Source organism: Phoenix dactylifera, chromosome 1, assembly GCF_051530095.1.
Source record: "Phoenix dactylifera cultivar Ajwa chromosome 1, Ajwa_hap1_PhDact_Kaust_v1.1, whole genome shotgun sequence".
Lineage (NCBI taxonomy): Eukaryota > Viridiplantae > Streptophyta > Magnoliopsida > Arecales > Arecaceae > Phoenix > Phoenix dactylifera.
In genome coordinates, this window is record NC_143190.1 from 16087524 (window position 1) to 16159612 (window position 72089).

The 72089-nt window shown below is 37.7% G+C and overlaps 2 protein-coding genes and 1 long non-coding RNA gene across 6 annotated transcripts; 2 read left to right on the forward strand and 1 right to left on the reverse strand.

The window, feature by feature from the left end:
- The first annotated feature begins 4483 nt into the window (after positions 1–4483).
- LOC103722261 (sulfite reductase [ferredoxin], chloroplastic-like) lies at positions 4484–11691 on the forward strand. 3 transcript variants are annotated; one of them, XR_015982831.2, is made up of 9 exons: positions 4484–4922; positions 6575–7354; positions 7450–7746; positions 8219–8416; positions 8765–8899; positions 9001–9117; positions 9450–9608; positions 10333–10504; positions 11369–11691. XR_015982831.2 is itself a non-coding variant. In XM_008812741.6 (8 exons), the coding sequence occupies exons 1-8, from the start codon at positions 4749–4751 to the stop codon at positions 10384–10386; spliced, it is 1914 nt and encodes a 637-aa protein (XP_008810963.4). In that variant the 5' UTR covers positions 4484–4748; the 3' UTR covers positions 10387–10744. The 3 variants fall into 3 exon arrangements, 1 of the variants encoding a protein (XP_008810963.4); XR_015982825.2 differs by having other exon boundaries at positions 11372–11691; XM_008812741.6 differs by lacking the exon at positions 11369–11691 and having other exon boundaries at positions 10333–10744.
- Positions 11692–14679: 2988 nt separating this feature from the next.
- Positions 14680–46843, reverse strand: LOC103722262 (uncharacterized). 2 transcript variants are annotated; one of them, XM_088721032.2, is made up of 5 exons: positions 46515–46843; positions 45176–45226; positions 23243–23553; positions 17877–18235; positions 14680–17778 (listed from the first exon to the last, which is right to left on the reverse strand). In XM_088721032.2, the coding sequence occupies exons 4-5, from the start codon at positions 18087–18089 to the stop codon at positions 14848–14850; spliced, it is 3144 nt and encodes a 1047-aa protein (XP_088577158.2). In that variant the 5' UTR covers positions 18090–18235; positions 23243–23553; positions 45176–45226; positions 46515–46843; the 3' UTR covers positions 14680–14847. The 2 variants fall into 2 exon arrangements, with proteins under 2 accessions (XP_088577158.2, XP_088577157.2); XM_088721031.2 differs by having other exon boundaries at positions 23236–23553.
- Positions 45833–47535, forward strand: LOC120104866 (uncharacterized). The gene is made up of 2 exons (XR_005507219.3): positions 45833–46194; positions 47159–47535. It is a non-coding gene; the product is annotated as an uncharacterized LOC120104866 (long non-coding RNA).
- Positions 47536–72089: the final 24554 nt, after the last annotated feature.

The following is a 72089-nucleotide window of genomic DNA, read 5'->3' on the forward strand; positions in this document are numbered from 1 at the left end:
CCAAATTGAGCAATTTAGTCCTAAAATTTACCAAATGTACCCGAAAATTTTACCCCTTTCCATGTTCCACTTGATAAAGCTGATAGCATTAGGTTTAACCCACACAAAAGATTTTATGGGAACGTTAGGTTTTTCTCATTTATATGCATGTCTATATTTAACTAGCATCTCAAAACTAAATGTGGACAACCACGATGGCCCTTATTGGAATATATTCTGAACCTCCATTGGGTTCATTTCCTCACACTTGGCAAGATTGATTGATTTTCTCCATCCCTACTCGCCTTTCTGGCTCCATGTTTTAGTGATTTGAGACCAATCTTGGAATCTATGGCTGCCATCTTTCATAAAAGTTTTTTTGTTGCATTGTTATCCACTTCAGTAAAATTAAAAGTACCTATATATATGCTAGCTACAAAAGATTCAGAGTGGTCACACAACTTCATCCATGCTTGTGTCCTTTGATGTTCGATAGCCGTCGGTGGATCCACAGGAATGACAATCTGGCCAATGTTACCATTCATGTCATAAGATTTAAGTAATAAGGTTTAGTCCATCCTACGAAAAGTTTCCTGGGTATGAATGAAGGCAATGATGCTAATTTTTTATTTATTTTTTTAGCTTAGGAATTCTACTGTACTAAAATGTCATATGTCTTCATAAGTATTTAATTACTATGACGATCATATAATATTCATATTGGATGAATGCTAATGCTAATTTAGTGGCCATTGGTATGAGTATGAACTCCTCGATGTTCTTCGCTTTGTTTGTTTAAGAGAATCTTGAAGTTACAGCATGATGTGAATGATCTCAGCCTTGTGCTCACGCATTTCAGCTAATAATTCTCCCACATAAGATCTACAAGCTAGGTCAATTACATACTAATGTTTAGATAGAAACCTAATTATTCCTCTGATATTCTAAATAGTTATCTAACTCATAAACCAAATGATAAGCACGAACCTTTATGCATTATTTGGATCAACTCCAAGCAGGGTTGAATTAATTTCTAGCACATCAATTGCCTTCTTCAATCTAATGGACATTAATTCTCCACGATAAGTTCTTTTAAAGGACATTTTGGACCCCAAATGATTGGAAAGATGGGAATGAAATGTCTGAAAAAATGAAGGATATTGGAAGAAAATGTATCCAGTCTGACCATGCTCTCAACATGCCTTGAGCTCAGTTCCTATCTTGGATTGCTTGGTCAAAGTAACTTACCAAAATTAAAGTTTAACAACTTCACATCTTGCTGTAGAAAAAAAATATTGTGACTATAGCAAGCAATCATGTCCTCAAAGAAGACTGTTAGCATGCAATTAATTCCAGTTTGATTTTGTCAAGTCTGATATACATTGTTAATTTCCTAGTAGCTAAAGATTTTAGAGTTTCAATATGATATTATTGACCAATTCCTTAACTATGGAGTCAAGTGCATGACCAAAATTTTTGTTCAATATTATTTTGTATAGCTAGACTTGACAATTGTTAAGTAACATCCTACTAATTAAGAGAGCTAAACATCAAGTGTAAAGGAATGCTTAAGGCTACCGACCTGGGAAAGTCAGGTTGAGTACTAGTGATTTGGGTTCAAATCTTGCATTTACCACAATTTATGATCTCAATGAGTTTCAACAAATCTTTTTATGTCATCTTCATTAACAATTAAAAATAGAAGAATATTCTAATTAATTATAACCTCAAGACTTTTTTTTAAAAAAATGGAAGTTTTATGAAAGCAAGGAGAAAAGAAACAACTTTTTTCTTCCGTCGGGGTTTCAAGTTAAAGATTGGCAACTGAATTATTCTCAAAAGAAATGTTTTGGATATATTTCAACCATAAAGATGCAGGAATTCTCATAATTATTCAAGTCAAACCATAGTTTCCTTTAGACGAGCTCAACCAATAATTATCGAGGGTACATGAAAAGCAATAAGCTTTTATGAACCACTTAATAAGCAAAGTTTTAAACAAAAAATCTAATTACTCTATCTTGAGTTTTGCATAATAGATGATTTATTTCTTGAAAACATGGGAATATATATGTTAAAAAACTCTCGAGATCTAAATCATATTTATAATTTTAATACACTTTTAGGCAAAATAAGGGCTTATCTCACTACAACAAAAAGGGGTTTCGCCGGCTTTTACCCGCCAATGCAAGAAAGAAGTATCGAAAAATTAGGCACCGCGCGTAAAGTAGCCGACGCTTTGTAGTAGTGTTAGTAAAAATCTAGATTAGATGATGCTTTTGAGCATTGTTAAAATGCTACAATACTTAAAAGTGTCGTCAGAAGCTCTTCCAGCACTCTGGCTAATTTTCTTTCTTCAAGACGATGCTTTACAAAGTGTTATCGGAGGCCTAATCATTCTGGCCTCTTTTTTTTTCCCAAGATCATATAGGTGCAACTCTGGTGCAGTTATCCCATAATAAACCTGGCTAGATATACTCAAGCTTGGCTATAAAGGATCTTCTCAATTTCGTTTTGGTAAGGTTCAAGTCCACCTTTGACTTGAACCTCAATTATAAATGCTCCCAGTCAGAACAAACTCGAAAAAAGAATGCTAATTTATGGAAACTAGAAACATAATAGCTTACGTGGTGCTGGATTTTATTATCACCATATCATCATTAGTCGAATAAAATAATAGTGTCAGTTCCTGCCAAAGAAAAATGTTCTAATTTAATTTTAATATTATTTATCCCTAGTCCCATAGTTTGGATTACCCTAAGGGTTCGTTTGGTTCGCAAAAAAAAAAAAAGAAAAGTGTAGTCAATGAAAAAGTAAAGAAATGCCTCTTGTTTGGTTGGAGTTTTTAAAGAAGAAAGAGGGAAAAGTTGTATTTCCGTAGGAATATGATTCTCACGTTTAATGAGAAAATTTTTTCATGAAAAATATGGAAAAGTTACTTTCCCATGATTCGAAAATCAAAACATTTTTATTTTTTCTAAAAAGCCCTTCAAAATCTTTATTTGATCCAAAACATTAAAGACGTAATTTTTATTAAGGATATAATAGAAATTACACATAATTTTTTCAAAAAAGTGGATGGTCAATCAAACATAAACACTTTGAAAATCTGTCACTTTCTCATGATCAACCAAACATGCCAAAAGTACTTTTCCAGGCATCCTCTTCCCAGAAATCTGTTTTTCAGAAATCATATTTTAATAAGAAAATACTTTTCGCGAACCAAACGAGCTCTAACTGTTTTTTTTTTTTTTTTGGTAGTTACAAAAGAACCACACCATTAATCCAAGCTATCACAGGGAAGGGGTCCCCTTCTAACCAAACTTGGGTCGCTTTGAATTTAAAAACAGCCAACATTAAACCTTCTTAGATTGCATTAACTGGTTTAACTGACTTTGTTCTATATTGCTGTGATGCATCCTTATTGCAGCTTAACCAAAACTTGATCTCGGCATTAAGATAGACATATGATCAAATTTAGGAAGAATGATAAAACTTAAACTAATTTTCCTTAATCCAACTCAACCCAAATTATGCTCCTGTAAAAACTGTTGGCTAGCTTGAATTTGGATGATGGGGTTTTACCATCTACTTAGGTTGGATTAAGTGATTTATGGATTTACTTGGAGTCTATATCTCTAATATCATAATGCAAATCTAATAATTTTTGTTTATCTATCATACAAAAATTAAGCTACCCATTAAATTCTCTCTCTCTCTCTCTCTCTCTCTATATATATATATATATATAATTTTTTTTAAAATTAGAAGTAAATTATATTTATACCCAATAGTTTGTTAATTATATGCTTATCCTCTGATGTTTACTTTTATCTAACATTTTAACTCATATTTGACTTAACTCATAGCGTAATAGGATATTAGTTAAATTGTTAACCTTAAATGAGATTCAATTGCTATGTCAAATTTTTTCTTAGAAATGATCCAAAAAACTTTAAAAGACATAACAACCACCAAAGGCATTAAAAAAAATAATAAGAGCATCTTTTTTTATATTAGAAGGTAGTTGTTATTTTTTATGTGAGGTAAGCAGCTTCATTAATATTATTAATTTAAATAGCTCTAAGTGTAGATTTTACGGACTATTGGATACATGTAAATTTCAGAAAAAATTATAATATATTCTCTTTATATATATATATATATTATTTTTCAATAAAGCATCATAGTTAATTTAAATTTAAATACATATTTGATTACAAGAGGCGGGCTGGCTCAATTTTATCCCCGATTTTGAATGGATGCCTCAAGCGGGACCCGTTCCCCATTTTCTCAGAAAAGGAAGCCGTGCAATCCCACGGAAGATAGAGACGTCCAGGTTCGGTGAACCCACATACAAATAATGAAAATCCCACCAGAATCTATTTGAGTGCCGCAGCCCTTTATCTAGTGGTAAAAACTGATATTCCCACTCCTATTTTCAGTCCCGGCAAGACCCATCAAGCGACAAAAGATCGCATTAATCCAACGGTAGAACCAGACACTGAGAAGGCAAACTTACTGTGAGAATATCAAAATTTCGGGATTTCCCTTACGATAACTCCCCTTCCACCAGCTCCCGTCACCACCACGCGCCGAAAGCCCGAAATTTCCATCGCCTCCGTCCGTGTTGTCGCGGCGACGGCCGATATATCCATCATTTTTTCTCCTTACCTTTCAATCCCTCAAGATCTCCCGCTCTCTCTCTCGTTCTTGTTCTCCTCTTCTTAAAGCCCTAACTTTGTTCTTTGTTTGTCGTGTCCTCGGCGATGGCAGCGTCGGCGGCGACGGGGCTGGCCGGGGCCGTGAAAGATCCGGTTGTCCAGATGCATGGATTTCACGGATTGAGGCCTTCCAGATCGATTCCCCGTGGCGGATCACTGCGGGCACGGCCACTGATGCCTTCTTCGAGCTCTCCGGGCGTTACAAGGGCCATATCTACGGTGGGTGCTGCGTTCTGGCGAAATTTGCTTGGGTTTTATGTCCCTGGAGGTTTATTATTCTGAAAGTTGTCATTTTGGGTCGATTTATTTCGTTTATTTGATGGAAAAATCGTCACCCCCCTTCATAGACTCTTGTTTCTACATATAATTCGATGAATGATCGAAGATTTTGCTTAGGTAATTAGTGTAGTTCATGAAAAATTGAAGATTTGTTGGTTTTTCATATCAGAGTGGTGTTAGCTTTAGCCATAGTCTGAATCCAGTCCGAGTGTTGTTCCGTTTAATGTTCTTCTGAAATGGCGTGTCATGTTGGTTTATTTTCCATCACCTGCTAAGCTTTTGTTTGTGTGACATTTTCCTTTTTAACTAGGACTGATGAAATTAAATATATTCTCCTGGTCTTGGAATTTCGTTTATGATGCCATCTTCAATAAAATTATGTTGCGTTCAAAAGTTGAATTCATTTATTCCAGTTGACCTTTTTCCCCCTTTTTTTTTTCACTTACATCATCAAACTAGCATTGAGATGATTTCGTACTACTGGGCCTGTATATTCAGCATCACTTTTCTGTTAATTTCAGAGCATGATGTTTCTTTCTGAAAGAGTATGTTGTTGGGGTTTTCGCCCACAAATTTGTTGCCATAGCATTATGCATTTATGTAGTTTTTCTTTTCCATTACAAGTATACTTAGGAGTTGTAAGGCTTATAAATATCATGCTTATTTAAATTCATTCTGGTATGCCAGAATTTAGGTCCATACTTCAAGTTGGATGTAATATGTGCTCCTTTGTGATCAAGCATCCAGAACCAGCTCTTTTCTCACCAAAAAAAGCATCTAAAACTAGCTCACTTATTAATGAAAATAATGTAATATAAGGAGTGCGGTGTTGATTGAGATACTTTTTAAGGACAAATTATTGCCTATACTATAAAGTGCACAATTTGTGATAAAGTAGCTCCTTTTTGCAGTACTAAATATGATTATGGGGGAAATAAGCTGTACCATTAGAAGTGGTAAACAAATCCATATAGTTGGTGTTTGTTAGCCCCTGAAAAAGTAATGTCTAGAGTTAGATTTTTATTTTTTCCCGGTTCATTCTTAGTTGTTGTTTATGGCATTATGTTATTATTTTGTAGGACAAAAGATGGTGATGAAAACTTCTTTTTCATTGAATTTAACCAATTATCCTTTGGATTACTTTCAGCAGCTTTACTAACCATGCAAAATACATTGATTTATGTAGCTGCACATATTCCATGATGACATATATATAAACTGACAAGACCATATCAACAAAGCGTCAGTTGTAGCTATTTATAGAAGCTTCTGTTAGGTGAATTTTTGTTTTTGTTTTTAATACATAAAAATACAAACTGAAAAAATGGTACCATGTTCTCTCCCCCCTTTTTATTTTGCTTCACTGTTATTCTATGTTGAGTTGGTAAATTTGAGGTTCCTTGGTAATAAATTTTCTTAGCATTTCTTATATACATATTTATTTTTTATTTCCATTCCCCCTAGGCCATACACATCTATAGTCAATTTCTGGAAAAAGGTTATCGAAATTTTTATTAGTTTTTTATCAGATTATATCTCTAATATAGTGAGAAGTAATCATATATTGGTGGGTGCTTGCATTTTTTATCCAGCCTGTAAAGACGGATTCTTCTGAAGTTAAACGGAGCAAGGTTGAAATAATCAAGGAACAAAGTAACTTTCTTAGATATCCCCTGAATGAGGAGCTGCTAACAGAGGCTCCAAATATAAATGAGGCTGCTACACAGTTGATTAAGTTTCATGGAAGCTATCAACAGACTAACCGAGATGAACGTGGTCGAAGATCTTACCAATTTATGCTTCGAACTAAGAACCCTTGTGGCAAAGTATCAAACAAGCTCTATTTGGCTATGGACAAACTTGCAGATGAGTTTGGCATTGGCACTCTGCGTCTGACCACGAGACAAACATTTCAGTTGCATGGCATCCTCAAAAAGAACCTCAAAACTGTAATGAGTACCATCATCAGAAATATGGGCTCAACTCTTGGTGCTTGTGGTGATCTGAACAGAAATGTGCTTGCACCTGCAGCACCATATACCACAAAAGAGTACACTTTTGCTCAGGAGACTGCAGAGAACATTGCTTCACTTCTGACACCTCAGTCTGGTGCATATTATGATTTATGGGTAGATGGAGAGAAAATCATGTCAGCAGAACCTCCTGAAGTAGTTAAAGCCCGTAATGACAATTCCCATGGAACAAATTTTCCTGATTCTCCAGAGCCCATATATGGCACTCAGTTCTTGCCGCGGAAGTTCAAGGTTGCAGTCACTGTGCCTAGAGACAACTCAGTTGATATTCTAACCAATGACATTGGTGTGGTAGTAGTTTCCGATAGTGATGGAGAACCTCAAGGGTTCAACATATATGTAAGTTATGGTATTAAGATTGATGCTCTTCCTTTTAGGTTTCTAGCTCTTCTACTTGAGTTTTCATTACTGATAGATATTTTTTAATTTTGCAGGTAGGAGGTGGCATGGGAAGAACGCACAGGGTGGAGACCACCTTCCCTCGTCTGGGTCAACCACTGGGTTATGTCCCAAAGGAAGATATATTATATGCTGTAAAAGCAATTGTTGTCACACAGAGAGAACATGGAAGAAGAGATGACCGTAAGTATAGTAGAATGAAATATTTGGTTAATGAATGGGGAATTGACAAGTTCCGGAGTGTTGTGGAGCAGTATTATGGGAAGAAATTTGAGACCTTCCGAGAACTACCAGAATGGGAATTCAAGAGCTATCTTGGGTGGCATGAACAGGTTTGATTTTGTACATATTAAGTATATCCAATTACTATGTTGACCTAAACTCCATTTTAAAATGTTATGTCCATGAATTTCACAGATCAGCATGTCAGACATCTGAAATTTCAGTTTGACAAAGCTAGAAGGCATTAACTTACAATATTAAGCTGTGTAAAATGTTAAGTATGACAGCACAGCTATAATACATACTAAAAACTAGAAACAGTTACTACTAAATATAAAATAATGGGCCATGCCCTATTACTGGTCTACTTCTAAATGGGATAGTTCATATTTCATATCTTTCTTTTCACATAGGTGAATTCTCACCTTTTCTTTTTGCACTTGTATTATGCAGCGTTGCTCGATGATAGTCCACCAGTCCTAGTTGACCCAGTATCATATCATTGAGTATTTACACATATGGACTGCATTAAGTTCCTAATTGTCTTTTCACTATTCTGTATCTTTACACGTTTTCTTGCAGGGTGATGGTGCTATGTTTTGTGGACTGCATGTTGATAATGGTCGTATTGGAGGCACAATGAAGAAAACTTTAAGAGAGATAATCGAGAAGTATAACTTGAATGTGTGCCTTACACCAAACCAGAATATAATTTTGTGCGACATTGACCGCTCATGGAAAGAACCCATCACCACAGCTCTCGCCCAAGCTGGCCTGCTGGTAAAACTTTTTCCTTTTGCACTTTCTGGACACCAAAATATTTTATTTAATGTCACTGTTATTTAATGTCTCATAAAAATTGCATACTTGAGGGACTCTAAGGAAATTATCTGATGGGGAAGTCTTTTAGATTTTTGGAAATATTGACAATGCATCATAATTTATTGAACTATCATTAATTCATTATAGTACACAAAAGGTTCTAATGTATTGATTATAGAACTAAAATCAAGCAATAAAGCAGACAGTTACATAGAAATACAAAGAGGTCAATATCAAGGGCTTCTTCATTAAATTTCTGTATGATTGGAAAATACTTGATCTGGTTCTGCTTCACCATATCTACAGGATCCCGGGTATGTCGATCCTCTCAATGTAACTGCTATGGCATGTCCTGCTCTACCACTCTGCCCTCTAGCAATAACAGAAGCCGAAAGAGGAATCCCTGACATCCTCAAACGGGTTAGAGCTGTCCTTGATAAGGTATATTTTTAGTTAGCCTTTCTTTGTATAACGTTACAGTACATTGCAAAAATAGTTTTATATGCAGATTTTTCAGTTCTGAAGATTAAAAACTCTCTTAGGTGGGTATCAAGAATGATGAGTCAGTGGTGATAAGAGTAACTGGGTGCCCCAATGGGTGCGCCAGACCTTACATGGCTGAGCTGGGATTTGTTGGTGATGGCCCCAATAGTTACCAGGTATTTAAAATGCTTGCTTAGTTTAATAGTATATGCTTTGAAGGATTAAGTTTTTTTTTTATCCTTTTCATAAAATTTAAAAATTATCAGTAGAGACCTCAGTTCTGACAGTTGTTGAGGGATCAAATGGTGTTGGAGATAACTGGAACCTTCCATATCCAACATAGATATAGAGAAAATTGCTCCCCTGGAGGTGCTTTGCTGTACTTAACAGCCATCTTTCACTCTCGATATCACACAGAGTTAACATGAAGCTTGAAGCTGTATCTGCCAATTGAAAGTTGAAATAATAAATGAATAATAACTCCTGGTTTATTCTCTGTTACAAACAGATCTGGCTTGGGGGATCGCCTAACCAAACTACTCTAGCAAAGTGCTTTATGAATAAAGTGAAGATCCAAGATCTAGAAAAGGTTTTGGACCCGCTGTTCTACAACTGGAAAGTAAAACGCCTGGAAAGTGAACCATTTGGCGTCTTCACAACCAGAACAGTGAGTATCATATCTATATCTTCATCTACTAAAATCGTTAATCCTTGCCATCTACTTCTTGTTGAATCTGGTGCTTGAGATGGAATACTCTAATTGATAATGTCTTTTTTTAAGATTATAGAGGACACAGATAATTATAGGCCTAAAGATACAAATTGCAAGTGGCTGGTTCTTCAACTAGGACAACAATATACTGCTTCTTGATCTTGGCCATTTTTTGGTTAGGGTTTATTGACCAAATATGGCATCACCTTTGTTGCACATTACAAGCATTTTAGGATATCCCTTTGCATATTCTTTTATGAAGCCCTTTCTTTATCTCAAATGATGAACTTATTAGTGAACCTAATGGTTCATGCCTTCTTAAGTAGAGCAGTGGTAGTGTGATCTGTTGAGATAGAAAAACACCCTTTTATTGCAATGTGTGTAGCATGAGAGACAGAAGCAGTTGGTATTTTTGCACTGCTTTAAATTGCAATCTAATTTTTCAGTCTTCAAAATGTTGAGGTGGAGGTGCGAGCTCGTCCTGCTGGATGAGTCTCTTCGTGGTTGTACCAGAGACCTAGGTTCGAATCCAACCTTCATGAAGGTCAGGGTGTTTATAGGTACCAGGGAAGGGCTACCCCTCACCAAAGCGTCACATACACAAAAGAAAGAAAGAGTTAAAAAGAGAGTAAATTACTGTTGCAGTATATGTGATTCTTCTTTCTCCACTACTTTGCAGGGATTTGATAAATTGCAGGAAATAGTAGATAAATGGGAAGGTATTAAGGAGTGAACATCAGGGTTTCAAGTTCGAACTGTTTGCAGACAGAGAGATGGATTAAACAATGGATGAGATTGCTAATCTACAGAATAAAGACTTCTCACCAGTTAGCCATGGAAGTCATTCTTAGGTGTGTTGCTGCCTAGCAAAATGACAAAGTCGAGTAAATTCTCTGTTAACTCTTTTTGACAGTTAAAAATGAGAGTTTTGTGCTTATTTCTACATCCTTTTTGGTGGTCACAGATTGAGTTTTTTCTTTAAATATCTGGTCTGTTTTATGTAATACCACGAGCACAATCTAGTTCATGAAAGAAGACAACCTTCAGGTGGCCAATCCTGGAACAATGAAGTTCGATGTTATTGGGTGAAATGGATCATGCAGTGTGTTAATTCCGTTCTTATTTTATTTGTCTTTTTTTTTTCTTATGTTGAATGTGCTGTGCTTAGTTTTGCTAATAATTGTCATCCTATGTGAAGCTAGATTCGGTGGATTTTGTATCCTACCGAACAACTTGATAGATTACCTTATTCGATTATCTCTCTGAATCTTTGTTCAGGGCCTCTGGTTTCCTACCCTTGAGACACTTAGAATTGTCCAGAATCTGTTAAAAAAAATCAAATGCAGTAGTGAGTCTAGTGACATTTGGTTTTATCTTACTTTATGGGTAATTTTTGTAGTGAATTTTAAAATAGGCTCTGTCTGGCACTCGATTGGTTCTGATAAAAAATAGGTCCTGTTTCCACTAATGTTTTGCGCCTGCTCCCATGTCACGAGCTTTGTTCCTTTCTTTTTCTAGGAGTAGGTTATTATTTGTAACAATCTTCACCAGCCATTGATTAGCCTGGAGTCTTTCCGGATCCCCACTTGGAATTTGGTAGGATAAAACACACCCATGCAACTTCCTAACTCTGGACATTTCATTTTCCTGACAACATTATATGCTAGTTTTTTAAAAATTCTGCTCTGCTCTTGACTTCCTCCTATTCTTATCAGCAGATAAAAGCCATTCAATGAACTTATTCCCAGCATCTGCAGATTACTTCAAGCAGGTTAGTGCAAAAATCTCACTCCGATCCACATTTTGAAGGGCTGACGTTCGAGGAGGCCATCAAAATACAAATTATTTAATGTCCTTGCGAAGTCTGCCACTCTGCTCTAAAACATGCCTGATTTGTTAGTGTCATGGGAATCAAATTATTCCAATATTGTAACATCTCTCATCTGTGGCTTTCCTCTCGAATCAGATGCTCCTATACTGCGCTTCCATCATGAAAACTTTGAAACTATATTGATTTACAGATTTCTCTGTTTTGATATGCGAATTATTCATTTTCGAATGTTCCATGAAAAACTCTCCACCTTTTAGGAAAAATTTATTCGAAAAAACTTGGAAAACAATAGGACTAATTAGGACTGCATGTTTCACAACCCATGCCCATGATGATAAAGTTGGATTTGGGACATACATTTGCAGAGAAATGAACAATGTCGCGCAAATTCTGAGGTAGTAGTGCTCATATATTCAGATTCTTGCGTCCTGTTAAGAGATCCAGCTTCCTCTGCCTCTTCTGCCATGGCATCTTTCATGCAATGACCTTTTAGAGGACTGCCTCAATAATACCTGAAACGGATACTTGCCAACGCTTCAAGAGCAGTCTCTCATGATAACGCCAGTCAGCAATTTAGGAGCAGTATAAACCATGATATGTCCAAGCTGAACATTTAAATAGCAGTCATGTATCGGTTAGTGAAGAATGAAAGAAAACATCATAATAAGCAGATTGGCTGTCGCCAAAATGATCTTTTTTTTTTTTGTGAGGAAAAAAAAACAATCTAATTCACGTAATAATCTAAAACATGCTGAGATTCAATGGTTTGTTTCAGTCTGTCGACCGTTGATTGTGTGTTCCTCATCTGGACCAGGCCTAGAAAGATATTAGTTAAAATAAATTTTGGGAAACTACTTATAGTTCTTCCAAAGCAAGGGAAGCATTAGATCAGTAGGCATCCATAATGATTTTCTCATATTTATTTTGATTAAGTGTCGGAATGCAACAATAAGCTACACCTGCTAGAAAAAACAGGAGAAAACGAGACATGAGTACTTTCTAATATTTGGGACAACTTTTTAAGAAACCAACACTAGAAAGAAAAAGAAAATCTCAAGTAATAGACAGATTAAGCAAATGTCCTGCAAGGACAATGCTCCATTAAAACAAAAATCAAAAACACCTTGCCTGCCTGCATTCGGCCATTTGATACAGAAGTTGTTTAGGTGGGAAAACAGAAAGAAAAGCACAAAAAAATACCCCAAAAAACTAAACCACCCCAGTAAGAAAAAAAAATTCAATGATACGAAACTTTTCTTTCATTTATGCTCAAGCAGGCAGGATTCATATGCAACTCATAAGAACATTAAAGGTACAATCCAAGCAATCAAACCAACCAGATAGAAAACATCTGAGAAAGAAATGACTTTGCAAAAATAGGAAGAACAAACAGACAAGACCTAAATCTATCCGTCTATCTATCTATTTATCTATCAATCTATGTATAAAGTTAGAAACAAGTGATAGAAGTAATATGAGCAGATATTGCTATCAATATTCTTCTTTTAGCCTATGTGGAAGGACATGGAGAGAAGAGGACGGATGTGACATCAAGGGGAGCAACATTGCTATAACTTGAGAAAACTGTTTTAGCTGTCATGACATCACCACTATTTGACATTTAAATTTATACTTTTGGGCCTGAAATTCAAATCCATTGATGATGAATCCTATATATATTTTCCCACATCACATTAGGACCATAAGCCCATCATTAAACTTCAATTGTCACATGTTCCATCCCATCATCAAGCAACTTTTCAACCTATATAATAATCAAGATTGTATTATCTAGAATATTTTTCATAACAACCCTATTAACAATAACACTTCGTATGCATGATAATTTATAAATATGAAAGCTAACTCTTACATGAGAAGCATACCTTCTGTGGAAACTATTGTTATATATGTATTCATTTGATACATATATTGTTATATATGTTGTTAAATGAATGCAAATGAGAGCTTAAAGCCTTCAGTCTTATGTAATCTATTTTTGGAACGGGAGACGCCATGCAAAGCTTAAGATAACCATAGAAATAATCTAGAATGAATACATATAAAACAATACTTTCCACAGGAGGTTTGCTTCTCATGTAAGAGTTACCATTCATATATATAGATTATCATTATACGAAATTTAATTGTTAATAGGCTTGTTATGAAAATATTCTAGATAAGACATTCTTAATTATTATTTAGGTTGAAAAGTTGCTTGATGATGGGATAGAACATGTGACAAATGAAGTTCAATGACTAGCTTGTAGTCCTAATGATGTGGCAAAAATATATATAGGATTCATCGCCAATGGATTTAAATTTCATGCCAAAAATTGTGAGAAAAATTAATAAGTCAGGGTGCTGTCATGACTGCAAAAATTCAGTCATGGCACCTTTTATACAGTGACCTTTATAGAGGACTGCTTCAATACCAGAAATGTATACTTGCGAATGTGTCAAAAGCATTTCTCACAGTTATGCCAATCAGCAATCTAGTAAGCCGAACGAGCAAGCTATTTAGGTGGAGGTTGTTTTCAGCTGAAAATTCAGCTTTAAATTTCATCTTGTTCTACTAGTAAATTAAGCTGAACTAGATCTTATGTTGGCTTTTTTGAACTAAGCTTAATTACACCTGAAATACAGATAAATAAATAAATAATATATATATATATATATATATATTATTTTCTTTATTATTTGTGAAGTTTTATATTTATATTTATTAAAGGTGTACATAATTTAAATGAAAAAGATGTGATACAACTATTAGGTTGAGCTCCACCACCATAAACTAGCTCAGAGTGTATATAGAAATTCTTCGAGGAACCACGAGCTCTTACCAAATTTCTTAAACAAACCGCTCATAACAAATTGAGTTTGGATTGAAATTGAATGAGCCGGCTCAAGCTCAGCTTAATTACAAAACAAGCCAAGTTCAAGCTAGGTCCAGCTTGGGAGCTTGGCTTGTTTACACTTCGGTGGTTATAAAAAAGCCAGCTTTGAGAGTTGTCATCAATAACATCTCTAATGCACGATTTCTTCCGTAGATGCTTATGGTCTCGGCAAGAACCTCATTGGACCAACTTAAAATAAAATAGAACTGGACAACTGGTTGCCACAATATCTTTAAGGGCAGAATGTTATCAAACCTGAGCTCACTCATGCACTAAATTCAGATGATTTGCCAGTAGGTTAACCAACCACGAACTCCATTCCTTAGTTTACTTGTAGTCATTAACATCAATGTACAAAATAAAAGAACCATAAGAGAAGAAAACCAACCATTATACTCTTAAAATAATCATCTGGCCACGAATAGTTCCTTTTTATTTATGTGCTGTACAATCGTTCGTGTTTATCTTAAATAAGGCTGGAGAATGGCTGTTGGTTACGCCTTTCACCTTGCAGTTCAGCATCCCATAGGCATGTCTCACTTGGTACACTAAGATCTTCCATCTCCACTAGATTAGCTGCCATGCATTTGCCATCATCAGCATCCTTGACAGTAGAAACTTGCACCTCCACATTAGATGTTTCACCCAGCAAGGCTTCAAGTGGAAATCCAGTTCCCCAACCTGCTGGAGCAAACACTGTATGACCTTCATAATCCAGCGTCGAGTCAAAAGCCCATATCAGCTCTGCCAACGACTTCTCATATCTAAAATCTGAAGATTTTAGACCAATGCCTTCAGAGAAATCATCAACAAAGGCCTGTGAACTTCTGTAGTTGTCAGCAACTTGTCCACTATGGTGGTTAACAGTGAAAGATCCTCCGATGGAATCTGTGCTGCTCTCATCTGACCAGTCAATCTGAACTTTACTTTTGATGAAATTTTCATCAAAGCTTGAATCTGTGCTGCAGTCTTCTGTCCACCCTCTGCCAAGTTGGTTCAAGCTATGGCTAGCATGTCCAGCTTCCTCAGCATCACTATCATCTACCCAGCTTCCATCATGCCATTTGTTGTGGATGCCTCCATTTGATTGAAAGTGCATAAAATCAGATGCCTTCTGCACGAAATATCCTTCATCCGTTGCAGTTGACTCGGTGGAATTTGATCCATACCATTTTACCCCATGATCCTTCTGTTCTATGCCATCTTCAAGGGCCATGCAGTTAGTAGTTGATCCTTCAATAGTTGGTTCAGTGGAACCATTCTGGTGTCTTAGCTTGACACGCTCCCTCTGTTCCAACCCACCATCAGAAGGCAATAAGCTGAAGATTTGATCCAAATCAACCTTGCCTATCATGTCTTTTCCATGGTTTTCGATACCCACTCTCTCAATTCCTTCACAGGGAATGTCAAAAGAAGAGGAGGCCAACTTATGGTTATCACCATTAAAAAGGTCCAGGGTTTCTCCCAACAAAGTTGAATTGTGAGATGATTTTACTTTCCTTGAGGAAAGAAATTCTCCCAATGCCGAAGTGGATTTACCAGCAGTGGGCACAGACTCTTGATCCTCAAGGAAATTTTCCACATCTGAATCTGAAGCATTACCACAATCAATGAAATCATCTTCCTCAACTGGAAATTCAGGTGCTGTAACTATTAAACCTGAAATCTGGGGCACAGACACAGAAGAGCCCGTGTTGTCAGCTAACAATGATGAGTCATCAAAAGCTGCAACTCCTCTTGCAGCATCTGATGTATCACAACCCTTATCCTTCAAATCAGATTCATTTAAAGATGTATCAGGAGCTAGCACATCAGATGACGACAGAGAGCCACTACAATTAGTTTCCTTTACTACATCCGATGTGCCACCACCATTTTTCTCCAAGTCAATTTTGCTGAACAAGTTATCAGATCCTTCAGAAGATGTGCCAACAGGAGTGGAATCTGGGTCATTGTTATTACCAACAGAAAATCCATGAGGTTCTTCCATCACATCTGGGATATGTTTGGGAGATTTGACAGTAGTTGACATCAGGAATGCTGCCAGTGCTGAAGCTAATGCACCATCAATGCATAGAGATGTTTTATCCTGGGGGTGATCCTTCACAACTGAATCTAAGGTATCCTCAGCATTGGTACACTCTTCCTCATTAAGGAATTCTGGTACCTTAACTACCAGTCCTGGATGCATATTAGATTCAGGCACGGAAGTTGCCCCATCACTAGCTGATGATGACAAATCATCTTGATTATGGAATTCAGGTGCCTTAACGGCCAGACCTGGGCACATCTTTGATTCAGGTAGAGAAACTGCAACATCATTAGCTGGAAATGATGAGTCAGTAGATAAAATATCCACCCCTTTTGTGAATGAAGTGTTGCAACCTTTGTTATCTGAGTCAGATTCATCAAATGAAAATTCAGGGGCTGATATCCTTGAAGAAAGGTTTCTCTCAGAAGACTGAATTCCTACAGCAAATACATCAAACCGCTGCTCTATTTGCTGGAGCCTCATCTCAATGCAGCTAAGGGGTTTCATCATGTTTTCCTCAAACCTTGAACAAAAAGCTTCTATTCTTCCCATTCTTAAAACCAGCTCATCCAGCACTTTCTCAACACGACTGTAGGCCGGATTATTTTCTTCCACAACAGACTTTGGCACCTGATCCATGTCTGTTACTTTCTGGCTGGAACCAAACTGTATATTTTCTGGTTGTACCTCAGTTTGTTCCTGCACTGGCCCCAACTCTTGATCTGCTTGATCTGTTGTCTTCAGGTCAGATCTCAACTGTACATTTTCGGGTTCTACTTCGGTTTGATTCTGCATTGGGCCCAACTCTTGATCTGCTTGATCTGTAACCTTCTGGCTAGACGCCAACTGTGCATTTTCTGGTCTTATCTCAGTTTCCTCATGCACTGGCCCCAAATCTTGATCAGCTCGATCTGTCACTTTCTGGCCAAATCCCAATTGTATATTTTCAGATTTTACCTTGGTTTCTTCCTGCAATAGCTCCAAACTTGGCTCCTTCATACTACAAGTTGCTTCTTGGAGGCCTGTCCCATGCATGTCCAAGATGCTTTGTCCAGCTGCTTTATCCAAACAGTGCTGGTGTTTTCGCACTCCTGTGTCCACAGAAAAATACTTATCCTGTATTCTGCTAGTACCCGATTTGGATAATTGCAGAAACCTAGGAACAAGCATGTCTAGCAGAGGATTTTCACCCAAGTTTCCCTCCATACTCAAAGGAGGATCAAGATTGGGGGAATCGACAGGATAAGCATATACATAAATCTCCTCTACATGAATGCACGTCTTAGTTTGAAGTGAAAGCAACTGAAGTGTAAGGGACAGACAAGGAGTATCTGAAAAAATCACAGCTCTTGCCTCATAATGAATCTGCAATTTAAGTCCAGAATGAAACAGTAAAAACAAAGACCTATAGAGAGAGAGAAAGAGAGAGAAGCATCATGGTTGATGGGAAATTGCAAAATAACCTGAAAGTTTGCACTGGAATTTCCATCAATCTTCTTTGACAAAGCATTTGCTTGGTCATTTTGTTGAAGCGAATCAGGAACCTTCACTTCTACCCAGCCATCTTCAACGCTATTATTACAGTCACTTGTGGCCATCTTTCCATGTTTTTCCAAAGTCTCATTATTACCATTTTGGCATTCAGTGATAGCTCCCTCAGAACTAATTGGTGGCATCAATTCTCTAGCAGCAGCATCACAACGTACTCTACACAGATATTCCTTACTTTTATTCTGCTGATCAGCAGCATAGTATATCTCATACACCTGGGCTGTACTTCGTATATAGACCCTGCGAATTTCATGCTTTTCCCTGAACGAGACTGTAATACAGCATGTATGAGATAAACTATCCAACAATTAGAAAAGATAGATACAGTTTGATACAGATGCTTCGTTGTGGTTGTACATGACTGATAGATACAAACAGCAGTGCAGCATGTATGGCATAAACTATCCAACAATTAGAAAAGATTAACACTGTTTGAGACAGAAGCATCATTGCAGTTGTACATCACTGATCTTAGACAGCTAAGAATATCCTATAAGCAATTTGTGCAGCCAGCATGTATATAATCATCTGCATCAGTTTATATTTCAAAGAACTGTTACTACAGGTTCCTGATATATTAAACAATCAACTATGTTTTGCAAGTAATTCACGGCATAGTCATAATATATTTTTCAAACTAATGGAAAAGACAAAGATAATTCTTGCATTTTTTTAACCAGCCGAATGATTCCTAATTCCTGAATAATCAAATTGTCCATGAATTATTCAGTATCTGACAAACTTCACAAATAGTTCGTTCATTACATATGAATTATGTATTACTTGTGGATTACAGATGAATGATGTTAGCTTAAATTGCTGGCAGTTGTGTGGTTGCTGTTTTTTGTCATTTGCTGTCTCTCTTGAGCCTGTCTTCCATGTGTATCAACAATTCAATATCTTCCATTTTTCCAGTGTAAATTCTCTGAATCCCTACTAAACTTTTGTTCAATTATCTACATATTTTCTAAATTTTGATCCCTCCTCCTTGCCAAATAAGTCCAGAATACCTAAGTTGACACTATGTCATTGATAACATTTGTATGTGCATAAATTATCCAATAGTATAAACAACTGCTTCAAGTCTAAAATCAGACCTGCCCATCTTGATATGCCTTTCATTAAAACCACAACAGCAGCACCGCTACATGCATTGCAGCAAAATGCAACAAAAAAGGGGACATTCTTGCACCATGAGAAAGATGTTATGGAAGTTAGTAAAAATTCAATAGGGTAAAAACATTTATACAAGGCAGAACTTAAGTGGGAAATGAATGATTTTGAGTTAAAATTTAAAACATGAGACTACCTAATTAACTGGATAGGGCTCCTATATTTTATTATAAAAAATGATTAAGCATTATAGTGGAAAAAGTGGGGACATGCCCTTCAGGCTGTTATGCAAATGCTAAGTTAATTAATTCATAAATAATTTTTTTTAGAAAAAGGTGGATAGCAGCAGTAAGATTATCTTTGCTGTTTTGGAGGTCGAATGAGCATGAGCATAAGAAAATCACAAAAATCACAATGAATTTAGGTGGACGTACAGTGGAAATACAATTAGAATATCAAATTTCAAGTGAACTCTGAAACTGAAACCAAAACATTTCTATTATGCCAAAATACAACTATCTATGGAAACTAACCTACATTTTATATTGTGTTATCTTTCGGTCATTTGTTCATATACTTAAATTCTAGAAAGTAAACTTGGATATTACTAGCTCTGGGGAAATCAGAAGCATTTGGATTCTTGGTTGCTAGAAATTCATAAAGGTAAATTATAATAAGAATTGAAATATTTGAGGTTTCTGTCAGGGTTTTGAAAGCAAAGAGAAAATATTCAAGAGGATATTGGGCCACCTAAATACTGGATTTGCAGGATTTCAGCTGAAAATTTGAAGATTTGTGGTTGAATCTTGTTTATAAGGTGCCATCTTTAGAAACTCAACATGGTCTAAGAATATTTGTAGGTCGCCCTCCTATGAATTTTATATGTTAATCATATTTACGCAAATCTTGTCAATGTCCAAATCTCAGGCAAATGTTACGTAAACTTTCAAAAAAAATTTAACATTGTGTTTAATTTTTTTAACAGTTTCAATAATTGCAACAGAACAACCAGAACTATACAGCCAAATATTTAAAATATTTTGACGTTCCATCTTCTTCGAATAACTCACTCTCAGCCAAGACCTAGAAACTTGCAATGAAAATACTGAAATTTCTGTAATTGAAACTCAATAAGCTTGGCTGAATCCAGCACCAACTTTATGAACCTTGACATGATGCAAGTCTCTAATGAGTACACTGAAAATTTAGATTAGTTTTGGTAAAGGATAACGGAAAAGGAAAACCTTTTATGGTGTTTTGGCTATTTGTGCAAGATGTCTTAAATTGCCTTGAACAAGAGATCTCAGAGATCAGATCAAAAGGTCCAAAAGGAAAAAGGGGGGAGGAAGAGAAGTGGGATGGGGGGGGGGGGGGGGGGGGGGCGTTAAGGGAGGGAGAGACTGTGTGAGGGAGAGGGGGGGGGGGGGGGAGAGAGAGAAGCCACAAAAAATTAGACATAAATGTTAAAGTAGAAATTTGACAAAAGCTCATCTAAATCAATTTGACATTTGATAAGTATCAAACTGAAGTTGGCCAATATAGTTGCCCACATATATAGTTGAGAAGCTTGTTTCTTATGTACTATATATGATGTATGATTTATTCGACTCTTACAAAGTCTACAAAGGAGTTACTTTAGCCACTTTAGACTTTCTTTTTCTACAATATAATAGCTTAGCACAGTATTAAGTTGAATCCAAATTTAATATTCTGTGTACCCTATACTTCTAATCACCAATTCCCTCATACATTCTAGACAACAGTAAAAATACTGAAGGCAGTAAGACTTGTCCATCAAGATTTCATTGCAATCATCATCTACCATCAGTCAATACCTCCAACAGTTCAGCTCCATATGTAGCTCTTAAAACTCAAAATACCAAAAACTCACTATTAAATCAATCCTATGCCTGAGATGGTGCTTTTGCACCCCCTTTTTTTTTTAAAGACCAGTCATGAATGCCTTGTACTTCTGATTCAAAGGCTTACAACAAAAGTACCTCGCCCAAGTGGCACATGAAGGGCCATGAATGTCTCGAGCCAATTGTATATTATAATAGAACAAAAGTAGTTTTAATACCAACAATTCCTACAAGTTACAAACTCAAGTTACTCGATCGTGAGAAAAGGAAAAATTCCAGGAGAACCAAAAGTTCTCAAATGTCCCATTCAAATAGCATGGTTGACCACAACCTCAATATTCTCAATAATGAGATTATTTCCATCAATAGTATCTCCAAAGCACTGCTCTATTTTTGGAATAAAAGGAACTGCTACATCCTCAAGCCTCATTTTTTTTTGACCATTAAGAAGGAAATAGATACTACTAGGAAAGGAATGCATTTGATGTAACTATAGCCTCAGAATAATTATACAATTCATGATCACAACTCTAAGCATTTTCATTTCCATGCATATATTCATGCTAGAGTACGATTTGAGCTTGAAACCTACAAATGCAGATGTTTTTTAATGGGGACTCCAAAACAACTTGGTCATTCAATCAACCATCTCACGTGATCCTGTGCATGATATGGGAAAGCATTGAGAGAAATCTAGATATGGAGAGGCACTGAGAGCGCCTTTTTCTCTTCTTATCATGTCAATTAGAATCCCAATATTTCCATGTTTTGAAGTCTCCTGTGGGGGTAAAAGGATATCTCTTTCATCAGAAGTCTAGTAAATATGATTTGTCAAAATGCAAAGCGAGATTTATCAAATTAATTGAATAATCACATCTATATGTCAGTAATGGAAAGCCTTTTGAGCATTCCTTGATAAAAGTATAATTTGTTTCTACCCAAGTCTGAAGTAATTAGAAAAAGGAAAAAGAGAGAGGAGAAAAAAGCATATTATAACTACACAGCCATCTATAGAGTCCTCTTGTGCATAGCACATGCTACCACATTGGGCAATTGAAAGTCCAAACCGCCAATCCCAAGCTATAGCATTTGAAATGCAAGATGACTAAATCTCGATCACTTTAGATATCACTTACATATGCAACCAATGGTCACACCAAAAGAACAATTTAGTGGGATAGGTAAATTGATCTGAAATGGTGTAAATGTAGGTGAAACTTCAAATTAGATGCTTAGATGAGACATCCTACAACATGCATAAACCTCCTACTTTGCCTTCATAAACAGGGGTATGTGCATCACACGTGTGGGGGCTCTTTGGTTGTTTGTAAGCTTAGTTAAAACAGGGAATCATAAAACCTAATCTGTCTGTCAAAATTGTTCTATGAGAAACAACAGGGAAGTTTTCTTTTTTTCATCAGAAAAAACTCATTTTCCAGGTTTAATGGTCTATCAGTTTTGACAAAACGGTTTTTTGAAAAGCAACCAAGAGTTCTCATTAAAACTCATTTACTTTAACTTTTATTTAACCTTTTTTTAATAAAAATTGACAAACTGAATTGCTTGTAGGCCTTAGGATTCCCAACCTTGTCAAAACTTCAAAACAAGAAATAACAAACAGTAGAGCAGCCATTACGCAATAAAAGGAAGCATAGTAATGTAATTTTTTTTTCGTAGAACTATATTCCAAATAATATCATTATAAAGGAAAATTCCCAATTTTTCCTTTCTTTTGAGATAAAAATTCCCCCTGCTTAAATTTCCTTTTTTTTCAAAAAAGGCAAACCCTAACATGACGTTATAGGAATACAAAAGAAAGTAACACTGTACCAGGACGCCAGTAAAAATTTTCTAACGAAGTTTTTTTTGTCTTCTAGGTAGATCTGAATGTGCTATGTCTTCAACCATTAAAATCAGAGTGAAAGTAACCAAAACAATGCAGTAGCCAAGTTTCCTTAGATCATGATCTAATCCACATTAGAAAAAAGGTTTTGTTCTCTTGATGTACAAAAAAGTCCAATCTAGTTTGCAGGCAGTTCAAAATCAAGTAATTCTGATCAATAGCCACATCCATCGATCACTCCAAGAAAACAAAAATCCCCGATTACCTCCAACAATTGGGGATTTTTTCCACCAGAACCCAAAATCTTTATTCATATCCAAGATCCAGAATCCACACAAAGAAAGCCTAAAGAATTCTCACCAATTAACGCAAAGAAATCATCCATCTCATAATCGACGATATGATTCCATCTAATATCAAGAAATCAAATAAAAGGAGAGATCTTGGGCTTACTGGTGACCTCGCAAGGTGGGGGGTCGTCGGAGGGCGGCCGGACGAGGAGAACGCCGCTCGAGGTCGGGGGGGAGGCGTCCTCGTCGGAGGTCTCGAAGAAGATGGAGTCTCGGAGGGACCCCTCAGCGGCGATCCAGTTCGTCGACAAGCTCCAGCTCCCGCTGCTCTCCTCGCCCGTCATCGCTGCTTCCATCGCTCCCAAATCCATTGGCTCTTCCTTTGTCTGGGGCCTCCTTTGGATCTCCTCCCCTTTCCTTCCGGCATTGGGAAGGGTATTATCGCAATTTACGCAGCCGACAGGGCTTTTCCTAATCAGGACTTAATATATTAAAAAAGATTAGGAACTTAAGTATGCATCTAGGAAAGTATAAGGAGCTAAAAGTTTTGTACATGAAAGAATATATCTGCAATGGAGATACCGAGATTAGTTCAAATGCAGTGCAGATGGGAATTATTTACCTTCTTTTAATTTAGAACTCTTCCTTCTAAGCCGAAGTACGGTGGGGTATTATTGCAATTTAGTACAATGGGCAGGGCTTCTTGTTCTGCGGTAGGTTGTCTCGCGGACGTAAAGAAATTGATGTGTTAGATTCGAGGCGGGTCTTGAAGACCGTCGATTTGAGCGGCATGTGGTGTCCTGGACATAACCTACCGCTCCCACACGATTATAATTTACTTATTTAAGAGGAGGATAAAACCACCACCAGCTGAGTAGGCGGCCGTCTCTATCTGAGTAAGCTCCCCTGTCGGATTCTTTCCTTCTCCTCCCTTTTTTTTTTTTTTTTTTTTTTTTTTTTTTTTTTTTTTTTTTTTTTTTTTTTTTTTTAACTAAAACAGATGGTTCATACAATACTAATATTATAGATACACCTAATTAAATTAAAAAATAATAAATTTTAGAGCACTCTAGGCAGTTCTTCTTGTCCAACCCATAGAGTGACTAGCCACATACGAAGCCACACAAAGTCCGCTGATTTATCCGTCTCTTTGAAAATATGCTTCGTCTGAAAGGCCACGCCACCACTCAACATAGCGCGAATGTTCCAAAGCAAGGGGTGGCCCTCTCCAATAACTCCCCTATGACCTAATATGCCCATAACTACTAATTAACAGTCAGCCTTCTTTGCAAAAGCTTGACATCATCCTATAATCCTAGCAATGAATGACAAACAACAACAAACTCTCTTTATTTCCCAGTTTGGTTTTGGGAAGAAACTTTGATCAAAATCTTCGGTGATGATCTGTAATCGACAAGCTCCATAACAATATCTGCAAAGGAATGATGCTATTCACATAGATCCAATTTTCTTTTCTTTTTTTTTTTTTGATTTTTTTCTCCCCTCATGAATTGTCAAATCAATTGGTAGTTGTAACTCTAACATCAGACACTGTTGTCGATGTTGATACATGAAATTGAGACTACGATATTGAGCTTGCCACACATTATAGATGATGGGTGATAAATAAGCGCATGCAAAACTAGCTAATTGTGCATCAAGTTTGGTAAAAGGAATCATACAGTAATAAGATATCCATGATATCAAATAATGATGAGACATCCAAGATATGGTAAGACGAGTTTTTTATTCATTAAGCTAGAGATTACTCAAAGTTTGCTAAATAGAAATCATGTGGTGTGTCTTATCTCGAATTAAATTAAAGTTTGTCTAGGATATTCAATACCTCAAATTAAATGTCCTCTACCATACAAAGATTCGTAGTAGGGATGTCTCCAATATGGTATATTTCATTTAACATACTTGGGAAGCTGGATATTATAGAATTCGAAAGTTAAAATCATTAAATTAACTAATCCAATCCTCTTGAAAGAAATGAAACAACCAATTTTGTTAATTATATATGTGACGTGTCAATCAAGTTGTTATATCCAAAAAAAGGAAAATATGTCATTAAGGGAGATGGTTTTGCTTGAAAGAAGGTCATTACATGCAATAAATTAAATTTGGTGGCTGTAGATACCTGATGGGATGGATACGATTTAGATCTTACGAAGATTTTCCTGCAAAATATCTGGAAATAATTGAATTACTTAATTATAAAATAAGCTCTGCAAAAATCAATAGTATAAGAAGGGAAATAAATAACAGCCTTCTCTCGAAGGAAGGCGAATCCTTCTTTCGCACGGAAAGGTGCAAACTAGTCCGCTTGAATGCAACCAAACAGTTGTTTATTTTTTGCTAAGAATTCCTTAAATGGTGAATTTGCGAGTTGTTGCTCGATGAGCAAAGGTAAGTCTTTTTGTTTGTAAAACAACCTCATGCTATATTAGCTGTTGTCGAACATGATAGCAAGCATATATTGTGAGAACCCGTACAGACGTGTGTTTAGTCCTATATCGGTTATTTGCTGGGTAGATCTTGAGTACTTATACAGAATCAAGGAACTCAAATAATACCTTCCGGCTAGCCATTTTGGATGAGGTCCTGGGTTGTTACAAATGGTATCAGAGCGAACCCGGCCCACAACCTATATGGACTAGGGGACACTGCAGCACAGATCCATTGGGGCTGACTACGGACTGATCGTGGTGCTTATGATTAGATTTGAATGGATTTGAACCCTTAGCCTGACGAGGACGTCAAGGCTTGAAAGGAGGGAGTATATGAGAACCCATGCGGGCGTGTATTTAGTCCCACATCAGTTATTTGCTGGGTAGATTTTGGGTACTTATACAGGATCAAGAAACTCAAATAATACCTTCCGACTAGCCATTTTGGGTGAGGTCCTGCGTTGTTATATATATTTGCTTTGCGAGGACTAGAACTATTACTACCAAATTTATAGAAATATTCTACAACTTCAATATGTGATGGCCTCTCAATGGGTAGAACTTCCCACCATGGTTGGAGACCATGCCTGCTCAAAGACATGGTCTTAAACTACAATATGTGCACATCCAAACAATATAAAATTCATATAATTGATGTCACGCCCTCGACCTAAGATCGCGAGCTAGAGGCCCGCGCCAACCGCCGCACATCCGTAGGAAACTCTCTCCCCACAAGCATGCAAGGCATCTTAACCAAATCTCAAAAATGTAACTAAAATAATTCAACTAAAATAAATGCAATCTTATTTCATTGACTGACACAAATTATAAGGTCTCACAGTTCTAAATACGCAGCGGAACAATAAAGATAAAACATCAATTTAAATAAAACCTAATCTAAGATAACTTGTGCCATAATTCTTTTATTCGCTCTCCCATATTGTAAAACTCTGGATCGAGCTAATTCTTCGGAACTGTAAAAACAGTAAGAAATCGTATAATGAGCTAGACAGCCTAGTAAGTAATAAATACTTTAACTAGACAATTCATATAATAACATAAAATATAAATACAAATTACGATGAATCAGCATAATGACATAATCAATTTCTTTTCAAACACAAATTCATTGAAATCTGTATCTTTCAAATATCCATATACATAATCATAAATCTGATTCGAAACAAATCATATTCATCTCAACAGCCTTTAACTATGACCACGCTTATACCCTGTGGCTAGGCCAGAAACATAACCGTACTTATACCTTACGGAGTGGGCCAGAATACCACACTTATACCCTATGGTGGGGCTAGAATTGCCAATGCATAACCCTCAATTAGCAGGGTGCAGAACATAGTCAGGCTGAGAGTTCCAAATCTGATGTACATCAAAATTCTTTTGTAACATAATAAATATATCATAATTCGATCTAAATATGCATATATGATGCAAGAACAGTAAATATATTCAAAAAATATTGTTCCGATTTATCTATCTATCTTTCATTCAAATCATCATCTCGTAAAATTCATAAATCATATATAAATTCATTAACAATTTATTTGATGCAAAAATAATATTATATAAATGAAGAGTCTAGAAAAGGTAGTTCATTACTTACCTTGAACACGATGCACAACAAATCCAATTAATCTTACAAATCCCTCGTAGAACCTAATATCTAAAAATCATATTTTTCTTTTAAAATTCATCACAATATATATATAACTTAAATTTTAACATTCTCGCAGGACCGACTCTGCAGAGGTGTCTAGCATCCCGGGTTCGGGTTCGTATTCGGATTCGGATTCAGACCCGTAAACCACCCACTTCCCTTTATTTTCTTATTATTATTCTTATTTTCTTTCTTTCTTTCTTTTCTTTTCTTTTTTATTTTATTTTATTTTCTTTTTATTTTCTTTTATTTTCTTTCCTTCTCTTTTCTTTTTCTTTTCTTTTCGACTTCTTTTTTTTTCTTTCCCCCCTTTCTTTCTTTTTTCTTTTTTTTTCCTCCTCCTCTTCTCCCGACTTCTTCTCCTTCCCCCCTTTTCTTTCTTCTTCTTTCTTCTTCCGCGAAGGGAGGTCGGCGAGCTCGGGAGAGGCCAAGTCGAGGCCGACGGCCGGCCCTCTTCTTCTTACCGCGGAGGAGGCATGCGGACGGAAGGAGAATAAGAGCCCACGACGGTCAGCGTTCTCCTTCTTCGCTCTCTTCTTCTTTCTTTTTTCTTTCTTTCTTTCTTTCTTTTCAAATGGTATAACAAGAAATGAAGGGTAGAAACCCTTACCTCAGCCCCGGCGAAGATCCGGCGGCTTCTTTCCAGCGGCAATGGAGAAAAAGGAAGACCCGTGCCGTGGCTTCTCGGCTCTCTCTCTCTCTCTCTCTTGGGCGGCTGCACGAGGAAGAAGATCGCCCAAGAAGGAGGTCTGGCGGCTCCTCTTCCGATGGTCTCAAAGGAGAAAGAGGAGAAGCCCTAAAACAGGAGCTCCTCCTTCTTCTTCGGGATGGATCTCTACATCCCGCTACCTCACGTGCGCCGTATGTGAGGCTAAACTCTGGGACTGGGTCGGTCAAATGGACCGGGCCTAGTTCCAGGGTCTCATAGTTGACATTATGAAAGATATTAATACTAAATTTTAGATGCAATTCACATGATGGTCATTTTGTAGTTTTTGATCCGATTGGACAGAAGAAAGTTTTTTCTCAACCTGCTTAACTCGAATATCTCAAAAGAAAATTAGAGGAAGATGAAAGAATTACAAAAGTAGGACTTATGTCTCATTTTCTTTTTTTTTAATAATAGTTAAAAAATCAAAATACATAGGCTCTTCCTAATTCTAATAGAATTCTCTTTTCTAAAATACACTACATGTAGAAATATTTTAGAAAACACAAAAAATTTTGAGGCGAAAGATCTCCACTTTTACATTAACTCTGTCTTCTATCGCTTTGCCTGATTTTCTCAGTTAGATAGCTATGTTTTATCAAAGTTTTACCCTAAAAAAAAAAGTTTCAGTTTGACGAACCTGTTTCAGGCCGACCCATTTCCTGCCCTAAATGATAGAATTTGGGCTCGATCGCTAGGGGTGTTGCCCATTAAAGGGCATGGTTGATCTCATCCCTCGATTTTATCCAGCCATACTCGTCGTAGCTAAAATAGTCCACATCGAGTCTGAAGATCCTCCTAGATCACAATAGTATAATATGGATATGTTAATGCACAATTAAAGAAAATATAGTTAAGACTTCAGTCGTGATAGAAGGGGACAATAATAACTCAAATATGGATGCATTCAGCAAGCACTACCACTACAAAAGAAAGGATATGTCCCGATGCTTTGTTTGGTCTTTACCGACGCTTTTAAGCGTCGGTACATTTTCTGCCAATGCCCCCCAAAGCGTGCATAAGACGTCAGGCAGGTGGGGGTGGGCTCATTTTATGCCGACGCTTGAAGAAAGCGTCGGCCATGTATGCCGACGCTTTTAAGTCGTTCATATGTGAGATAACCGACGCTTAAAAGCGTCGGCCAACTTCGACCGACGCTTCAAACAGTGGATTTCTGTCGGACTAGGCCGACGCTTAAAAGCGTCGGTTAATGGGTTTTGCCCGACGCTATAAAGCGTCGTTAAAGGCGTGCCAGTTTCTGTGGCACTTGCTATTGTCGACGCTTAAAAGCGTCGACAATAGAATTTTTTTTAAAAAAAAAATTCGTAAAAGCAATTTTTAATACTCTGTATACATTAAATTCCAACAAAACAAATACACTAAATCACATAGATAACAAAATGCACGTCACAAACAAGAACTTTTCATTCAAAATATTCATATTATCATATTTGATTATATTGTACTTCAAAAACATACTAAAAACATACATCTTAAATTTCTAAGTAAACAATCTACGATGTATCAAAGGTCGACGGCATCATTATCTCTACGAGTAGATGAAGTATCAGCAACCTACATGGAAAAAAAAATACTTTAGAAACTAAGAATACGAAAGTCATCACGCTCATACTAGAATACATTATAATTACGTAAAATATTCATATAGATTTAGTTATGTACCGGAGGATCAAATCTCTGCAAAAAATATGAAATATGGTCAAGCTGATCCTGCAAAGATTGTATCTTCAACTCTTGGCTCTGCTTCAACTCCGCCATATCGGTCATATGACTCTGCCTCATCTCCTCTATCCTTATCTCATATGACTGCATTATCTGTGCCATCTCTGTCTTCAAACTACTGACCTCTGCAGTACTAGTACCTTGTCTGGCATCTTGGGTATATCGGCTCACTGCAGACAGCTGAGTGGGGATAACTCCGACACCGTAACCCCTCACGCGACCATAAGGTTCTGGGCCCATCAATTCGGCATAGACCTGAGCCTCGATGCGACTGGCCGCGTCGGATGATGATGACTCCCTGACGTGCTCTGAAATAAGAGTTGTAGATCTTTTCTATATCTCTCTAGAAAAAAACAATCACATTAACATTTTAAAAAAAGTAAAATTAATAAAAAAAATTGTGAACAAATAAAAAATGAATACATACAACTATATCTCTCGACTCGTCCCGGACAAAGCTGTCATCTCGGTGAGTGTGGGTCATCTTATAAAACTCTACCTCACCAGGCTCCCTTCCATGCTCTACTATCTACACATATGGAAAGTATATTGGCAAACTATATATCATGATACGTGCTATATGTTAGTAGAGTTTCAAATAGTTTCAAAAGAACTTACGAATTCATTTCTACATTTCGCATAACTCTTCGAGCCTGAAGTGTGAGGAATTGTTTGAGATGCTCGTGCAGCTCTACCAATATTAGAATATGTCTACTAAAATAAAAGCACACATTATAATATGATTCAATATATATATTTGCAATCTATATTAATAATAAAGATAATAAAAGATATTGAAACAATATACGTGACCTGTCCTCTTTCAGAAAACCAGTAGTGAACAAGCTCCCTCCACTGCTGAGGGTATACATCAGGAGGAGTCACACGAGCAACCTCCTTCTCTGTCATACCCTCGTGCTTGAAGTCCGTCTTCAATTTTGCTTTATATTCTTTCCATTTGCGGTTGAAAAACTTTAACACCCAATCATGGCTTTCTAGAGGGAGTACAAACTTACTCTACAATAAGATACAGAATGTTATAATAATATTAAACCTCAAAAGTAAAATTAAGGTAGTAAGCAAATTAATATACAGGAGGTGTCAAATTAAAAAAAACAAATTCAATTCATTACCTGTATAAGTCTAAGAAGTTCAACCTTATACGAAGGAAGCATGTCATTCCACTTCGTATAGTTGAGCAGACACAACTGACCCTTGCGTGCAACCGATCCTAAAAAGCTTGATAGAAGACTTCCGGCTCTATTGATGGGTTGCCCCAATTCATTGCATCGGATGATGATCTTCTCACCCGGAGGAAGCTTCCACACATCCTTTGCTTGAGTGGGTCCCCGTTCGTCCTCACCGTCCCTTGTCCATCTATTAAAATTAAATAAAATATGTCTTAAAATGTTGAAGACAAATATGAACATAAAATATGAACTTTAAATCGAATTACCTTGGATCCGGAGCTCATCCTCCGGGCAATCAGCAGGAGGCTCGCGCTGAGATCCTGACTTGTGCTGCTGGTGCTCACATGGCTGCTGGGACAGCAGAGACTGATCAGAAGTAGATCCCACCTGAGAATGCTGGAACTCCACATCTCTAAATCGTCTCCCTCGGGGCATATTGTTACCTGGTAGCAAATCTAAGGCATGCATTAGGACCCTCGGGATGCTATTTTGCCTGGATTGATTAAAAAATGTTACCAATTTTTCTTTACAAGCATAGTTTATCTGGCGACATGCACTATATCGAAGTCTATGCAAAAAAAAATATCGAAATAAATTATAAATTTCAATTTCAAATGAAATAAAGAACAAATACAAATAAAGAAAAAACTTTGCTGACAATTATAGATTTTTGTCTGGTCGGAAGAGTCCTTCTAATATTCTGGCCCTACCCTAACAAACTATATGCTTCCAGTACTCTAACATAGAAAGAAGGAGCTATTTCTTTGATTCTTCCGTGGATCTCCGAAAATATTGGAAAGTGTCCCTCCCAAGATTCCGTATAGGCGAGAAGGAGCCTGCCTTTATCCGACTTTCTTTATCTATGATAAGAGTTTTCCTTTTTGACCTCAATGACGACTCATTCATAGATCTTTCATCTTAGAGGGGGGCCATGCCATTATGTGTCTCTTGAATAACCTTCTCTGCATCTTGGTCCGACAGACACCGCAGGAGCACTCCATCGTAGGATTTCCGATACAATGTTTTCGTTTGAGGATCGTAATGGAACCTCGGAGCACATCTTCGGATTTGCTGCTTAGTAAGGGTTTCTCCTTTGGCATCAATGGCATTGCAATGAGTCTCTTAGGATGCACACAATAAATTATTTACAACCACAAGATGCATTACTAGAGTCACACAGTAACTTCTACAACATGGTGGAAGTAACATAGAGCATAAATACTACTCTGTGCACGATAGGATTTTATGTAATGACACAATTAGGCCGGAGATGATTGAATAACTCTTTACATAAGTGTTCTCATGAATGAACAGTGGTAATATACACTCATATGTCAGAGTTTGATGCTCCTAGTTACCGAGATCAAATGGTCACACTACCGAGATCTCATAGGTGCTGCCTATGATGTTTATATTTGGTATGATGTTTATACCTAAAAAAATATTTATATAGTCTTTTATATAAAGTGTAGAAATATAATTATATAACTTTTTTAATATAAAGTCTATCTCGGAGAATAGCTCTAACAGAATTTTTTTTAATAGATTTTATGTTCCCATACAGAAACGTTCGGCAAAATTAGGAACAAAATTTCAGCATCTACCATTGTTCTAAATTTGCTACATACAAGTTATTCAGATTGGATTTTAAAGAAAATCTTCATCTCAGCATCTGGAGCTATATCTGGCCAAGAGTTGTTGCTACAAAGACAGAGCAATCACAAACGACTGTGAATCTGAATTGGGATTGGGCTTCTTGATCAAGATTTCTATGGTTCATAATACTCATGTTTCCTTCCTTTGATTAAAGGTTCCTGAGGAAGCTGGGGGGTTGGATTTGTTAACTGAACCTAGGCCTATTAATCTCCAAGGAGGAAAAAAGTCCCACATGATTCAGGCCGGAGAGTGTTGGGTTGATAAAAACGGTACTCAAATGGGCTTACAAGCCTATAAATCCAGTAGAAAATTCAGTCCAAATCTTGATAGATTATCTAAATAGGCTCTTAGGAGAACTGATTTGATACTCAATTTTTTAACTTAGCCAAATAGCAACAAAATAATAAAAAATAATAATTATTCAATGTGCATCAACGATCATACTTATCAGGGTTGCCGCTCGATCGAAGTTTGAGGGCTGCTCGGACGGCGCCGGAGAGGAGGGAGGAGGAGGAGATCCTCGGGTGGAGGCAAAGTTAGAGAATCAGTAAAAAAAGAAAAAAAACACCCACGAACACACGAACAAGAAGAGGCGGAGAAGGAGGAGAACAAGCGAGAAGGAGGGAGAGGAGGGAGGAGGAGAAAAATACCTAAGGTGGAGGAGGTCGGGGTTGGTCGTTCGGCGCCGGAGAGGAGGGAGGAGGAGAAGAGGGGAGTCGGACGGTCGGCACCGGAGAGGAGGAAGACGGAAGCCGGAGAGGAGAAATAGGGAGAGTAGCTAGGGCAAAATGAGGGCTCGATCGGGGTCAGGCGCTGGATTTTGAGGGTTTCTAGCCTTAGACGACGCTTATAAGCATCGTCTTGGATCGACGCTTATACGCATCATGTTATAGAGCGTCGTCTTAGGCCGGGGACAACAATGACGCTTAAAAGCGTCGTCCTAGGTCCACTTCTCACGCTTCTCAGCAACGATTTCGTTAGACGACTACGACGACGCTTTTAAAAAGCATCGGCAAAATTTGGCGCGGCAGAAACTTTTGCCAACGCTTTTCCCTTGCGTCGGCAAAAAAGAGTCGGCTTTTTCTAATTTTACTGTAGTGTACCTTTCATGGATAGCATATGACAAATATCTGGTACATGCATGCGAAAGTTTCATGTCTACAAAGGCTTGATGTAAATATAGGATTTATCTATCTATCTATCCTATCTACACGCACTATATCATGAAAAAAATTAAATGCAGCGTACTCGATGACTTGATGTTATTGTTTCCGTTTTGGTAGGGGGAGTGTCATATGGTGAAGCAAAATTGTGCCAACATTTCAGCAAGCACTGCAAGCGCCGATGCATTTGGAGCAAAGACCCCGCTGAGATATGCAAAGGGCGAAGGCTATGAAGGAGGAGAATGCAAATTGCGGCTTTTGGTCGGTCATAGCATCTGCTATAGAAATTGCTGAGAGAATCTCCAACTCTCCATTGAGTGACTTGGCTCATATCAATATTGAGATATCTGGTTGCTGCACCATCTTCCCTTTTATTTACTATCATAAATTAATAAGCATTGTAGTTCTCAAAAAAGAAAAAAAGTATTCCTTCCTGCAGAATATTTTTCCAGCTTCTCAGGACACATAAAATGCAATAGTTTAGCTTCTGTCAGTGACTTTGAGTCATCAAATACATTGAGTTTGTCATCTAGAATCATGATCCAAATCCTTAATCTATCATCAGTTACATAAAGAAAAACAGAGTGGAAAACTTAAAAAGCCCACGTAGCAACTATTAGAATTTTTTTAGTAACTATTAGAATTCTTTTTCTTTTGAACTTCAGATTCATATCAAATTGCTAACTTGTCAAGTTGTTGCTGGTTTTCTTCAGGATGATGTCCTTCAGTTAAAAAACAAGCAACTATCAGCGGAAAGATTTAGTTAATTTCAATATCATATCATGAATTACATAACATATATCGCCGTCTAAAGCAATCTATTGTAATCCAGCTAGTTGCTCATTCCAAAATCCTGCTTGATAGGCAAGCAGCTAGAGAGCATCATAGTCTAGGTTTTTTGATAGATTGACAACTATTGATGATATCAACATGTTATCATGCTGTTCATGCGAACCATCATGCTAGATCTTCCTTCGTGACAAAGGGAAAATATCGTGCCCACAACTAAGAATTGCACTCTCCTTAAAACCACTCCCAATCAAGTTCTGGCATGTCTGTGTGAAAGAACAAGTAGATGAATGCGTGCATAAGCATGGTGGCAACCACAGTCCATAGGACTAGATATGTGGAATAAAATCCTAGCTAGAAATTATATGCCACCACCACGGTTTGAATCCTCGACCTTCTCCAAAAGCAAGCCCCTAAGACAGGGTGCCAACCAGCTGAGCTAACACCTGTTGCCCCAAGTTGAGCAAACCAAACATTTGAGCATGTCTATTTTAATGAGAGATAAGCAGCTAGCCATATTGGTGAGAAGAATCCAAGATGAGTGCAGCTAGCTGTGATGCAGAATGGTGCCTGAATCATAAGTTGCAAAACATGTTCATATGTATGCTGGAGTACTAGGCAATGGATCCTCGACAGCATATTTTAGGTTATTCTTTGGATCTATTCCTGTTTACTATGGTTTGTTCTTTTCTATGCTGCATGGAGCATGATCTAGAGCTAGCCCTTGATCCAAATGACAATTAAATTGCACTTTTCCTATCACAAGATGTGGTTTTATAAGCTGAGAGATAGAACTTATGAGAGCAAGAGTGATTAGACTGAGCCAAACCAGCCTAGGAAATGAAAGCTTTTCCCCAGCCAATTCATCAAAACTTGGAGACTCTCCAATCTTACAAGAAAAAGCACAAACGGCGAATCGATGTTTTTTTTTTCTCTCCTTTCACAAAACAAGAAAAACAGAAGAAAATGAAGATGTGCCAAAACCCATGCGCAGCTCTCGTTTATATAAGATGTGCAGCAGTTGTCAGGTTGAAACCAACCAAGCACTGAACCGAACAAGGCCTTGAATTGAATCAGCCAATCTATTTCAGTAAAATATGTCCTCTAACATATGCAAGTCCTAATCTGACAACATATTTGAAATCCCTTTTTTGGCTGGTCATATCATTACTGAGATTCTTCCACTGTGGATCCTCATTTCTTTTCAAGAACATACTTATCCATACTAGCTCTTCTGTCTCAATTTCTGTCCCCCTTCCTGAAGACTTCTCCAAGCCTTCAATGTAAATATCACTGCTATTCCTTGAACTAGGACATTTTTTTTATCGATCACCTTTGGCCTTGACATTCAACCACCAAGTTCTTTCATGTCTATGTCACTCAACTTTTGTTGCTCCCATGATTTTATTGCTCTTCTTTCTAAAGATTGATGCATCCATTTGTCTTGTTCATATCTACTGTTATGCTTTCTTTCAATGGTTAATCTCTCGTTTTCACCACTATTAGTGCGAACTCTCTCATGCGGTGAATTTAGTCTAAGCACATCATTCTTTTTCTTCATGTACAATAAAGCGAAATAAAATTTGTCTAATAAATGTTAATGCCAGTTTTTTTCTCTTCCCATTGGTTATGCTGAGCCTATTTCTTTGGCTGTGGTTTCGCTGGACAATAGACAACATAATTCACTACAGAAAAAAAGACCTATCCCGGCGCTTTTTTGGACCTTTAGCAACGCTTTTTAGCGTCGGCTAAAGTACCGCCGACGCAATGACAAGCGTCGCTAAAGCGTTGAGGTACCAGAGTGGCAAAAGTTTTTGCCGACGCAGGAGGAAAGCGTCGGCAAAAATCTGGCTTTACCGATGCTTGTTTAGCGTCGGCGATAACCCGACGGACAATTCCGTCGTGGGTGTCCTCCTGATTTTCCCTGACGTTTTATAGCGTCGCAAATTTCCGACGCTTTAAAGCGTCGGTATATCCTCATTTGCCGACGCTAACATTAGCGTTTGAAGCGTCGGCATAAGCGTGCCGGTGCGGTGCCAGGACATATTTTACCGACGCTTAAAAACGTCGGGAAATGTATTTTTTTTTAAAAAAATAAAACACAATCCATATTAAAAAACACACATTACAAAACATACATTATAACAATATGAACCTGTATTACATTGATATATTGACACAAACACTCAGATCATTCGAAATATGAATATTGTCATATCTGATTAAAAATTTGCTTAATAAGTTTCTAATTACAATGTACTCTGAAAAAAAAAGAAAAAAGAAATCTACAAAAAAAAAAAGAAACCTTAGAAGTTAGGAATAATGTGATACATTAACTCATATATCATAATTGATAATATGTAAAGTATTCAAATATATATAGTTATTTACCTGAGAAGGGAGAAATCGTTGTAACATGGATGAAATATTCGTAAGCTGGGACTGCAAATTTGCTTGGTTTTGCTTCAATTCTTCAATAGTTGCTTGAAGATGACGAACTTCTGCAGTGTTACTAGATTCTCTGGCATTTCTTGTATATGTGCCCACTAAAGACAACTGAGTGGGGGTAACTCCAACGCCGTAACCCCTCACTCGACCATAACGCTCTGGGCCCATCAATTCAGCGAGCACTTGAACTTCAATATGATTGGTCGCGTCGGATGATGATGACCCCCCGACGCGCTCTGAAAGAATATGATCAATTATGATCTTTTTGAAGATCATAATTGAACTTTTGATCAAAAAGAATGCCAATTGTTTGTTAATTTTTGTATATGAGTCTTTGGTCCTACGGATATGTGCTGAAACTCAATATCTCTGAAACGTTTTCCTCGCGGCATATTGTAATCTAGTATGCACAGAAAAGAATCAATATTAGTTAAATATTAAAAGGATAGAAATAATTTATAAATTACAAAATAATTTAATGCATAAAACTAATGTTTTACTTACCTTTAAGAAACTAGCCAACTCTCATTCAACATCCATCCTAACCAAACTAGTAGAATTCAGTTCATCAATTGGCGGAACATTAAAAGGCATACACTGAGTATAAGTCTCATCACCCTCCTCTGTTAACCCTTTTTCCATATCATACAAGTCCCTAGGTTTAGTCTTAATAATAACAGACTAATCTTTATCTTTAGAGTCTTGCACGAAGAACACTTGTTGAGCTTGAGATGAAAAAACAAATGGGTCATCTTTCAATAGCACACCAGTATGTATCAACCTTGAAAAATTTACTAGTGTGAAGCCATTCATATCTTGCCTCAAACCTCTAGATGAGTTTATATCCACCCAATCACATCAAAATAATACTACCTTAAAGTTTCCATAATAATCCAACTCATAAACATCTGTTAGGGCACCATAATAAATTTTTCCGTCCGCCTCAACCATAACTTCACTATTTTGGGTTTTTCTAAATTTTTCACATTTTTTTTATGAAATTTAAAACCATTTATAATGAACCCATCATATCTGTTGACAATATTGTTCGGACCTCGAGCAAGGACTATTAATTCATTGGAACAATGTCTCTCCATCATGGTCGGTACCTAAAAAATTTAAGTCAGATAATAATTAATTTTACAAAGTTCCGATCGTAGAATATAATAAAAGACCTAATAGGATTCAACGTCTAACATGTTTTAATAACCATTCAGAAAATAACTCAACCAATCATCTTTGCTCAATCCTTGGGGTAGGATGAATGTTATTGTTGGCGCTTCGCTGAGCCACTAAAAATTCTCTGCACGATAAAAAATACATTTATTTTAAATATTATATCTGATATGACAGTAAATTGTGATTTCTTATAATCATACTGACCTGCGATACTCGAATATTAAGTCACTATGAAGTAAGACATAACGATGTGCCTATGCCAATAATTTGTAATGAACTACAGTACTTTCAGCTTTCCCCACAAATCTTCCACCAGATGAGAACTTGTACTCCTCTGCATTATGTATAATATCGTAATTTCTTTGTGGTCGACTAAAAGCAGTTTCAACACCTTCAAGGTATCTCGAGCAAAATGTCAAATACTCATCAGCAATATATCCCTCAGCAATCGATCCCTCGGGATAGGCTCGATTGCGTAAATATTCCTTTAAGCGCACAAGATACATTCAACAAAAAATTTAAATGCTCAACATCAACATTGAGGAAGATAATAGGATACATTTATATATTAATAATAAATATGGACATTCGAGTTTAAGAATATCACCTCTCAATAGGATACATCCAATGATAGTGAACCGGTCCACCAAATTTAGCTTTCCCGACCAAGTGAATGAGTAGATGAACCATAATAGTAAAAAACCCAGGAGAAAAGATCTTCTCCATAAAGCATAGTGTTAGTGCAACATTAGACTCCAATTGATCAAGCTCCTTGGGATCAAGAACTTTGGAACATCATGCCTTAAAGAAAGATGATAACTGAGACACAATTGCAAGAACTTGTTTCTGTGTTGACGATCTTAAAGCCAATGAAAAGATATCTTGCATCAAAATATGGCCATCGTGACTTTTAAGATTCGAAAGTTTTCGCTCTTTAAGATTAACGCATCTTGAAATATTCGATGCATACCCATCTGGAACCTTCATATTTTTCAAAATCGTTAAAAAAAGATCTTTCTCTAGAGTAGGCATTGTATAACATGCAGAAGGTATAAAATATTTATCATTGGGTTGTTCTTTCGGATGAAGCTCTTGTCTTATGCCCATGTCTTTCAAATCAAGACGCGCTTTCAAGTTGTCTTTGGTTTTTTCTTCAAGATTTAATATTGTTCCAATCAAGTTATCACAAACATTCTTTTCTATATGCATGACATCAAGATTATGTCGAAGAAGATTATACTCCCAATAAGGTAATTCAAAAAAAATGCTTCTTTTTTTTCATAACTGCTTCTGTGTAGATACCGAGTTTGTGCCATCGTCATTTTCCTGTCCATAAACGTTGTCATCATTATCGAAGTTGTCAGCGTCTTCAAAAACCTGTGTCATTGAGCTGCCAACATCCCCCCTTCCCCGCTTCTTTGAATTGTTGGATACCTTACCAGGTATAAAGTTAGTACCATGAGTTTGTTTAAGAACTTCAGTTCCAGTTGGCGGAATAGGTGCAGAACGCAACTCTATGGTGCCATCAAACTGATTATTCTGATGTCGAAATGGATGGTTTGCTTCTAACCATCGACGATGACCCATATAACAGAATTTTCCTCCATGTTTTAACCAATATGAATGAGTTGAATCTCCACAAGAAAGGCATGCAATACGCCCCTTAGTGCTCCAATCGGATAAATTAGCATATGCAGGAAAATCATTGATTGTCCAGATAAGAGCTGCACGCAATTTGAATGTTCGGCCAGTGAAAGCATCAAATGCATCAATACCCTGCCATAACTTTTTCAATTCATCTATTAAAGGCTGCAGAAAAATATCTATATCATTACCTGGGCTCTTATCACCGGGAATAACCACTGACAGAATAAGTGAAGACTGTTTCATACACATCCATATATGAACCAAAACAACTGGCCAAGTGCTGTATGTAGAACTCATCGTTCGAAATGGATTAAATCCATCAGTTGCCAAACCCAGCCTAACACTGCGAACATCAGAAGCAAATTCGTGATGCCTATCATCAAATGCTTTCCATGCTAAACTATCCGCTGGATGTCTTAACATTCCATCCCTTGTACGTCCTTCATCATGCCATCTCATTAAGGAAGCCGTCTTTGATGATGCATACATCCTTTTCAATCTAGGTATGAGAGGAAAATACCTCAAAACTTTAGCCGGAATTTTTTTAGACTGTTTAGCATCCACTTCATTCGACAAATCATGCTCATCTTCATTTTGTTTTTTCTATCGTGAAGATCCACATGTTCGGCACGAATCTTCATTAATATTTTTACCATGGTATAAAATACAGTCATTTGGACAACTGTGTATCTTCTCATATCCAAAATTCAAGTCTTTTACTAGTTTTTTGGCTTCATAAGAAGTTGATGGCAAAATAACACCTTATGGAAATGCATCTTTTAATAATTGAAGAAGCATAGTAAGAGACTTTCCAGACCATCCATTCAAATATTTCAAATGGAATAAATGCACCATAAAAGAAATCTTCGTAAAATTCTTACAACCCGGATATAGTCTTTATCACAATCTTTCAGCAAGTTATGATACCGAGTTGTGTTATCTTCAGAGTTTATAGGTTCCTCAACATGTTTAGATTCAGTAACGATATGCTCATCACCTATTGGAGCTCCTTCTTGCTCTCCACTAAAATCTGTTAAATTTCTAATATTATGTTCAAGAGCATCTCTGAGTAAGCCCCTCATATCATCTTCTACAAAAGGATTTCTGTCTGTGCTACTAGATCCAATACTAGCAGTGTGTTCTATAATTAAGGGTTCGTTAGATGAAGACGACAATTTAGACTCTCCATGAAATATCCATTCTGTAAAACCCTTCAGAAAACCATTCCATACCAAATGTTCTTCAACAGTTTGTGGAGCGACAACAAAACAATTTACATATTTTTGACATGGACAAAAAATATTCCCATTCATTTTAGATTTCTCAAAAGCAAATTTAACGAAATTCTGAACTCCATTCAAATATTCGGCACTGGATCTCGACTTATTTATCCAACTTTTGTCCATTCTATTAAAATACTGATTGAACTGCAACTAATATAAAAAAATAATAAACAAAATTAGGGTATGAATCACCAAGACGAACTCATGGTATAAAAATAACTATGCTGGCTCAAAAGCGAGACAACTCAAAAGTGATGCATTTTACTGCATAGAATGGAAGAGGCAAAGACATATACAGTTGGAGTGTTCATTGATGGAAAATGAATGGCTTCCAATTACTGGTGTTCCTTTCAACCTAGGCCTAGAATGCTGATCTGATGCTACATCACGAAGCATCTTAGTGATATTACAGAATTAGTATGCTTTGTATATAAATAATAGAAACACTATTTGATGTAATGCATTTCTTAGCACTTCCTCGTACGAAATCCTTGCAACAGCCCTATTGATTGTATACATACGTGGCCTAGTAATTAATCATGGCACTTTCTTAAATGCACTTAGCCAGCAATACAACTAAGAAATTACTCAGGAAGTTCTAGAAATCAGCTAAAGTAAATTTTTCCCTCACAAAATTTGAAGCATCATAAACTACAGCTTAAACAAGAAATGAACATGCATTTCATGATGGTGGTAAACTTTGTACTTTTACACCTATTTGTGTGGGTTAATTTAGTTTTTCTATTTGAGTGTCATATTAATTTTGGCTATCAATCCCGTATCCCCTCCGGATATAGACAACGGCTCTGCTTATCGATTTAGGAGAAAGGTGCCAAATGTATGTAATTGAATCCTTCTCGGCGAATAGATAAATTAATGCACGTCAGTGAACAATTGTACAAGATCATAATATGATCCAGTTTTGAAGTTTTAAGGAGCTAGAAGAACACGAAGAAGTTAGAAGAAGTCACTTTGATTCTATAGTAGTTAGAAGAAGTTAAAGCTGGTTTTTTACCTCTTCCTCGAGCTAGAATTATCTAAGGAGCTGTCCTTGCGCAAACCATCAAAACCAATGATGACATTGTAGATCAAACAGCAGAATGCATCGTCCGCATTGAGCATACAGCACTTTAGAAGCACATTTAGACTCAGAAAGCATAACAATGGAATATATGCTCAAACTAGATGTCCCTATGCAGCTAAATCTGATCTGGGAGCGGAGTAAATTGCGCAAGATGGAATATATGCTCTTATCTATAAATAAGCCGTAAAAACCCTAATCCAATGCCTTCTAGGGATCCACAAAAACAAAAATCCAACAAAAGGTTTCTTCCCAAATGATCAAACACAAGAGGGATTCAATCAAACATACCAAGAATCTGATCAAACCGAACGAAAACAATGGAATCAAAAAGGGGGAAGAATAATAATACCTTCAAGGCTCTCCCGGTCGGCGCCGCAGAGGAGGGAGTAGGAGAGGAGGTTGCGCCGCAGAGGAGGGAGGAGGAGAGGAGGTCGCTTGGCGCCGGAGAGGAGGGAGAAGGACGGGACAAGGGTCGGCGCCGGAGAGAAGGGAGGAGGAGGGAGAGGAGGGTCAGCTATTTTAGGGCTTGATCGATCGAGGATGGAGGAGGGGGGCGGCCGCGGGTTTTGATGGAAATCTGGTTTTCAACGACGCGAATAGGCGTCGTCATAGGCCAAGACTACGACGACGCTAATAAGCGTTGTATATTGCCGACGCTTTTAAAAAGCGTTGGCTATTGTTGGCGCTGTGCTGGAAATTGCCGACGCTTTATACAAGCGTCGGCAAAAATAGGTCGTTAAAACCTCTTTTTCCTATAGTGATTAGACGACCTTTCACCCTTTGTTCTACATGAGAGTTATGTTCATGTGCTCATCTTAGGAGATGTGTGTTATCTTTTAATAAGTTGTGGATACTATGGTCCTAGTGCAATCCCCCCCCCCCCCCCCCCCCCGAAATTATCTTTTGCTCACATTGGCCCATCAGGACTAGATCTTGGAGTGAAAAGAGGCCGCCACTTTTTTTTTTTCTCTCAACAGAAAATCTCATAATAAGTTTTGCGTGAAGCACACATTGTACTGCAAGTCTTTCTTTTTGTCCTATCATAAGAAAATCTCATAATAAGTTTTGCATCAAACACACGTTTTACTGCAAGTTTATCAAGCAACAGTCCATATGCCCAGCAAATTCAGAATAGCAATATATTAGGTAGGTATCTGGTGTTTTTTGTCACGCCCCGGATCCGAATTCGTGACACGGCCGTGCTATTGCCGACTACCGCCCACAATAGCACGAAGCCTCATACATGGGTAACAGGGTAGTCAAACCAACCAAACCTTTATATATGAAAGCATTCTTAGTACAACATGCTGGTCAGTACCCAAATACAGAGCTTCTATATAGTTTATGTACACAAAGTATACTTATTTTACCCCAAAGAAAAGAAGCCCTGATACCAAATTAAAATATCTCTGACACCTATCAGTGGTGAGGATCTGAAAGAAAAATGTAAATGAACGGATATGAGCTACACGGCTCAGTAAGTAATCATACATAATCTTACCGGATCAAATATAATGACAACCATGTTTATGCAGGATTTGAGAGGCTAACATACACATCAAATGTCCGTTGTTCCATATACAATATATATATGCAAATCAACCTGTATATTAATGCATGTACCATCATGATATTTCATAAACATGAAATGCAACGTAAAACTTTAACATTAATCCAAGATTTTAAATCCATACTCCCAGATAGTAGTGCAACCAAGTTATTATACCCACTTGCAGGGGCCATATGCGCATGCCGAGTTATTATACCCACTGGCGGGGGCCCTTGCATAGGATCTGAGAGTTCATAAATCATAATTTTCATAAATCATACTTTATGAGTTATTTGAAAACTGATTAATGGCACCTCAAATTATTAAGTTCGTGGTCATGCTATGAATATCATTTTAATGTGTTTTTGATACCATATTTCATGGAATATATAATACACTTGAACCATGCTATCCTTGGTAATTCATGCACATCTACTAGCATATGCTTGATTCTGCAAAAATACTAAACATGTTTTAATAGGGTTTGAGAAGCTGACATGTATACTATATAACAAATCATCATGATAAAATATTCATGCTGAAACAATAAATCCCTATTTCATAGCAACAAGTATCTTACTTAACAATTTATTATGATGAAGTATGCATACTGAGTCAATAAATTCGTGTTTCATGTCAACAAGTATTTTCACGAAACAATAACATAACATAAAACGTCCACCGACATGCCGTGGTCATGCTCTCAGATGCTACTGTGAAGTCATTTTCGGCCACTGGCGAGGCCAGCTCAGTTATTAGGCGGCCACTGGCGGGGCTGGCTCAGTCATTCTCGGCTACTGGTAAGGCCGGCTCAGTTGCATTTGATCAGTAGCTCTTAAGAGTTCGTAGACAATCCTTCTTATAGGTAGTACCTCATGGATGCTATAGCGAATTCATTATCAGTCACTGGTTGGGCCTGTTCAGTTATTAGTCAGCCACTGGCGGGGCCGGCTCAGTCATTATCGGCCACTGGCAAGGCCGGCTCAGTTGCATTCGACCCGTAGCATCAAGAGTCCTTAGGTACCCCTTGCAAGATGTGCATATCGCTAGATGCAATTCATCATCATTCTTTACACTTGTAACACAATTATACTAATGACAATCATGATAATGTAATCCAATTCATCTTGCATGCATAATAAAATCTGCCTAAGCATAATGTATGCACAATCATAAATTGTGTGACTGACCCATGCCACTCATATACAAGATTCATAATTCATATCTTAGGATATAATATAATCCAATTATTTCGTAGGCATAATGGAATCTGCATAAGCATAAAGCATACATAATCATAACTTGTAAAACATGCCACATACATTCCTAGTTCATAACTCATAATTTAGGGTACATGATCTACAATACAATTATGACAGGTTAATTTCATGCATGATCCATAGAAGATTAGGGCAGGTTACTTACATTTTATAATACACCCATTCATGAAATATATACACGAATAACACTTTAAAATCTTAATAAGCATAGTACTCACATGATCCACAATAAGATTAAAATAGATTACTTACCTCAATTCGCTTTCCAAATTTCTCAAGTCCAGGTGACAAATCCTTAATCACCTAAAACAACATCATAGGGATCACATTATTCCCCATTTATTTATTATAAAATTTCTTAGTTCATCATACTATGAACTTACTTGCTTGGATCCCATCCAAGGATCTAGCCCAAGTCCAATTTACCCAATTTAGAGCCTTTGGGGCTCAATTTAAAACAAGATTGGGTCCACATAGGTTAATTAGGTTTTTAATTAAAGGATTGGGCCTGGTTCATGATTGAGTCCAGCCTTTTCTAGCCAATTTGGTCTTCCGATCTGGTCAATAGGCTTAGTCCCAAGTTTAATTGGGTTTAATTTTGGTTCAGGGTCAATGTGGCTCATCTGGGCCTGAGTCAAGGTCAGCCCGAGGTCGATTTGGCCTCAAATTAGTTGAATTGGGCTTAAATTGGGCCTGATTCATATTCAATTAGGTCTGCTGAAACTAACTCAACTTAATTGGATTCGGACCCAAATTAATTTGGACTTAATTCAGTTCGAATTTGACCCAATTTGTAGTTTGGGCTCGTCCAGACTTAGCCCAATCTGATTGGGCTCGGATTCAGGTCTAATTGGCTAAACCAATTTCTTATTAATGGGCTTAACGGGTTTCGGACCCAAACCCCGTTCGGCCGGACCCGTTAAGGGTCTCTACTCTCTCCTTTTTTTTCTTTTTCTTTTCCTTTTCCCTCTTTTTTTTTTCTTTTTCTTTTTCTTTCTCTCTTTTCTTTTCTTTTTCTTCTCTTCTCCAGAACCTTCCCGACTCCCTCCTCTCTTCACCCTTTCTCCTCCTCTCTTCTCCGACGAAGGGAGGACGGCGAGCGTAAGGGGGCCGGACGGCGAGCGGAAGGGGGCCGGACCGGCGGCGTCGGCGGCCGGCCCCGCAGCGTCCCCGGCCGAGCCTGCGGCGCTCTCGGCCATGCCTACGGTCGACGCTCATGTCGACGGTGCTCGCGGCCGAAGCCGGCGGCCGCCGCACACGATGACGAGCCGGTGAGTCCCCTCTTCCTCTTTTCTTCCTTCTTTCCTTCTTTCTTTTCTTCTTTTCTTTGTTATCCCGAGGCTTTCTTCTCTGTTTTCTTACGGGACGGAGAAGAGAAACCTGGAACAGTGGTGTTCTCCGACCCTCAAGGTGGCCTCCACCGAGAGCCGGCGATGCCTGTGGTCGATGGCATGCCGACGGCCACAGGTGCCTCCCCTTCTTTTTCCAACTCCATTGGTTCCTCCCCTTTCCCTCTCCCTCTTCTTCTTCCTTTCTTTCTTTTAAATCTTATACTTAATAAATTGAAAGGAGGTAGCCAGGAGGGATCTACCTTGATTCCGAAGGAGATTGCAGTATCCCGTGCTCCGGTGCCTCCACTCCAACACCTCCTCTTCCGGTTCACAGGTTCCTGAGATTTTTCTCAAGGGAGAACCAGTAGGTTTAATAGATATTCTTAAGAAGAGGGGGGGGGAGGGAAAACGAGGTATCACGCCTGTGAGGGGCCTGAACAGCTGGGTCCTCCTCTGATCCCCAGCTGGCCCTAGTCCCACCCATGCATAAAGCATGAGGTGGCAGCCAACACTGGGTTGTCAACCATGGGCCTAGTTAGCCCATTAAATACCATGGCCCAATGCTTAAATATGGGCCCAATAAATTTTTAGGCCCAGGTATTACATTTTTCTAGACAAAAAGAAGGTGACTTCTTTGCTCCATATAATCTTCTTACCTTGCTCCATATAATCTTCTCATCTCACCAAGATTATCAAAAAGTTTTTTTATTTTATTGAGATAATCGGAAAGTAAAAAAAATTGGCATTATGTTGCATACTGAAGTGCAGATGAACAATCCAAAATTCAACTGCTCCTATATATATTGACATCTTGCTGAGTAAGTTCAAAATCCTGTCTTTTAGCATATTTTGTTCACCTTTACCAGTTTATCTGATACTATGCAATTTCAATATGAAACTGCAGGTCTAAATCCAGATAGAGATAGAATGACCAGCACTGAAGAAATGCCCGAGATTTCTGGATCGTACCTTTCATATATTGCAGTTGCATTTTCTCATACTTACCATGCATGTTTAACAATATAATTTTCAATGCAGTCATAAAGCCATCCGTTGATGGCAATGAGCAAGTTTCAAAAATTGAAAGATTACGTCTAAGAGAACCAAAAGAACAGCCCGTGATGCAGCTAGGATATTGAGGCAAGTCGCATTGCTCTCGAGTCACCACTAATGTTGCATGTTTCTGATTCTTTAGGAATATCTGAATTACTAGTCTGTCATATAATCAGGCAAAAGTTTTCATCCATTTCAGTGGATCTATATTAAGTCCTTGTTAACGAATGTGCAGTCTATCAAATATATATTTAACTGATTTTTTTTTTTCATGAAAGAATAAAACCTGAAACAATGTGATTTTCTTAATTGCTGTTCGAGATGTTACTTATGTTTTAATGTTAAGCTGGTGCTTGTGCTCTTTTTCCACAACGGATGTATCAATCTGCATCAATCTATAATGCTAATGCTGCTTTTTGGATCTCCTTTAAGTACATACTAAAATCTATCACTCATCCTACTTAAGGCTAAGTAGCCTGACTCTTCGATTTGGTTTGCGCGCGCACATAAGAATTCAAAATATGCGTTTATGTGCTTTATGGATATATGTATCTAATGGACCTATCAAGACTGCAAGACGGCTGTTCTTTATATTATTCTCTCATTAGCATGTTGCCCATGCAATGTTTGTTTAAAAATTGAGCCTTTTCTGACCTTATTGCATTTAGAAGGATTTGAAGGTATACGTGATCAGTGTGGTGGTATGAGACCTTGCCTCTGGACTTGGATTGAATCATTCAAGCTGTTGCTTTGGAATACTCGGTTTTTTTTCCTTTTCTATCTTCTCAGAAGCATGTAAATATCCTAATTCATATTCATATTCTAGCAGACATGAGTATCAATTTATTTACACCGTTTCACTGTTGCTGCCTTGGAAAGAGGATTTATTTAGGAGTCTAGTCTTAATCAAGCACCAAAATGGCCGTTGACCTGATGGCTAAAAACGATCGGTTAGGATGACATCTGATCCGTACCCTCTTCTCTATCTATTATTCCTGAGCAAATCCACACCCCATATTTGAACCAGGTAAATGCTTGATAGAATCTATGAGCAACGGAAGAAAAGGTCATTTACAAATGAAACAAGTTCCTTTAAATCTTTCCCCCCCTTTTTTTTTTTGGTACACTGGCGCCTTATACACGATGAGTGTGGGTCCAACCAACAAATTAGAAAAAAAAAAGTTGGCAAAATGGAGGAGTAGATACGTGGTTTTTCCAAAGAAAATTTTTGGAGTGATGAGCTGCGTATGAGGCAATCCAGTCAAATACACTGTTCGCCTCTTAGTAGACATGAGTGGCCCGAAGAAAGTCATTCTCTCTCAAGAGTCTGCACATCGTGGAACAGCGACATCCTGCCAGCAACGCTATGCCGACTCCGAATCCACTTGATCACTATAACCAAAACCTCCTCGAGAAGGATGTGGTCCGCACCTAATATAAGTCTTGCATAGATGATGCCCTTCCATGCAGCTTTAAACTCGACACTGATGATAGAAGTATCGAAGATCCGCCGGCTTCCGATCGCCACCAGTCTAATATTGTGGTCCTTGATGACAAATCCCACGTATTCACCGCTCCCTCTCTCCTTTTCGTAAAGTAGTGCACATGCCTTGGGGATGAGTCCATCCTCATCTCATCATCTCTATTGTAAATAAATCATGCTTTGCTAAATACAACCCTCTAGTTTTGATAAATCGCAAAAAGCTGCGAGTGAAATAGGATCAGTGCCGTGGATATCACCAGTTGGTTGTGGCACGCACCCATTCATCCAATACATCTCCCGCGGAAAAGTCGCAAGTGTAAAACGTGGAATGGTAACAAGGTTTGACTTGATTGAAAAAATGATTGGACTTTGACCAAAGTAAGGAAGACCGGGCCAAACAAGTAATGTTGGCCCAGTCTGGGTTTGTTCACGAGGAACCAGGTTTTGTCCCAACAACCAAGACGTATGTGAACAGGTGAAGAGTTTAGAGCTCACGTTCCGCTGAAAATTCGAGGCAACAAAGGGCACATTTTTCACTTAGAAACCGTGCTGAGCACGAATTTTAGCTCACGTTTGAAATCAGTTGGAGAGTTCCCTAGCTCACTCGCATTCTCTCGTTATAGTAATTAATTTTTTTAAAAAAAACTAAGGTTTCTACTAATTTTTGTTTATGATACCAACACCTTTTTACCATTAAAAAATATAAAATATATAAATAAAATCTATTTTATTCTATTAGCTTAAGTTTTTGGAACAAATGGTATTTTTAACATGTATCAAAACAAAAGTTATAAGTTCGAATTCTGTCTCTGCATTTTTAATTCTTTTATTAAAAATTTCACATATTAAGCTCATCCATTAAAAAAAAGTCCAACTTATATATGAGAAAGAGTGTAAGAAAATATAAAATATATAAATAAAATCTACCACATGTGATTTTAACACTTACAATAGGGCCAAATGATCATTTGGGTGAAGATGACCGTCTCCTCGTGGAATTATTATTAATTTTTTTGTCAATTTGATTGCAGCTATGACCTAATAATGCATAATAAATTGTAAAATATGCCATGGTTTTACCGTGATTATGTTTAATCATCAGGGACGTTCATGGCTTTCCATCCGCAGCTGGCCGAGATTCTTTTCCCATCTTAGCGGAGCTTGCAAGGAGGCCCCGCGACATCAATCTCCCGAATGCCCATTTTACCCTTATCTTGTTTTTTTCTTCAATATTCAAGGGGCATAACGGAAAGAAAAGAACAGGCTTTAGCCAGACAAAGAACGAGTCAAGGGTCATTTAGGGAAGAGACACAAACCCGGAAGATAAAGCGGTAGTAAAAAGTCGTTGGGCCTCCTGTCAAATCAGGAGCCCCTGGCCTCCCCGTTGGTCCCCACAACGGCTGTTGACTTCTAACCTGGCGACGAGTTATGCTTTGGAGTCCTCCCCCGCATGATCCTTGCAAAGTCCGTTTTCCTGAGGAGAGAGAGAGTTTTATTTAAATTGTTGTTCTAGAAAGCCATGTGGGCCCCGGAGAGAAAGAGTAGTTACGTCGCCCACTACCGGCCGGCTTCGAGAATGCATGTCATCTCACTGTTAGCCACCGACAGGAGAGAGACATGTGTCCTATTCCACGTGGCTTTCTGGAGTAAAAAATAATGAAATTCTACCGTTGGAGAATCGATGTGCCATATGGCCCGTAATTTTTTTTCCCAAAAACCGAAGCCATCGTATGCAAAAAAAAAAAAAAAAAAAAATTATAGTGTGAGTACTTGAGCATGTATTTAGCCTCATATTAATTATTTTTAAATAAATTTTAAGTATTTGATGAGAGCACAAAAGTGTGATCTACATATTGCTTAAACTAGTATTACTGCTGACTGATAATGATAAATTTACTGGTTTAATATTATATTTTTGTTTGGCACAGGTTATTATAAATTAAAGTTTAAATGTGCATTTGGTATAGACTGAGTTTAGAGAGATGTATCATAGCCTCAAACTGTGCAGGCCTAATCCTGCCATGATCTGATCGAGCACGTTTGCACCCAAGCATCCGAGCCCGCGTGCAATCTCGCAGTGATCCTCGTGTTCCTTCCTTTTTGGATTAGCACCCGCACTTTTTCGGAATAGAATTCATCAACTCCTCCTAGCATCCAGCCTTCAATTCATCAGCTCCTCCCAGCATCCAGCGGTCAACGTTCGACCCCAACATCCCACATCAGCCCTCTTCGCGACGGATCCATGTCCTCCTTCAAGCGATCCCGCAGCCAGCTCCATCAATCCGGCCGTTTGCGAGCATCCGGCGCCCCAGCTTCTTCCGTCCGATTGCAAGGCATGATCCAAGATGCCGCGTCCTCCTCTTTCGAGTTCCAGCATCTCATCCCGTGCCGTTCCGCATCCTAGCTTCCTTCCCAAATCAGCAATCGGATCCCCCAAGCACCGCATCCGTGATCAACTCCCTCCCATTGATCACGCGACCCGGATGATCGTCTCCTCCCAGCAAAGGATCCGTGGCATCCTCTTCCGCGTGCGACCCGGATGATCGGCTCCTCCCAGCGATCCCACAGCGCCCCTCATCCGGATCCACCTCCCGGATCCCAGCCTCCCACGCACAATCCAGCCCTTCCGCATTCTTCCGAGTCTGCGATCCAGCCGCTCGCAGTCATCTTCCATTTCGCATCCCGGACGACCCCCTTCTCCGTGATTCCAGCATCCCGCGGCTAGCTCGTTTCTCCCTGCGATCAAGCTTCCGTTACTCCTCCATCAGGGGATCCATCGGTGGGCCAAAGAGATGGGCGACCTATTTAAGGAGAGGAGAAGAAGGAGGAAGAGGGAGGTTCTCGGTTGGGGCCAAGAAGAGAAGGAAGGGCTCTGTTTCAAGAGAAGAAAGAAAGAAAAAGAAACAGAGCATGGCTCTATTTTGTTTGAAAAGAAGAATAAAAAAATAGGAGAGAGAAGAAAGGGAAGTTTTCTATTTGATTTTCTTTTATTTCTTGTTTCCTTTTTATTTGCAGAAGAAAAGAAGCATTAGGCTTCATCTTCATTTTTTTACTTTTTGTAATCATTTTTTTTTATGAAATCAATCAATTTTCTCTCATGCAATCTATGTTCCCGGCTTCAATCTTCTTAAGCACTGTTTTTATCCATGCCAAAATTTTCCTTTGAATAGTTAAATATTTCATTAAATTTATAAATGCTCTTCGATTCCAAGTATCTGTCTTTTCATTATTTTCAAATAGAAAACATTCTCTGATAGACTAGAGAATCATTCAACATCCCCGAAGTAATATTTTTTTCTTATTATTCAAAAAAATTGGCTTTGAATCCGAGTGAACGTTTTGATTTTTATGCAACTCCAATCGCCTTCCTGTGAATCGATCTCTTACGACCACTATTTTTCGAGTAGAAAAGGTAAGAGTATAATTAATTTAAAACTTTATTTGTTGGTTCTAACAACGATCTATTTAGTGCATTTTCAGATAAACAGAAAATCTACAATAAAATTTTGGTGCCGTTGCCGGGGAGGCAAATCGAGAAGCAAAAACGATCACGAAGATCAAATCGAATTTCGGATGCCCGGAGTGAACGCACTCAGGTAGTAAGTTTTTTTATTAATTTTTCTTGTTTTGATTATTTTTAGTTAATAATTTCGTAGTTATTAAATTCTGAAATTTGAAATTCGGAATTTAAAATTTTGCATTTTTTTAAAATTTCAAAAAAAATAAAAATTAAAAAAATTCCAAAATTCTAAAATTTAAAAATTTAAATTCAAAATTTGAATTCTAAAATTCGAAATTTGAAATTTAAAAAAATAAAATTTTTTTTTGCTTGCTCATTTAATCAGTACAACCTAATGACATTCCATAAACTTTAAAAAAATTATTGAATATTTGCTGCATTTAGTATTAAGAATTTGCATAAAATAATTTAAGGGCAAAACCCATTAAAAAGATAAGGTCGGAAAGTCATTACCTGTTCTTAGCCCAAAAATCACCACCTTGCATACATATCCTAAACCAAATTAAATTAAAATAAATTTGACGTTGGCCTTAAGGTTTTCGAGCTCAATTAGGCTCTTAGAAAGAAGCAGCTGAGCGCCACTCCAGTAAGAATTTAGTAATTGGTGATGTCTAGAAAAGTTTTACAATAGTGAGAACTGTTACGGGTATTGTGGTACTGGTGTATCCCTTCTGGCACCATCACACACCTTGGGACTTTCCTGATCATTGGTTACTGGATCGCTTAACTGGTAAGCTCAAGCTTAATCTGGAAGGACGATTAGGAGCTATCTAATCTAGGAGAGATTTTAGAAACTTTTTAACCTGATAAATTTCTGCGCAACTAGATTAAAAGCTACTAAACCTTCTTTAATCTCAAGATTAAAGAGCTAATCCGTTGTGTGGTGTTGATTGTGGTCATCTTTGTCTAGCCCTTCTTCTTTTCTTTTAAGATTTCGTTTAGGAGTCAAGTCTATTTAGTTGTGGATAATGTATGCATGGTAGAAGGTCATTAAGGGGTAAGTTAACACCATTTATCCCAGAGGTTGGAAAAAATTATCGTCACATCCAACGAATTATTGATCAACCACCAATCTCTACAATGGGTGATCATATTAGAACCCTGAATGAATTATTCGCTTCTGCATCTGCTAGTCCAGCTACATGTATAGTGTTGCCAATAAATAACGCAGCCCAATTTGAAATTCGGGCTGCGACAATAAATATGCTACCCAAATTTCATGGGTTTGAAAGTGAACAACCCTACATTCATCTAAATAAATTCATGACAATTTGTCAAATTTTCAAAAATCAAAATTTAGATGAAGAAAGTGTAAAATTGAGATTGTTCTCAATGACCTTAGAGGATCGAGCCACGGTATGGCTATATTCTCTGGCCCCAAATTCCATCACAACATGGGAACAACTATCTAGGAAGTTCATGGCAAAATTTTACCCCATGGTTAAAACAGAAAAAATTAAGAATGCCATAAGAACTTTCAGAAGGAAATCTGAAGAGAAATTTTTCCAAACTTGGGAACGATTCCATGACTTGTTGGTCAAATGCCCACACCATGGGCTTGATAAGGCTGATCTGATCCACTTCTTTTATAAAGGACTACCTCCGGCACATTGAAACATGATCGAGTCCATGCACAAGGGTAGGTTCATGAACCAAACCCCGGATCAAGCCTATGAATATCTTGTTGACTTAGCCGAGAACGCCCAAAATTGGAGTACCTATGGTGAGGAAGTAAATAGAGATGAGTTCGGATCTAGAAAACTAGGTAATTATGAAACAAAAGCAGACTCAGATCTCAAAAATGTCATGTCCAATCTAGTGACTGGAGTGAACAATTTAAGTAAAAAGTTTGATGCTTTCACTGTTTCCACTAGATCGAGTTCATATAAAGAGTCAAATCCCATCATGAAAGTGGATCACGAGTCACATAGTTTGTGTGTCTTGTGTAACAGTTCGGAGCATCTAGTGGAGTGCTGCCCTAATCTGCCCACCATAAAGGCCGAGCAAGCAAATGCTCTAAATTCATATAATGCCTTCAAGAAGCCCACTCCCAATTCATTCAGCCCAGTCTACCATCCTGATAATAGGTTCCACCCAAATTTCTTATACAAACAAAATGAACCTATTCAGCATCAAGGTGGTCCGCCAGGTTTTCAGAGGAACTTCCCCAGAATAGGCCTATCACAAATGAACCAACCTTTGGTTCCATCTGTACCTCCTTACAATACCTCTATCCCAAAACAATCTTCACTATTAGAAACCATGATGGCTAATATGATGAAACAGTAACAAGATTTTATCCAACAGCAACAACAAACCAACATGACCCAAATCCATACTAACCAATTCCATGCGCAAGCAATTGCAAAACTTGAAGTTAGTCTGAGCCAAATAGCAAACTCTCTAGGGGATAGGAAGAAAGGTAAACTACCTAGTTAACCAGTGCCTAACCCTAGTAGACAACAAGATCAGAGAGGTCAGTATCAAATCGATTCTAATAAAAATTCGACCCATGAAGTTCAGGCAATTACCACTTTAAAGTCTGGCAAGCAAGTGGACAATAAAGTCCAACTTCCTAAACATGTAAAAGAAAATAAACATGAACCCAATAAAAACCCTATTCAAAAAAGGGGTCAAGAACAGGACAAACCAGAAAAAAAGGAAGAACCCATAGAAACATACAAACATAAGGTTTCCTTTTCCAGTAGACTTCAAGACTCCAAGAAACAATCTAACATTGATGAAATAATGAAAATTTTTAAAAATGTTCAAATAAATATACCTTTCCTCGATGCCATACGACAAATTTTCTCCTATATAAAATTCTTGAAAGATCTCACCACGGTCAAAAGAAAAACCAGCATTCCTAGGCAAGCTGTTATGGCGGCACAAGCTTCATCTCTCATTCAACAACAGATTGCCCCAAAATATAAAGATCCTAGTTGCCCTACCATTGAAATAAAAATAGGAGAAACGATCATCCAAAGAGCCCTATTAGACTTAGGAGCAAGTGTAAATCTGTTACCCTATTCTGTCTACGCCGAACTAGGTTTGGAGGAATTAAGGCCCCCAAACATTACTTTGTCATTAGCAGATTGGACTGTGAAGTATCCTAAGGAAATTGTAGAGGATGTAATTATAAACGTGAATGAGTTTTACTATCTTGTAGATTTTGTAGTCCTCGAAACTGAACCAGTGAAAAATCCAGGTAGTCACATCTCGATAATCCTAGGCAGACCATTTTTGGCCACTTCAAATGCTGTGATCAGTTGCCAAAATGGGATAATGACCTTAGCATTTGAAAACTTGATCATCCAGCTCAATGTCTTTCACAGTAGTAATCAACCATCTAAGATGGACAATTTAGAAGAAATTCACATGATTGAGAACATAATCAGCAAGTCCTTCGAGGAATCAAGTTATTCTGATCCACTAGAAAGATGTTTGGCCCAATTCAGTCAAGATTGTGAGGAAGGAGAGTCGAATCAGGAGGTTAATGCATTGTTAGATTCCATTTCTGTAATGGATACTAGCAGATGGGCTACTAAATTTGAATCATTACCTATACCTGAATTCCAGCTAGTACCTTCAAGTGTCAAACCTCCCCAGCTTGAACTTAAAGATCTGCTTGAAAAATTAAAATATGCATTTCTCGGGGACAACAACACCTTACATGTTATTATTGCATCAAATTTAACTGAAAAACAAGAAGAGAAGTTGTTAAATATCCTTCAGAAAAATCAAGAAGCGATCGGCTGGTCTATAGCTGATATCAAGGGGATTAGCCATTCTGTGGTCCAACATAGAATTCATCTAGAAGAGGATGCAAAAACCTCTAGAGAACCACAAAGGCGACTTAACCCAGTCATGAAGGATGTGGTTCGAGCTGAAATCATTAAACTCTTAGATGCAGGGATTATATATCCTATTTCTGATAGCCAGTGGGTGAGCCCAGTTCAAGTCGTACCAAAGAAATATGGAATTACTGTAATTAAGAATGACCACAATGAGTTAGTCTCAACTTGAATCCAAACTGGATGGCGAGTATGCATCGACTACAGAAAGCTGAACGCCATGACTAGGAAAGACCACTTCCCACTACCCTTCATTGACCAAATGTTAGAATGTCTAGCTGGCCACTCTCATTTCTATTTCCTTGATGGTTATTCTGGATATAACCTAGTTCCAATTGCACATGGGGATCAAGAAAAAACCACATTCACCTGTCCTTATGGCACTTTTGCCTATCGTCGCATACCTTTTGGGTTATGCAATGCACCGGCTACATTCCAGCGGTGTATGATGAGCATTTTCTCCGACATGGTAGAAAAATATTTAGAAGTTTTTGTAGATGACTTTTCTGTATTCGGATCTAATTTTAATGAATATCTGCATCACTTGACCCTTGTTGTAAAACGATGTAAAGAGAAAAATTTAGTTCTTAACTGAAAAAAAAGTCATTTTATGGTTTAATCGGTATTATTTTGGGACACATTGTGTCACAAAGGGAAATTGAGGTGGATAAAGCCAAAGTAGAATTAATTGCTAAGTTACCACCTCCCAAAACTGTTAAGGAAGTCAGATCCTTTTTAGGGCATGCGAGTTTTTACCGCTGCTTTATTAAGGATTTCAGTAAATTGTCGAAACCCTTATGCGATCTGTTTGCGAAAGATGCTATTTTTAATTTTTCGCCAATTTGTATAACTGCTTTCGAAAGACTGAAGTCTGAACTAACCTCAGCACCCATCATAAGGTCTCCTGATTGAAATCTGCCATTTGAAATCATGTGTGATGCATCTGATTATGCAATAGGTGCCGTTCTAGGTCAGCGAGTGGGGAAGCTTCCCCATGTAATTCATTATGCGAGCAAAACTCTGAATGACGCCCAACTCAACTATTCTACCACTGAAAAAAAGTTGTTGGCTGTTGTCTTTTCTCTTGACAAATTTCGTCCCTATTTGATAAGGTCCTTATTTATTCTAATCATGCTGTCCTTAAGTACCTTCTCACAAAGAAGGATGCCAAGGCAAGACTCATTCGTTGGATCCTATTGCTCCAGGAATTTGATCTTGAAATATGAGATAAAAAGGGATCTAAAAATGTTGTAGCTGACCACTTGTCCAGATTAATTGTTGAATCATTTGGAGAATCCATGCCTGTGTTCGAGACCTTCCCTGATGAACAATTAATGATGATTTTCCATACCAATGTTCCATGGTATGCTGATGTAGTCAACTATCTAGTTACTGAACGAATGCCCAGTTCATGGACCAAGCAAGAAAAATTCCGCTTCCTAGCTCGTGTAAAATGATATTTTTGGGATTAACCATACTTGTTCAAATACTGTCCTGATCAAATCATCAGACGATGCATTCTTGAACACGATCAAAGGAATGTCCTTTTCTTTTGTCATGACCATGCTTGTGGTGGTCATTTTAGTGGGAAGAAAACTGCCGTAAAAGTTTTGCAGTGCGGATTTTATTGGCCCATACTTTTTCAAGATGTGCATAACTATTGTAAATCTTGCGATCGATGTCAACGATTAGGAAAACTTTCGAGAAAGAATGAGATACCCCTGAACCCTATCTTAATTATAGAAATCTTCGATGTTTGGGGTATTGATTTTATGGATCCTTTTTCTATATCATTTGGGCACCAGTACATTCTTGTGGCAGTTGACTATGTATCAAAATGGATTGAGGCTATCGCGTGTAAGACCAATGATCACAAAGTGATGATCAAGTTCCTTAAAGAATCTATCTTTGCTCATTTTGGCACCCCTCGTGCTATCATTAGTGATGGGGAGAAACATTTTTGTAATAAAATCTTTAAAGCCCTTATGAGAAAGTACAACATTAATCACAAGGTCAGTACACCATATCATCCACAAACAAGCGGACAAGTCGAAATTTCCAATCGGAAAATCAAGACCATCCTTGAAAAAACTGTTAATACATCTCGAAAGGATTGGTCTCTTAGGTTAACAGATGCACTGTGGGCATATCAGACGGCTTACAAAACACCAATTGGAATGTCTTCATATAGAACTGTCTGTGGCAAGGCCTGCCATTTACCTGTCGAGTTAGAGCACAAAGCCTATTGGGCGATTAAACATTTAAATTTTGATCTTGACAAAGCGGGAGAACATAGGAAGCTTCAGCTCGATGAGCTTGAAGAAATTAGAAACGATGCTTACGAGTGTGCAAAGAAGTACAAAGATCGCATGAAGATCATGCATGATAAAATGATCATTCGTAAGGAATTTTATCCAGGACAAAAAGTTCTTTTATACGACTCTTGATTATATCGGTTCCATGAAAAACTTAAATTCCGCTGGACTGGCCCATACATTGTGGAGAAAGTGCATCCGCATGGTGCGATAATTATAGGCAGTACCAAGGATGGCAGATCTTTTCAAGTTAATGACATCGTCTCAAACCATACCTCGATTATCTGAGTCCAGAAGTTGAAGAAACACTTCTGGTAGATCCTGTTTATACTAATTAAGTTAGGATTGTCTGGCTGAAGACATAAAACTTAGCGCTCTTGGGAGGCAACCCAATATGTAAATATTATTATCAAAAAAAAATCAATAAATTACTAACATGCAGGTTTGGAGGTATTTTTTCCAATCTTCAAGTTATTTAGTCATATCAAGGTCCAATATCAGGTAATGTCGCCTCTATCCTATTACTGTCGTAATTTTCTCAACATTGAGGACAATGCTGAATTTAGGTATGGGGGTGGGAATATTTCTGATTTTTCTGCCTAAAAAGATTTTTGTTTTCAAAAAAAAGGAAAAAATTTCAAATTTTTAACTCAAATTCTAATCTTTTTGGCTGTAAAAACTAGGAATTGCTTTGACAATAGCTTTGAGTAAGGAATATAATAGCAATTCTAGCTTGAGTTTTCGTCCCACCTGTCCCCTGCTAATATGATAGAAGATGATTTAGCACCTACACGTAAGCACATGAATAGTGGGATAAGTAAACTTGCAACTAATATGAATACTTTTAATCTTCTGGATAATTTAAAGTTATATATGTGATGAACACCCTAAAAAAAATAAAAAAATAAAAAAAATCAATAAATTACTAACATGCAGGTTTGAGGGTATTTTCCTCAATCTTCAAGTTATTCAGCCATGTCAAGGTCAAATATCAGGTAATGTCGCCTCTGTCCTATTACTGTCGTAATTTTCTCAACATTGAGGACAACGTTGAATTTAGGTATGGGGGTGGGAATATTTCTGATTTTTCTGCCTAAAAAGATTTTTGCTTCCAAAAAAAAAGGGATTTCAAATTTTTAACTCAAATTCTAATCTTTTTGGTTGTAAAAACTAGAAATTGCTTTGACAATAGCTTTGAGTAAGGAATATAATAGCAGTTCTAGCTTGAGTTTTCGTTCCACCTGTCCCCTGCTAATATGATAGAAGATGATTTAGCACCTACACGTAAGCACATGAATAGTGGGGTATGTAAACTTGCAACTAATATGAATACTTTTAATCTTCTGGATAATTTAAAGTTATATGTGTGATGAACATCCTAAAAAAAAAAGAAGAGGGAAAGAGAGTTTATTTTAAGTCTTCTCACTGAGTAACCAGACTTCTTGCCTGGCAAGCAGCGAGTGTTCGCGTAAAAAGGTGAAGATGACTTAGATTAAACTCTGAGTGATTAAATTGGCCTTGGAGCCTAATTGACTTGAGTTATTAAGCCTGTTAGGGTGTCTTGACACCTAGTGCCCTGAGCCATCTGGATCAGGAGTCATTGGCCTAACACTCGCTACATGGGTTAGCTAGAAAGCTTAATAAGGCTAGATATTGCACAAGTCATTCTTCTTAGTATTCAATCTGATTAAAAGATTAAATCTTGGGTGTTCATTACTATTTAACTCTAGAAAGTCTTAGAAATTGGAGTGATCATGTTGGAAGTAAGTGAAAGCCACTCATTTATATGATACTATCTTGCACCTCACTACATTCTTGATTTGTTAGCAGATAGATAGGGTATAATGAAACTTGAGTTAGAGTCTGCTTAAATATGATAGCAACAAGTCTCTATTGTCCTTGCAATTTTAGGTTCATACAGTAATACTTGTTCAAATTTCTAGTTAAATATTGGAAATTCTTGACTAATGAAGTTTGTAGGTAACTTAACTGCAAACCCTCACGAGACAACACTCGTCCACTAGGGTAACCTAGGGGTTTAAAGGATTGTTGCACGTGCTAAGTGCAATCGTGATGCTCTACGAAAGTGGGTACATATATTAGTTTTGTGTACTTAGTTCAATAAAAAGTCATGGGTTAGACTACATCTTTTGTGCCCTCATTTTATCGTTTGCTCGTTAATTACTAGAGACTAGCAATAAGCTAGTTGGAGGGTGTGATGAGAGCACAAAAGTGCGATCTACATATTGCTTAAACTAGTATTACTGCTGAATAATAATGATAAATTCATTGGTTTAATATTATATTTTTGTTTGGCACAGATTATTATAAATTAAAGTTTAAATGTGCATTTGGTATAGATTGAGTTTAGAGAGATGCATCATGGCTTCAAACTGCGCAGGCCCAATCCTGCCATGATCTGATCGAGCACGTTTGCACCCAAGCATCCAAGCCCGCGTGCGATCTCCCAGTTATCCTCGTGTTCCTTCCTTTTCGGATTAGCACCCGCGCTCTTCCGAAATAGAATTCATCAACTCCTCCCAGCATCCAGCCTTCAATTCATCAGCTCCTCCCAGCATCCAGCGGTCAACGTTCGACCCCAGCCTCCCACATCAACCATCTCCGTGATGGATCCACGTCCTCCTTCAAGCGATCCTGCAGTCAGCTCCATCAATCCGACTGTTTGCGAGCATCCAGCGCCCCAGCTTCTTCCGTCCGATTGCAAGGCATGATCCAAGATGACGTGTCCTCCTCTTCAGAGTTCCAGCATCTCATCCCGTGCCGTTCCACGTCCCAGCTTCCTTCCCAAATCAGCAATCGGATCCCCTAAGCACCGCATCCGTGATCAACTCCCTCCCATCGATCACGCGACCCGGACGATCGTCTCCTCCCAGCAAAGAATCCGTGGCATCCTCTTCCGTGTGCGGACGATCGGCTCCTCCCAGCGATCCCGCAGCGCCCCTCATCCGGATCCACCTCCCAGAATCCCAGCCTCCCGCGCACAATCCAGCCCTTCCGCATTCTTCCGAGTCCGTGATCCAGCCGCCCGCAGTCATCTTCCATTCTGCATCCCAGACGACCCCCTTCTCCGTGATCCCAGCATCCCGCGGCTAGCTCGTTCCTCCCTGCAATCGAGCTTCCGTTACTCCTCCATCAGGGGATCCATCGGCGGGCCAAAGAGGTGGGCGACCTATTTAAGGAGAGGAGAAGAAGGAGGAAGAGGGAGGTTCTCCTCGAAATGGCATTAGCCGAGAACGCCTAACCTGACCCCTATCTATCGTCGTAGAAGCTTTATAGTGGGGCCAAGAAGAGAAGGGAGGGCTCTGTTTCAAGAGAAGAAAGAAAGAAAAAGAAACAGAGCATGGCTCTGTTTTGTTTGAAAAGAAGAATAAAAAAATATGAGAGAGAAGAAAGGGGAGTTTTCTATTTGATTTTCTTTTATTTCTTGTTTCTTTTTTATTTGCAAAAGAAAAGAAGCATTAGACTTCATCTTTATTTTTTTACTTTTTGTAATCATTTCTTTTTATGAAATCAATCAATTTTCTCTCATGCAATCTATGTTCCCGGCTTCAATCTTCTTAAGCACTGTTTTCATCCATGCCAAAGTTTTTCTTTGAATAATAAAATATTTTATTAAATTTATAAATGCTCTTCGATTCCAAGTATCTGTCTTTTCGTTATTTTCAAATAGAAAACATTCTCTGGTAGACTAGAGAATCATTCAACATCCCCGAAGTAATTTTTTTTTTATTCAAAAAAATCGACTTTGAATCCGAGTGAACGTTTTGATTTTTATGCAACTCCAATCGCCTCCCTGTGGATCGATCTCTTACGACCACTATTCTTCGAGTAGAAAATGTAAGAGTATAATTAATTTAAAACTTTGTTTGTCGGTTCTAACAACGATCTGTTCTAACAACGATCTGTTTCAGGTAAATAAGAAATCTACAATAGTATTTATATAAAAATTAAAAAAAATTAAATAATACTTTTGGCTAGTCATTTTTAGTAAGGTTCTGATTTGTTATAAATAGTATCAGAGCAGACTCAATCTAGAACCTATGTGAACTAAGGAATACTGCAACAACACGGATCCATTAGGGTTGACCATGAGCCGATCATGGTGCTTGCGATTAGATTTAAATGGATTTGAACTTTTGGTTTGACGAGGACGACAGAGCTTTAGAAAAGAAGTATGTGAGGATCCATGGAGGCGTGTGTTTAGTCTCACATTGGTTATTTGCTTGAGAATGTCAGGGCTTAAATGGGGCCACATCGATTATTTGCTTAGGAAATTCTTTGTGGTGGGTGGGATGTAGTAGATCTTTTGTTGATATCAGGAGAATCTTGATGTTTAGTTCTAGTTGTACATGAACCACAGGCAGATATGTTTTGATTATTAGGTGGTGCTCCAAACATAGAAAGACATAATTACAAGTATGCTTGGACATCAGAAGATATTATCGTTCAAGAAATAGCTTCTAATTTAAAACTGTTGTGACTGGTGAAAGAAGGAGCCAAAGAGATAAGAAACTCTGCTGTAATAAAGGGAGGGCGCCCTTTGTGGGCGCTCCCTCTTTTACCCGGCTTTAAGCCTTCAGGCAAAACGGCCCAAATAATGCCATTGATGGCCGGCCATTAGTTATGTTTTTGAGGGGCTTATATAAAGCCCCCCATCCTCCCTAGTTGAAAAAACATGAACAAAATTTCTCCTCTTGCATCTTTTTGTGTTTTCTTTTGATTGGGGCATTAAGGCTGTGGAAATAATGAATGTTGCTCTTGTAGTGCGTTCCTTCACCGAGTAGAAACTCTAGCGGATCAAACTTTGGAACACGTGAAACAACCCTTGGAGGATCAAATTTTTGGGATTGCTAAGTATGCAAATTTCGGCTGCATTACTTATTTGCATACTTGATATTGGTTGATCATAGTTTCCATCATTGGTATCAGAACCATTTTGGATTGTTTTCGTATTCTTTGGATATTGGAATATTTACACGATAATTTTTCTATGATTACTCAATATTTACATTGTTCTAATAGAAATTCTTTTCTTATTTTTCTTAATCTTTGTCGTGGGATTTGTGAGGCATTAAAAAAAAAAAAACACGGCGGGCCGCTAAGAATCCCACCTAGTTCAGTTTTGTTATCAAAGCCTATTTCTATTTAGTTACTAAAAATGTTGGCATGAGGGCTCAAACCCCATCGCACAAGAAATTTTAGCCTAACAGCCACTAGGCTACTAGGCAAACACTTTAACATTGAATAATTTTCAATTGTATTAAATGCTTTATTAATGTTTGTTTTTAAATGGCATGTGCAATTTATGGAGATTTTAACTCGCCCAATTTAATACCAAATTTGAGTACCTACCATTGGATTAACCCATTTTATAACCTGCCTTTATTTATATTAATCTTATGTGGTAAGAAAAATGCATAGACATTTATTTCGCTCCCTTATTAGTTATTAAGAGCCTTAATTATTGGAGGCCGTTATGGATAAATTGTATGAGCAAGCAATATTTATTTGTTTAAATATTGTTAAATTATTAGCATTTATATTTGGTAAAATGCTTAATTTATGCGCATTTCAATTTGAATTAATATTTAAATTCCTTTATTGCATTTAATTTTTTTTAATGCTTGGAATTAACTATGGGGTTTATTGCTTGTAATATACACATTAATGTTTAAATTCCTTTATTGCATTTAAATTTTTTTAAAATCTTGGAATTAACTATGGGATTTATTGCTTATCATATGCGCATTAATGTTTAAATTTTTTTATTGCATTTAAATTTTTTTTAAATGCTTGGAATTAACTGTGGGGTTTATTGCTTGTAATATGTGCATTAATGTTTAAATTCTTTTATTGCATTTAATTTTTTTAAAAAATGCTTGGAATTAACTATGGGCCTCTATATTTTTTCATATGCATATTTATGTGTTGTTATAATTTTTGAAAATGCTTAGTATTATTCAATTTCTTGGAGAAATACTTAGCATATTTTGAAGTACATAAAAATGGATGTATCCCTATTGTTGATTTATACCATGTCCAGTTAGGGATAGCACAATAAGGAAGGCTACTGATAGTACCTTGTGCTATTTGACCCAACTGATTTGCTGTAGAAAATATTAGGGATAACACAATAAGAGAGGCTAGTGGTAGTAACTTGTGCTATTTGACCCAACTACAATAATTTAGAAAACTTGTATTGATTTAGAGGAGAACCGGTCTGGCAGCCCTAGTAAGAACTGTTGCTTTCAGTGACTAGCCCAAAAGGCTATTAGGACCTAGGATGTAGGTTGTCTTAATGGCCCCAGTAAGAGCTGTTACTTTCAGTGGCTAGCCCAAAAGGCTGTGATGGCCCCAGTAAGAACTGTCATTGTTAGTGACTGGCCCAATAGGCTATTAATAACAGATCCTTAATGGTGACATCTATTTTAGAAAGTGGGAGTATGGTAGAGTTATAATTTATTTTTCCTCCCATACATTATTTTGTGCGAAATTAGGTTATTGTATTGGTGATTGGACATAGTAGCGCTGGAGATGATTATGAAGCTTAGCGATTTTTCGATCTAGCGACATGTTAGAATTATTTTTACTTTGACCTAGATAGACGCAGCAAAATATTTAGACTTGTGTGTAATATTCCGTTGCGTGCATTTTTTTAGTGAAATGGCTTCAAAGTGTATTATCGCTCATCTGAATAAGGGAGAGAAGTTGAATGGGGATAATTATGATATATGGCATCGAAAGATCCAGTATGTCTTGGACGAATAAGAGGTCATCTTGACAAATTTGTTACCTAAGCCTAAAATAGGAGATACCGAACAACATAAGAAAGACCTTGATGCCTATGAGAACTGGCTCAAAAAAGATCGTTGTGCGTGCTTTACGATGTTAAGCAGCATGGTCAACGATCTGATTGGTGAGTTTGAGGAATATCTAACGACTCAAGCAATGTGGAACGCATTGAAGCTAAAGTTTGGTGAAACTTCTGCTACCAGACTGCGTGGATTAACCATGAAGTTTGACTCTTATAAGATGCACTCTGGTCATTCGATGAAGCAGTATCTTCGAGTTATGTCTTCAATGATCCGCGAGCTCAAGACAGCTAGGAACAATCTCACTGATGAGCAGCAGATTCAAGCGGTGATTCGTTCACTATCAAGTACTTGGGAGACAATGAGCTAAAACATGACGCACAATGAGAACATCAAGACTTTTGATGATGTGGCACGCCATTTGGAACTAGAAGCTGAGCGCTTAGAGGCTATTAGGCCTAACAGTTCCATATATATGGCTGAGTCAAGTTCGCGTAGGGCATTTAAGCCCAAGCGCAGGAACTTTGACCCCTCTCCCAACCAAAGGACATCTTAATTGGACTTATCCTTTCTTCCAGTGCATTTACCTCTCTTGCGCTTGATGGTCTGCTACAATTAAAGAAAGGAAAGTTATTTCGCTCGTGAGTGCACTGAGACGAAGAAGGTATTCTTTGACTACCCTTGCTGTGTTTTTGTAACAAGTTAAGCTATAGTTGCTAACTCCTCTCCTGTGTGGACTGTAGACTCAGCAGCAACCGAGCATCTAGCATGAGACAGAGTTGGATACGTAGAATACCACCGGTTACCTGCTAGAAGTAAAGACATAAAAGTAGGAAATGGAGTCAGCATGGAGGTGCTTGGCATTGGTATCTACGAGCTGAATTTGCGTGGTGGGTGCACTCTATTACTCCATGATGTGTTATATGCTCCAAAGATTTGGCAAAATTTACTTTCTATAGTTGTTTTAATTAGACGTGGTTTCTATTTGTTGTTTGAGAATAATGGTTTTTCATTGTATTTGAGAACAAGTTATTATGGTTGTGGTTTTATTTCTGATGGTTTTATGATATTGGATTTGGATTATTCCGATGTCAATGCTTCAGTTATTTATTTGACTTCATCTGATAATGTTAGTTCACTGACATGGCATGCTAGGCTTGGCCACATTGGACAAGATAGGATGACTAGGTTAGTTAGAGAAGGCCTCATAGGCAATCTCACTAAAGTCCCCTTGTCCATATGCAAACATTGTCTAATTGGAAAGTCAAAGAGAAAACCATTCAGAAAGGCTACTAGGGCCTCGTTTTCGTTGCAATTAGTCCACTCTGATATTTGTGGTCCAATGAGTGTGAGGGCTAGACATAGTGGTGTCTACTTCATCACATTTATGGATAACTTTTCACGATTCGGTTATGATTTTTTGATCTCCCATAAGTCTGAAGCCTTGGATTGTTTTAGACAATATATTAGTATGATTCAAAATCAATTAGATAGGAGTGTTAAAGCTCTTAGAACTGATCGTGGTCACGAGTATCTATCTGAGCAATTTAAAAGGCTCTCTAATGAGAAAGGAATTAAAAGGCAGTTGACAATGCCAAGTACGCCACAATAAAATGGTATGGTGGAAAGAAGAAAATTGCACAATGCTAGAGATGATTAGGTCAATGATGGCATAAGCAAACCTACCGATATCTTATCGGGACGATGCATTGTTGATTGCAGCCTACATTCTTAACCGAGTGTCCTCTTAATCAGTACCTTCCACCCCGTACGAGTTATGGACCGGCAAGAAACCTAATTTGAATAACTTGCGGCCATGGGGTTCAACGAGTTTTGTTCACGATACTTCTCACAAGTATGGAAAGTTGGGCCCTGAGGAAGAAAATGTATCTTTATAAGATACCCAGAGCATTCTAAGGGCTATGTTTTAATAGGTGAACAATCTGATGGAAATGTGACTGAAATTGAATCACGAGATGTGGATTTCATAGAAGATAAATTTTCAAGTAGAGGAGAGGTTGATAAAAACTTAGAACTCTATGAAGTTGTGGATCAAAGGGAAGGCGCTCCAAGTGGCCTAGTAGAGGATGAGGATGAAATTTCTCAAACTCTTAGGGATAGTAGGAGTAACTCACTACTTAAGAGGAGTACACCATTAGAGGATGATCAACAACAACCTTAACCGCGTAGAAGTCAACGTGGGAATATTTTCCGTCGTCGTTTTGAGATTGAAGGGGAAGCTTTCATGGTTGCTCCGTATGATGATGATAAGCCTAGAACAATTAATGAGGCTCTCTCATCTTCTGTTAAAAGTGAGTAAATAAAAGCAATAGATGATGAGATAGAGTCAATGAGGACAAATCAGGTCTGAAATTTGGTAGATCTACCGCCAAGGCGAAAGGCAATTGGGAACAAATGGGTTCTTAAAGTCAAACACAAGACGGATGGGTCAATAGAAAGACATAAAGCTCGCCTTGTGGCGAAGGGTTATACCCAGAAGGAGGGTATAGACTATGAGAAAATCTTCTCCCCAGTTGTGAAGTTTGCTTCGATTCGTCTTATTCTGGCCATTGTTGCAAAGTTTGACTTAGAATTATATCAAATGGTCGTTAAGACTGCTTTCTCAATGGAGAACTAGATGAGGACATCTATATGGATCAACCAGTTAGTTTCGTGGTCAAAGGACAAGAGCGCAAAGTATGCAAGCTCAAACGGTCATTTATAGCCTAAAAAAATCATCTAGGCAATGGTATCTTAGATTTCATCGAGCTGTTCTATCAAATGAGTTTAGGATGATCGAGGAGGACCATTGTGTCTATGTTAAACGGTCCAAGAATAGTTTCATTATTTTGTCATTATATGTTGATGACATCTTATTGGGCGGAATTGATAAAAAGTTAATTGTCTCAACAAAAGACTAGCTGTCCTCCAATTTTGAAATGAATGATATGGGTGAGGTAGACTACATTTTGGGAGTTAAGATCTTTAGAGATCGCTCAAAGAGACTTCTGGGCATGTCTCAAAAGATCTATATTGAAAAGGTTCTTAAACGCTTCTAGATGTATGATTATAAACCTATTGACATTTTTATAGCGAAAGGTGAAAACTTATGTCAATAAATGTATCCTAAGACTTCCGAAGAGATTGAGAAAATGTCTCGTGTTCTCTATTCTAGTGCTGTAGGTAGCTTGATGTATTGTATGATGTGTACACGACCGGATATATGTTATTCAGTTGGCTTAGTTAGCAGATTTCAGTCCAACCTAGAATTTCTTCATTGAAAAGCTGTCAAGAGAGTTCTGCGATATCTTAAAGGAACGATGGACTATGTGCTTTGATATCGAAGTTCGGATTTGCAGCTTATTGGCTACACTGATGCTAATTGGGGTAGCGATCTGGATGAGCGCAAATCAACTTCTGGTTATACTTTCTTGCTTAATAATGGCGCCATTGCCTGGAGAAGCAAGAAACAACCTGTATAGCTTTATCAACCATGGAGTTAGAATATATAGCATGTCAGCAGCCGTTCAAGAAACAGTTTAGTTGAGGAGGTTCCTTCAACACCTTCGAGTTGTTTAGGATACTTCAAATCCTGTGACGATTCATTGTGATAGTTCGACAGCAATTGCCTATGCTAAGGATCTCAAGTATCATGGAAGAACCAAATATATAGACATTCGATATCACTACGTGAGGGATATGATTGTGCATAAGGAGGTCGTCCTGAAGTATATTTTTTTATAAATCGCATGGTTGCGGACCCCTTGACTAAGCCTATAGCAAGAGATACTTTTAAGGCACATGTTAAAAGTCTAGGGTTGCGTAGATTGTAATTTTTCCTTCAGTTGACTATGATTTGTATACCTATTTGGGATATTAATGCTATTCATTGTTTGGTACTTTGTCATATAGCATGATTGATGATGATCACACACATGAACATACTACATGATTATAGTATGTAAAGGTGTGTCGACAGGCAAAGATTGGCTTACTCACCCGAGCAATCGCCTCTGGTGCTTAGATAGCGAGCTGAGATGAGACAACATTTTTAGGCCTGTGGAACAAGTTAGGATGATAAACAAAAATATGTCGCCTTAGTTAGAGCTAAGATGAAGTCCTTTTTCAGTGTATGGACTGCACATGGAGAACCCACTATCCATGTAGCCTATGGTTAGCCAGATGTGAGATCTACTTTTGGCGCCTTGGGGAGGCGAGAAAAATGAGAACTCAGATTAGGCACTTGATAAGCAACTAGACTAAGATCTGTACGATGTTTAAGAGTTCAAATATACGCTCTTTACCAAAGAGAACTCCATCATAGCATGTATTTCATACTATATGTGCTTAATTCGACCAACTATGAAAGTGAGAGAATGAATCCCTTCTTCCTCACTTTGTGAGTCCTTGAGTCATTTAATTGACTTATTTTATGCCCTTATTTATTTTTGACTATGCCGTAAGACTAAGATTTTGATGTCAGCTACTCTAGCATGTTGCCTATGACTATGATTGATTCAATCTAAAGGTGCATTGCTGGCAAAACGGTTAGACCAAGGTTAAGTGGCATGAGGGCAAAGGGAAGACTATTCATTGACACATCAGTGAGTGTATTTGTTGTCGACAGGTTATGGCGCTATTTTGTATAGTGACATAATTGTGAATACATCGCAATAATGGTTTAAGGGTCAAGCTTTGTTTTGAGTATTTATACTCAAATGGGATTAAAAAAGGCTTGATCTAGTGTGTCTGAATGAGTCTAGGGCATAACGACACTTAGGGATGTTGCTATGCTGGTCTTCACTCGTGAGAGATTTGGTGTAGCGCTCCCACATTTTTCTACATGTGTACTCGGTGGTCGCACAATCTGTTTGCTAGTATGAACAAGATTGAGAACACTTAAGGAGATGCATGACTGGGGTGGTGCCCACTGTGTGCGAATGGGAGATGTATAAAGGGAGGGCGCCCTCAATGGGTGCTCCTCCCTTTGCCTGGCAATAACGCCTGGCTTTAAGCCATGCATTATATGCTGTTTTGCCCAAAGGCAAAATGGCACAAATAATGCCATTGATGGCCAGATTAAATCCATCCATCAGTTATGTTTTTGGGGGGCCTATATAAAGCCTCCCTCCTCCCTAGTTGAAAAAACATGAACAAAATTTCTCCTCTTGCATCTTTTTGTGTTCTCTCTTGATTGGGGCATTCAGGCTGTAGAAATAATAGATGTTGCTCTTGTAGTGCGTTCCTTCACCCAGTAGAAACTCTGGAGGATCAAACTTTGGAGGTTTAAACTTTGAAATATGTGAAACAACTCTTGGAGATTAAATTTCTCGGATTGCTAGGTATGCAAATTTTCGCTGCAATATTTATTTGCATACTTGATGTTGGTTGATCATAGTTTCTAACATCTGCCAAAAATGCCATCTTATTACTTGCTTTCAGTTCTTCCTGAATTAGAGATACATCGCATTTTTAGCAATTTTTGTTATTATTCCAAACAGATGAATTAGTTATGAGCAGTTCTTCTGACTCCTCTTTTTCATACCTGGATTCCTGCACCTTTCAAACTAGAAGCTAGAAGATCTTATTTGTCTGATAAGACATTCCAACATCTAAACGGGCTAAGATCTAACCTAAAAGCAAGACAATGCCCAGCATAACGTCCTTGGTCATATACTACAAAAAAAAGGGGAGGAGACTACGTACGAAGCTCCAACAGTGTGGTAAAAATATGGATAAATAGGGATCAGTGCTACAATAGAATCCCCAAAACTATGGTTATTCTTATTTTTTTGTCCTAATTGGTTGTCAACATGATATGAAAAAAATCATTAGAAAATGATTAAAAAATGTTAATATTGTCCATGTCTTTTTTAACAAAAGGCAACAACAAATTGCAGAGAATTCGACCTAGCTTTAACCATGTAGGAAATCTATGAAAACAGCATGAATCTTGATGATGCAAATTAACACTGATTGGTCCAGGATCACCTTGAACGAGTACCAAAAATATGAGAGAATAAAAAAATTGAAGGGAAGAATTAGTTTTATTAATAATATAAAAGTTATAAAAATCCATAAAGCCGAAGGTTTAAACACTATGATTCTCTCTCCAAACTCAAGATCAGGGACTCAAAAACACTCTTACCACATGGGTGGTCTCGTACACATATAGAAAAAAGAGATTTTTTCGACTGTGATATATCGATGCTAGAAGGAAACGTCAGTAATATTACAACGCTTAAAAATATCGAAAATGAGAAGCCTAGCGACACACGACACTTATAAGCGTGGTCTTACACTAGCCAATATTAAGACGACACTTATCATATGAGTCGATATGTCTTATCCATTTGTATCAACTGAGATATTGGTTATGCTATACTGGTGAGTATCCCATACACACAAAAAAATGAAAACCTACGTCCATATTTTTCCTTAAAGATGTTTTTCCTTTCTTACCCACAAAGAATGGCAAAAAAAAAAAAAACACACAAAGAAAGAAAAGAAATGGCATCATGCAGCACGCTAGATATTGTAGTATTTAGAGAACTCCTTCAGCTGCCAACATTTTTTATTTTTGTGTGTGTGTAAGAGATTTGTGAGTTACTAAATCTATCTCCTTGCTGGTGTCTTTGTAAGTATTTGGAAGATGACACTACAAGAAAAAGGAGCTTTGGCGACGCTTTTTGAGGCTTTTACCGACGCTTATAAGCGTCGGTAATTTTCTTCCCGACGCTTTTCAAAGCGTCACCAAAGCGTCGGCTATGTCGGAGT

Bases quoted from the DNA above. Each gene is read 5' to 3' on its own strand.
- LOC103722261 (XM_008812741.6), top strand. From the start codon at position 4,749: ATGGCAGCGTCGGCGGCGACGGGGCTGGCCGGGGCCGTGAAAGATCCG. The intron at 4,923-6,574 runs GTGGGTGCTGCG...TTTTTTATCCAG, and splicing joins TTACAAGGGCCATATCTACG to CCTGTAAAGACGGATTCTTC. The intron at 9,609-10,332 runs GTGAGTATCATA...ACTACTTTGCAG, and splicing joins GCGTCTTCACAACCAGAACA to GGATTTGATAAATTGCAGGA.
- LOC103722262 (XM_088721031.2), bottom strand. From the start codon at position 23,443: ATGGATTTGGGAGCGATGGAAGCAGCGATGACGGGCGAGGAGAGCAGC. The intron at 18,236-23,235 runs GTAAGCCCAAGA...GCTGTATTACAG, and splicing joins CCCACCTTGCGAGGTCACCA to TCTCGTTCAGGGAAAAGCAT. The intron at 17,779-17,876 runs GTTATTTTGCAA...CTTAAATTGCAG, and splicing joins ATTCCAGTGCAAACTTTCAG to ATTCATTATGAGGCAAGAGC.